This window comes from Archocentrus centrarchus, chromosome 1, assembly GCF_007364275.1.
Source record: "Archocentrus centrarchus isolate MPI-CPG fArcCen1 chromosome 1, fArcCen1, whole genome shotgun sequence".
NCBI lineage: Eukaryota > Metazoa > Chordata > Actinopteri > Cichliformes > Cichlidae > Archocentrus > Archocentrus centrarchus.
In genome coordinates, this window is record NC_044346.1 from 811048 (window position 1) to 883136 (window position 72089).

The 72089-nt window shown below is 42.0% G+C and overlaps 4 protein-coding genes across 4 annotated transcripts; all 4 read left to right on the forward strand.

The window, feature by feature from the left end:
* Window positions 1-3802: 3802 nt before the first annotated feature.
* Window positions 3803-6108, forward strand: LOC115785077 (E3 ubiquitin-protein ligase TRIM21-like). The gene is made up of 2 exons (XM_030736533.1): window positions 3803-3868; window positions 4456-6108. The coding sequence occupies exon 2, from the start codon at window positions 4465-4467 to the stop codon at window positions 6106-6108; it is 1644 nt and encodes a 547-aa protein (XP_030592393.1). The 5' UTR covers window positions 3803-3868; window positions 4456-4464.
* Window positions 6109-15677: 9569 nt separating this feature from the next.
* On the forward strand, window positions 15678-20768 carry LOC115788796 (E3 ubiquitin/ISG15 ligase TRIM25-like). The gene is made up of 2 exons (XM_030741993.1): window positions 15678-15757; window positions 19220-20768. Exon 2 carries the CDS (start codon window positions 19229-19231, stop codon window positions 19991-19993), a length of 765 nt encoding a protein of 254 aa, XP_030597853.1. The 5' UTR covers window positions 15678-15757; window positions 19220-19228; the 3' UTR covers window positions 19994-20768.
* A 4112-nt stretch (window positions 20769-24880) lies between these two features.
* On the forward strand, window positions 24881-34203 carry LOC115785776 (E3 ubiquitin-protein ligase TRIM39-like). The gene is made up of 4 exons (XM_030737626.1): window positions 24881-24968; window positions 31553-31788; window positions 31825-32070; window positions 33063-34203. The coding sequence occupies exons 2-4, from the start codon at window positions 31562-31564 to the stop codon at window positions 34201-34203; spliced, it is 1614 nt and encodes a 537-aa protein (XP_030593486.1). The 5' UTR covers window positions 24881-24968; window positions 31553-31561.
* A 9602-nt stretch (window positions 34204-43805) lies between these two features.
* LOC115785257 (nuclear factor 7, ovary-like) lies at window positions 43806-51656 on the forward strand. The gene is made up of 2 exons (XM_030736798.1): window positions 43806-43891; window positions 50013-51656. The coding sequence occupies exon 2, from the start codon at window positions 50022-50024 to the stop codon at window positions 51654-51656; it is 1635 nt and encodes a 544-aa protein (XP_030592658.1). The 5' UTR covers window positions 43806-43891; window positions 50013-50021.
* Window positions 51657-72089: the final 20433 nt, after the last annotated feature.

Here is a 72089-nt window from a genome sequence, read left to right on the forward strand (position 1 = left end):
CTGTGGAACTCCATAATTAACCTTAGTGTGTGAAGAAGACTCCCCATTTACATGAACAGTCTATGAGATAAATATGATTCGATCAGTGGGTGACCTGCTGATCAAGCTTCAGAGACTACTACAGCCACCCAAATAGTAGTCTCTGGAGCTTGAAAAAAGGCGACTGGACTCTCTCACCTCTCATCTGAAAGGCTTCTTCAGTTCTCAAACCAAAATGTGGAGAGACCCAAGTATTTAAACCCCAGTGGGCGTAGTCCCCTGGAGTTGGTTGTGACCCTCTACTGTTCATGTGCATAATCACATCCGCCAAAGTGTGAAAGGAGGCGTTGGTCATTACAGTCAGTGGTTTCGGGTGAAACCGATTTGGGACTTCACCCCACTCTATCAAGTGACCTATTGAGGTCACCTGAACAAAGGTGTGAATGGGGGTTGGCGCACGGGGTGGGAGTTCAGGACTGGACTATAAATATGGGAAAGTTGGTGACATAGTCCACCTCCTCTGTTCCGTGATGGTTGGTCACAGTGGATACAGATGCTTCTTTCACTCCTCTTTCAAACCATCTGTCTTCCCTGTCCAAAATGTGAACACTGGCATCCTCAAAGTGACCTTCAGATGCAGATGTACAGCTGAGTCTTGTCCTGTCGAGGTGGCTCTTCTATGTATTGCCATAACAAACCAACCCAAACAACCTCTTCACAAACAAAGTTGAGAGAGGCCAACTGAATCTAATAATAGATTAAATGCAGTGTTGAGGTTGTCATTTTCAGCATCTACATGGATGATAAAATCACCATGAACTGAGCACTAAATCAGATAAAAACTCTGAGAAATCAGACAGAAACTTTCCAGTTAGGGTGGACAAGGCTACGGGTCGGGCTTTCAAATGAATTAACTTCTGTCTGGGTCTTTGATTCATTACTAAGCTGGAATGAAAGAATGCTGCTACTCGTCCTCCTCGGCCTGTGCTTTGAGTATTCTGACAGTATGACTCAGGGGTGTTGATTAATTTAAACAAACATATTCATCCTGCTGTAACTGTTTTACTCTTTGTTGCAGATGAGGATGCTGTATTGTTTTTTCTTTTTTAATTTTTATTCCTAAATCTTTTTTTTTTTTTTTTTTTTTGTTCAAGGACCAAATGGCTCAAGTTGGAAAAAAAGGGGAACTGCTGGACTTGTCCAGCATCCTCTCCTGCCACCTGATCCAGTTCACCACCAAGTAGTAATCAAATGACAGCTCAGTTCTTCTCTTCATCCAAATATCCCAGATATATGGCTGAAGATCTGATGACAGGGTTACTGGCAGAGTCTTTCTCTAAGAAGGTAACCTGATGGGTGATGTATTTTGTGACAGGTTTAATGCTGTGGTGGAGAGAGGGACCACAATAGGTAATAATAGGATAACAAAAATCAGTCATCATCCCATGTCCTAGGCTGTCCTGGTGCTATGTGCGCTTATGAATACCCTTATGCTTTAAGATGGGGCTGGTTATGGACAAACTGTGATTAGCACAGAGGTCCTATAATAAAACACCCCTTGGGGTTCCAGAACTGGGCTGGATGTTCTGGAGTGGGTGGTGCCCTGCTCCCCTGGGGGTTGGGGTTCGCGACGGCGTTGGCCTCTTTGGTGGGGGTGGGGGGGCTGTGAGGTGTCAGGCGGCTCTCAGGTGCCTGGGGCCCTAGGGTCCTGCTGCCAGCCTGCGCAAGGGGCTAGCCTCTGGCAGTGGAGCTGGTTTCCTGTTGCCTTGGCTTCTCTGGGGTCCTTGCCCCTCAGCTGGAGGGGCTTTATCTGGGACCTCCCTATGCAGGCACAGCATAGCAGGATTGTTGGTTTGTGTAGCTGTGCTTTATTTCTGTTTTATTTTTTTCCTTATAAATGTATTTTTCCAGGTATTGTTTGGGTTGTTTTGTATGTTGTTTTATCTTTTTTTTTTTTTTTTTTTAACAAGTGCAGCAGCTGATGAACCATTGTGGTTCATCCCCTTTTCCTATTTTCTCCCCTGTCTGTTTTTTTTTTTCTCTTGAACAGCCTGTCAACTATGGCACACATGTATAAGTATGGGAAAAATAACACAAATAAATTAATAAAATAAAAGGGCAAACATTAAGAAGAGGAACGTATAGAGAATCTATAGAGCTCACCTTGGAAGAGTAAATATGTCTGGCACAGCAGTGCATTCAGATCACAATTCTGGTTGCAAAATCTGCCAGACATGACAGGCTGTAAGGGGTTCAGATTGGGCAGGTTATTCCTCACAGTCACACCCCTCCAAGTCTTGCTGTCATGGCCTACCTGAAAGATAACTTGACTAGCACACCACCCATAAACTGTATATGCAAGATCCCACTGTCTGAAAAATGAAACTAATGTTGAAGTGCTTTGAACTTCTTCTTCCAATGAGATTGAAGTCTGTGAGAAAAGGGGACCTCGGCAGACCTCCTGTGACCTCAGCAAATAACTGAAGTGAGTTTATGATATTTTTGTAAACCAAGAGGAGTGTAAAACAAGACATGCTCATTACTTAAAGACTAGCAAGTTAGATCTGCTTGTTGCCAATGTTGTTACAGTATGTCCAGTTTAGTTCATGTGGTGCACAGGTGACAAAATGCTCAAAGACTGAAATGCAGCAGCCTGGGTTTGAGTCCCACCCAAGACCCCTTGCTGCATGTCCTCCCCTGCTCTCCCCCTGCTGTGCCATGCACCACCTAACAAAGGCAAAAGGTCCAAATAATAAAAAATAATTCCAAGATGGTAACAGCTAAAATGCTCAGCTTGATGCTTTCTAATGGTTTATATTCAGTCTGTGGTTACAACCAAAGTCAGAATGATGGATCTCAAAGTTGTGAGTCACTGTTAAAAGTTGAATTTTGCACCTGTGTTAACCTGGAAACATACAGCACACTGCTCCTGTAGCTTTGAAATACAATTCAGATCAATTCAATTCAACTCAGTTAAATTTAAATAGCACCAGTTCACAGTTCACAGCAGCTGTCTCAAGGCATTTCATATTGTAAAGACCCCACAATCTTTCCAATAAGCCGTGACTCAGTGCCACATTACCTCAGCACAGTAGTTTCTTCTCACAACTGTGCGCTCAAAACAATCACACATCCAAACATCTTTGCTTCCACTTCTTTGTTATTTAACACACACAACATGCAGTTCTTGTTCCAGCTGAGCATTAATTATTCAGCCAGACTTAACATTGTCACTGCTGGCATACCTGCAACAGAGAACATGACTGAAAACTGTTGTGCTGCACCCAGAGTAAATATCTGGTGTTTTATGGTGTTTCACCATGTAGGGCCGAGTCCAACGCTGCACTGAGGTCCAACAGGACAAGCACAGAGATGAGTCCACTGTCAGAGGCTCTAAGAAGATCATTGGTAACCTTCACTAATGCTGTTTCTGTACTGTGATGAATTCTGAAACCTGACTGAAACTCTTCAAATAAACCGTTCCTCTGCAGATGATCAGTTAGCTGTTTTACAACTACTCTTTCAAGGATCTTTGAGAGAAAAGGAAGGTTGGAGATTGGCCTATAATTAGCTAAGACAGCTGGGTCAGTGATGGCTTTTTAAGTAGCAGTTTAATTACAGCCACCTTGAAGGCCTGTGGTACATAGCCACAATATTTCCTGATTGTTTTTCACTAGTTTTGCATTTGGCTATGGTCAGTGTCACCATACATGGCCATGCCAATGCAGGAAGAGGCGGCGCAACAAAGAGGAGCTGAGTTTCCTGGAATAAAAGTGAAAGTTTGTGAGAGTCAGAGCAGAGCAGCAGGAGAGACAAATGTGTGTGTTTGTGTCTGAAGAAAATCAACCTGACCTCATCTGTTCTTTCTCAACAACCGCCTCAAACACTGGTGAGTACAGTTGATCAGATTCACTGTGTTTAACAAGCTGCATTAACACAAGACTTTCACTCATTCCACAGAGACATGTTAAACTTAAGGAGCGCTTATTAAACTATAAATGAGCAAAGTTAAAGTTTAAAGAAAAATTAATAAATCTGTCTTTAAAATGTGTTAGACTTTAGTCACATGTCTCCTGCTGTAATCTGACACATTTCTGAAACCTGAAAGTAGGTTCAGACTCTCTGTGCCTCTCACTCTGTGCCCACTGCGGTGTGTGGGATCTTCCAGGAATGGTTATGCTGTTATCAGATCTGATTGGTCAGTAGGCAGAGATTTACTGCCAAAGAACCAGAAGTAGTTGAGGGAACATCTGACTAAGCATAGGTAGGTTTCTGATTATAGAAAACAGTGCTAGTTGGTAAGAAATTAACCCCCTTAATCACACTGTAAACAGAAGATTAAACCTGAAGTAAACTTGCTAAGCCCCAAATCCTGGTTTGTAGTACAGGCTGCAGGGTAGGTGAGCTGATTTTCATGTTGTTGAAGTGAAATCTAAACAATCACAAAAATATTCATACTTTCACTTTTGTTCTCAGGGTGCAGACATGTCTGCTGCCAGCAATCTGCCATCTGAAGATCAGTTTCTGTGCTCCATCTGTCTGGACATGTTCACTGATCCAGTCACCACACCATGTGGACACAACTACTGCAAAAAATGCATCACTCAGCACTGGAGTAATACTGACCATTACTTCTGCCCGATGTGTAAAAGGGTTTTTCAAACTAAACTTGTGCTCCATGTCAACACCTTCATCTCTGAGATGGTCGCTCAGTTCAGACATGAAGCTCAGCAGAAAGCCAGCAGCAGCAGCTCAGAGCAACAAGCTGCCAAACCAGCAGAAGTTCTCTGTGACGTCTGCACTGGAACCAAACTGAAGGCCCTGAAGTCCTGCCTGGTGTGTCTGACCTCCTACTGTCACACTCACCTGGAGCCTCATCTGACAGTGAAAGGTCTAAAGAGACATCAGCTGATGGAGCCTGTGGAGAACCTGGAAAGCAGGATGTGTATGAAGCACGATAAACGTCTGGAGCTGTTCTGTAAGACCGACCAGACATGTGTCTGCACGCTCTGCTCTGTTTTAGACCACAAGAACCATGAGTTTGTTCCTCTGAGAGAAGAGTCTGAAGGAAAGAAGGCAGAGCTGAGGAAGACAGAGGCTGGAATTCAGCAGATGATCCAGAAGAGACGACTGAAGATTGAGGAGGTCAAAGAGTCAGTGAAGATGAGCAAAGATGCTGCAGACAGAGAGAAAGCAGAAGGTGTTCAGGTCTTCACTGCTCTGATGGAGTCTGCTGAGAGAGGCCTGAAGGAGCTCATAGAGGAGATCGAAGACAAACAGGAAACAGCAGAAAAACAGGCTGAAGGTTTTATCAGAGATCTGGAACAGGAAATCTCTGAGCTGATGGAGAGAAGCTCTGAGGTGGAGCAGCTCTCACACTCTGAAGACCACCTCCACCTCCTCCAAAGCTTCTCATCCCTGAAAGCTGCTCCGCCCACCAAGGACTGGACAAATGTCAGCATCCGTCCTCCATCACATGAGGGGACTGTGGTGAGAGCTGTGGCTCAGCTGGAGGAGAGACTCAGGAAAGACACAAGGAAGCTGTTTGAGGCTGAGCTGAAGAGGGTCCAGCAGTATGCAGTAGATGTGACTCTTGATCCTCATACAGCACATCGTGAACTCATCCTGTCTGATGATGGGAAGAAAGTGAAACATTGTGATGTGAGGAAGAAACGCCCAGACAACCCAGAGAGATTTTATGAATGTTCCTGTGTTTTAGGAAAGCAGAGTTTCTGTTCAGGCAGATTTTACTTTGAGGTTCAGGTTAAAGGAAAGACTAAGTGGACATTAGGAGTGGCCACAGAGTCGATCAACAGGAAGGAAAATATCACTCTGAGACCTCAGGAAGGTTTCTGGACTGTGTGGTTGAGAAACAGAAATGAGTACAAAGCTCTTGATGATCCTTCAGTCCGTCTCTGTCTTCCGTCTGCTCCTGAGAAGGTGGGGGTGTTTGTGGACTATGAGGAGGGTCTGGTCTCCTTTTATGATGTAGATGCTGCAGCTCTGATCTACTCCTTTACTGGCTGCTCCTTCACTCAGAAACTCCACCCATTCTTCAATCCCTGTAATAATGATGGTGGTAAAAACTCTGCTCCTCTGCTGATCACTCCTGTCAATCACGCTAAATAGAAACTGATCTGATCTGAAAGCAGATCTGTTCAGAACATATTCATTGGTAACACTTGTAATGGAAAATGCATAGATGAACTTTCACTTACTTAATGTATGCAGAATCATTGTTTGCTTGTACCTTGTAATTTCATGTTTTTCATCAGCTTAAAGCATAGGTTAAATAAATACTTAGACTCCTGCTGTGACTTGTGTGTTGATGATTTTTTGGTATTAAAGCTATTTTAAGCTTTAATGTTCTTTGTGATATTTTTATTCAGAAAGGTCAATTACGTCACAGTTTTGATGATTAAGGATGAGATTGGATGCATGACCCAGACTCTGGCTCACTGAACAAAGGATGTGGCATTTGATCCTCCCTTTAAGACAGTGGTTCTCCAACTTTGTCCTTCATGCTCCACTTCACCGAAGGAAATCTTTTCACTCCTCACGCAAAGCCTCATCAGGGGGGTATGATGGGGTGTTGGTGGTGACACAGCAGAACAACAGCTCTATTTACACAATTCAATTTTATTTATATAGTGCCAAATCACAACAAACAGTCACCGCAAGGTATTGTAAGGTAAAGACCCCACAATAATACAGAGAAAACCCAACAGTCAAAACGACCCCCTATGAGCAGCACTTGGTGACAGTGAAAAGGAAAAACTCCCTTTTAACAGGAAGAAACCTCCAGCAGAACCAGGCTCAGGGAGGGGCTGAGGGGAGGGAGACAGGACAAAAGACATGCTGTGGAAGAGAGCCAGAGGTTAATAATAACAAATGATTAAATACAGAGTGAAGTATGAACAAAGTAAATAAGGTGAATGAAAAGAAAGGCTTAGTGCATCATGGGAACCCCCAGCAGCCTAGGCCTATTGCAGCGCAACCAAAGGTGGTTCAGGGTCACCTGATCCAGCCCTAACTATAAGCTTTATCATAAAGTAAAGTTTTAAGCCTAATCTTAAAAACAGAGAGGGGGTCTGTCTCCCAAATCCAAGCTGGAAGCTGGTTCCACAGAAGAGGGGCCTGAAAGCATTTAATCATTAATTGTTATTAATCTCTGGCTCTCTTCCACAGCATGTCTTTCTCTCCCCTCAGCCCAGCCGGTCACAGCAGATGACCCCCCCTCCCTGAGCCTGGTTCTGCTGGAGGTTTCTTCCTGTTAAAAGGGAGTTTTTCCTTTCCACTGTCGCCAAGTGCTGCTCATAGGGGGTCGTTTTTGACTGTTGGGTTTTCTCTGTATTATTGTAGGGACTTTACCCACAATACAAAGCGCCTTGAGGGGACTGTTTGTTGTGATTTGGTGCTATATAAATAAAATTGAATTTAATTGAATTGAATTGAAAGTTGAAGGCTCTGCCTCCCATTCTACTCTTAAGTATCCTAGGAACCACAAGTAAACCAGCAGTCTGAGAGGGAAGTGCTCTATTGGGGTGATATGGTACTATAAGGTTTTTGAGATAAGATGGTGCCTGATTATTCAAGACCTTGTATGTGAGGAGAAGAATTTTAAATTCTATTCTAGATTTAACAGGGAGCCAATGAAGAGAAGCCAGTATGGGAGAAATCTGCTCTCTTTCTAGTCCCTGTCAGTACTCTAGCTGCAGCATTTTGGATCAGCTGAAGGCTTTTCAGGGAGCTTTTAGGAGAGCCTGATAATAATGAATTACAATAGTCCAGCCTAGAAGTAATAAATGCATGAATTAGCTTTTCAGCATCACTCTGAGAAAGGATGTTTCTAATTTTAAAAATATTGCGCAAATGCAAAAAAGCGTTCCTACATATTTGTTTTGTTGGAAATTTATTGCTACTATACATATATTCCATTCATTGCCTGTATCATTCTGCCCTTAACAGCCCCCTATACTCTCTATACTTTCTTTCCCCTCTTTGAACTTTCTCCCCTTATACTGGTTGTACCTTTGACCCCTTACACTATTTGTACTTTCTCTCTCTCTCCTCAGGTGTCCTTATCAGCTTCATATGCTGTTTATACCCTTTCCCCCTACCATTAGCAGTAATTATTCTTCATTTGTGTAAAAAGGGACTTACTTTATTTGTTAGCAGTGATTTATTCACATGTGGTAAAGTGTGGTTTTAGAATGGGTCTTAACTCTATTAATCACTGTTTACATTTATTATTATATGGGGATATACTTACTTGTATTACTCATTACTTATATTGTTTTAGTGTTATTAGTTTTATTACATGTGCACATATTATTCTTACACTTTATATTATTTTCACATAAGTGCCTGGGGTTGTTAGTTGTTATTTGAAGTACCAGGCGCCATTTTTATGGCACGTGCAGATAGGACACACACGCCAGTGTGTTGAGAGTTTTATGTTTTTGGGTCACTGAGGTGGGGATAGGACCTGTGTCTGGAGCCTTTGAAGAGTTGCTGACTTAATCACTGTCTTATTTGACATTTGTACCCTTTTGTCATATATCAGTCAAGTTTTATGGCAGGTGCACTTCCAAAAAAGGGAGTTCTGTGGGCCCCTTACAGCTGAAAAGGGGGGAAGAAATAAAAATCTGGCTAAGTGGGGGAACTGGTGATCTTATCTTAATGGATGTTTGAGTAGAAAAGGTCATACCTGTCAAGTCTCCCGTTTTGGCAGGGAAATTCCCGTATTTTACCCCTCTGTTCTGGCGTCATCCCGTATTTTTATTTTCCTGTATTTTTCCCGTATTTTCAGTTTTCAATTTTCATTTTTTTTAAAGCATTACTGTGCCACTCCAAGCTGAATTGTCACTATCACTAGGTTAGTGCCGACAGCAGGAACAACCCCGTAAAAACAACTGGACCTCAGTGCACCCTTTTCACAGAGTTCGGTGACATGTTTCTGGTTTAGTTTAGCAGAGTAAACAAATCCGGGCTAGGGCTCAGTATTGCCAACTTAGCGTTTTTTTGTTTTTGCCCCATAAAGCTATATAGCGACAACGAAATCCTCCGCTGTCACCATGTTTTGTGCACATAAAGCCTTCTTACTGTTTTGTACGCTTTGGCATCGCTCAGACCTCACTTTGTCTCCACCCTCCACCCTCCAACCCCCGAACCTCACTTAAACACCGAGCTTGCTCACCCACTCCCTCCGCTCCCCGGTCCTCGCTTTGGCCTTTATCAACCTTTGAGACAGGCGAGTTTTCTTACACAAGTTGGCAACAGAGGCTCAGATAAAGTTTATTTGTAGTTCTAAACATATTTATGGTGTTTTTTTTTCTTCACTTTTTGTCTCTCCAAAGATGTTTTTCTGCTCCTGCAGCCTCGAATGCAACTACAGTACATCCAAATTAGCAATTATGCAAATTAGGTGATGACTTCATATAGTGACCTCTATTTTCAGCAGCGGAAAATTTCCCCTATTTTTAAATACAAAACTTGACAGGTATGAAAGGTCATCATTGGTCACCTCTGTTTGAACTGTTGTGACCTAAGCACTAGACCTGTGAGGTGCAGCCTTAATCATGTGTCCTAAAGTGGGTGACAAGTGCCCAAAAGTTGATGGGGTGAGGATCAAATATCAAAGGGTGACAACTTATGCATGTTAATTTGGGGTGGAGGAAAGTCCCGCGGACAGGATATAATTGCCCTGTTTTTCGCCGTTGGAGCAGCTTGTTTTTTTTGTCTGCGCTGTTTCTCTTGTTGCTGGACTAACGGCTGTACACTCCCCGGAGGCACTTGCTTGCTTTTGCTTTCTTGCATTTGCTTTCTTGCCTTTTGTAACTCTGCTCGATTCCAGTGGATTATTTCAGGAAAATGGATTTTTTCGATTTTTGTGGATTACTTCAAAACAGTGGATTTAATTGGGAAGTTTTCCAGCCGGAGCCGGGGCCACCTATAGGACAAAAAGATAAAAAAGGGGAACCCAAACCATGACCAACAGTTTAATATGTGCATTGAAGGACATATTCTGGTCAAAATGACTCCAAGATTTCTCACAGTGTTACTGGAGGCCAAAGTAATGCCATCCAGAGTAAGTATTTGGTTAGACACCATGTTTCTAAGATTTGTGGGGCCGAGCACAAGAATTTCAGTTTTATCTGAATTGACAGGCAGGAAATTAGAGGTCATCCAGGCCTTTATGTCTTTAAGACATTCCTGCAGTTTAACTAATTGATGTGCGTCATCTGGTTTCATTGATAGATAAAGCTGAGTATCATCTGCATAACAAGGAAAATGTATATAATGCTTTCTAATAATACTGCCTAAGGGGAACATATATAATGTAAATAAAATTGGTCCTAGCACAGAACCCTGTGGAACTCCATAATTAACCTTACTGTCTGAAGAAGACTCCCCATTTACATGAACAAATTGCAGTCTATGAGATAAATATGATTCAAACCACTGCAGTGCAGTACCTTTAATACCTATAGCAAGCTCTAATCTCTGTAATAAAACGTTATGGTCAACAGTATCAAAAGCTGCACTGAGGTCCAACAGGACAAGAACAGAGATGAGTCCACTGTCAGAGGCTCTAAGAAGATCATTTGTAACCTTCACTAATTCTGTTTCTGTACTGTTATGAATTCTGAAACCTGACTGAAACTCTTCAAATAAACCGTTCCTCTGCAGATGATCAGTTAGCTGTTTTACAACTACTCTTTCAAGAATCTTTGAGAGAAAAGGAAGGTTGGAGATTGGCCTATAATTAGCTAAGAGAGCTGGGTCAAGTGATGGCTTTTTAAGCAGAGGTTTAATTACAGCCACCTTGAAGGTCTGTGGTACATAGCCAACTAATAAAGACTGATTGATCATTTTTAAGATTGAAGCATCAATAATTGGAAAGACTTCTTTGAACAGTCTAGTAGGAATGGGATCTAATAAACATGTTGCTGGTTTGGAGGAAGTAACTATTGAAGTTAACTCTGAAAGATCAACTGGAGCAAAAGAGTCTAAACAAATACCAGCAGTGCTGAAAGCAGCCGAACATGAAGAATAATCTTTGAGATGGTTCTGAATAATTTTTTCCTCTAATGTCTAAAATGTTATTTGTAAAGAAATCCATGAAGTCACTACTAGTTAAAGTGAAAGGAATACTCGGCTCTACAGAGCTCTGACTCTTTGTCAGCCTGGCTACAGTGCTGAAAAGAAACCTGGGGTTGTTCTTATTTTCTTCAATTAATGATGAATAGTAAGATGTCCTAGCTTTACGGAGGGCTTTTTTATAGAGCAACAAACTCTTTTTCCAGGCTAAATGAGCATCTTCTAATTTAGTGAGACGCCATTCCCTATCCAACTTACGGGTTATCTGCTTTAAGCTGTGCATTTGCGAATTATACCACAGAGTGAAGCTTTCCTTTTCAGAGGAGCCACAGTATCCAAAGTTATACGCAGTGAGGATGTAAAACTATTGACAAGATAATCGACCTCACTGGGAGCAGAGTTTAGGTAGCTGCTCTGCACTGTGTTGGCACATGGCACTGAAGAGCATAACAATGAAGGAATTAGATCCTTAAACTTAGTTACAGCACTTTCAGAAAGACTTCTACTGTAATAAAACTTATTCCCCACTGCTGTGTAATCCATTAAAGTAAATGTAAATGTTACTAAGAAATGATCAGACAGGAGGGGGCTTTCAGGGAATACTGTTAAGTCTTCAGTTTCTATGCCATATGTCAGGACAAGATCCAGAGTATGATTGAAGTGGTGGGTGGGCTCCTTTACATTTTGAGAGAAGCCAATTGAATCTAACAATAGATTAAATGCAGTGTTGAGGCTGTCATTCTCAGCATCTACATGGATGTTAAAATCACCCACTATAATTATTTTATCTGAACTGAGCACTAAATCAGATAAAAAGTCTGAGAAATCAGACAGAAACTCTGAGTAAGGACCAGGTGGACGATAGATAATAACAAATAAAACGGGTTTTTGATTTTCCCAATTAGGATGGACAAGACTAAGAGTCAGGCTTTCAAAAGAATGAAAACTTTGTCTGGGTCTTTGATTAATTAATAAGCTGGAATTGAAGATTGCAGCTAATCCTCCTCCTCGACCTGTGCTTCGAGCATTCTGACAGTTACTGTGACTCGGGGGTGTTGATTCATTTAAACTAACATATTCATCCTGCTGTAACCAGGTTTCTGTAAGGCAGAATAAATCAATACGTTGATCAATTATTAAATCATTTACTAATAGGGACTTGATAGAGAGAATCCTAATGTTTAATAATCCACATTAACCATTGGAGTTGAGGATGCTATAGTATTTTTTGGTTTTGAATTTTTATGCTTAAATAGTTTTTTGCTGATTTTAGCTTTGTTTTTTGGTGGTCTGGGAGCAGGCACCGACTCTATGGGGATGGGGTTTTGGGGGGGGTTGCAGGAGGAGAGAAGCTGCAGAGAGGCGTGTAAGACTGCAACTCTGCTTCCTGGTCTCAACCCTGGGTAGTCAGGTTTTAGGAGGGTTAATAAATTTGGCAGACAATGACGGTGGAGAGTTTTGCTAGTTGCTGTGGTTGCGTATCTGCTAATATTTTCTAGTTCTGCTATGAGAATTGATCCAATGTTCAATATTTGTTCTGCGAGAGGCAGAGTACACCCTGTGCAGGTTGCACGCCTGTGACAGGGCTAACATAGAAAGACAGACAAATATCATATATAATCTCCACTAACTGCATGTATTTGAACTGTGGGAGGAAACCAGGATATTTGGAGAAAACCCACGCAAACACGGGGAGAACAGCCACAGCCAAGGTGGTTCTTGCTGTGAGGCTAACTGCCACGCCACTGTGCTGCGGGTCCTTTTCCCAATTAGGCAAATATATGTCTTAACATTACCCTGGCAGTCTGAATACAATGGAAGCTGAGATTTCCTGCAAAAGGAAGCTTGAGCATCAACCAACTGAAGCATCTGGGGTCTCAGTTGCATTAGTTGGAGGTAAAAAGCACAGCACAGCATGCAGCATTATTTAGATGGAGATAGAGAAAGAATGTAGTGTTTGTGCCAGACTGGAAGGCTCTATGTGGAAAAGTGAAGCAGAGAGAAATGAAAGACAGAAAATAGGACTGTCAGATTTGTCTACAATTAATAAAAGGCTGGAGACACTGCTCCTACTAATATTAATAAACTTTACCTCAACCTGGAGTCCTTGCCTCCTGATCCCCCACCTTACATCACCCAACGTTCAACTGTCTACACACCTGTAATGACCCAGCAACAGCTCGCCAGATGCTGGCTGAGGTTAGGAGGAGCAAGGAAGCTCCAGTGACATCTGAAGTTCCTGCTGCAACCACCATGACCATGACTGAAGTGAATGGGAGTGAAGGACCAACACTGGTGTTAAGACCCTGGTCAGAGGCCGACGAGGCAGAGGCGATTAAACACATTTACGTGACAACCTGACCTGATGGCAGACTGAAATGCTGCAATATGTCACCGAATACAGGCCTACAATGACTGAACTGAGAGGCCTGGTAAACCAGTCTCTGGGTAATGACTATCTCAAAATCCAGAGCGTGTTCATCCCACACAGAATGATGGCTCAATTAGAGCAAATAGACTTTGAACACAGAGACAATGTAGAGTTCAAAAGACCACTGACTGCACTTACTGACATTGTAAAGGATAAGTTCCCTCTGAGATCAAACTTATAAGCCATCACCTTCATCATTCCTGACTCAGATGAGTCGTGCGGTGCTCTCTGTAATGATGTCAGACTATGATCTCCACAGTGGCCTCAGAGAGCAGACCCAATGAGCAGAGAGCCTTTGCAACCCTACAAAGGAACATTTTCTGAGCAGAATGAGACCTGAACTGTCACAAATGGTGAAGAAATTTTGCATAACTTGGAAGATCTGTTTACCTGCAGACATTCTCCGCCACGCTGAACATGCATAAATCATAAAACTGACCTGTTATTTAGGTTGGAAGCCAAAGTCCACAAGGTGCAAATAAATGCAACTAGAATCCCTCCATCCATTTTTTTCCGCTTATCCGGGGCCGGGTTGCCGGGGCAGCAGCCTAAGCAGAGAAGCCCAGGCTTCCCTCTCCTCAGCCATCTCCACCAGCTCATCCGGAGGGACCCCAAGGCGTTCCCAGGACAGCCGAGAGATATAATCTCTCCAACATATCCTGGGTCTATCTTGGGGCCTCCTCCTGGTAGGACATGCCCGGAACACCTCACCCAAGAGGCACCAAGAAGGCATCCTAATCAGATGCCTGAGCCACCTCAACTGGTTTCTCTCAATGTGGAGGAGCAGCGGCTCTACTCTGAACCCCTCCCGAATGGCCGCACTACTCACCCTATCTCTAAGGGACACGCCAGCCACTCTTCAGAGGAAGCTCATTTCTGCTGCTTGTATTCATGATCTTATTCTTTCAATCACTACACAAAGCCCGTGACCATAGGTGAGGGTAGGAACGTAGATCAACCGGAAAATCGACAGCTTTGCTTTTACACTCCCTCTTCATAGAAGAGAAGAGAAGAGAAGAGAAGAGAAGAGAAGAGAAGAGAAGAGAAGAGAAGAGAAGAGAAGAGAAGAGAAGAGAAGAGAGAGAAGAGAAGAGAAGAGAAGAGAAGAGAAGAGAAGAGAAGAGAAGAGAATGCCTTTATTGTCATTATACAGGATGTACAAAGAGAAACAATGTATAAAGATATATACAGGAAATAAAATGTGTACATAAAATACATAAAATAAAAGAATGTATAAAAATATTAACATTGTAAAAGATAAAATAAGTATATACATATAGTAATGAAGATGTGAATACTGCACTTGGTGAATGAATATTGGATATTGTACATTATAGGAGTGATAGATATTGTTCAGTATGAATAATATAATATTGCACAGAGATGTGGGTGTTGCACAGTTACAGTGGGTGAGTGTGAGAGTTCAGGGTGGTGATTGCTCTGGTGAAGAAACTGTTCTGGAGTCTGTTTGTTCTGGCTTTGATGCTCCTGTAGCTCCTGCCAGAGGGCAGCAGGTCACACAGGTCAAAGCCAGGGTGTGAGCTGTCCTTGATGATGTTTGTGGCTCTGCTGATGCAGCGGGAGGTATAGATGTCCATCAGGGAGGGGAGAGGGCAGCCAACGAGTCTCTGTGCTGTCTTGACTACCCTCTGAAGCCTGACCCTGTCTGCCTCAGTGCAGACAGCAGTGAAGTCGCTGCTGAGCCTTCTTGATAACAGCTGTGATGGTATCTGACCAAGAGAGATCAGCAGAGATGAGGACACAGAGAAACCTGAAGGTGTGGACCCTCTCCACATGCCTGCCGTTGATTTGTTTTCAGTCCTTATGGTCCTGATGGTGATGCTGATGTGTTTCCTGCCTGTATCCAGCAGCGGTCAGAATAACAGCATCACCTCAGCCTCCTCTGCAATGAAAGGAGAACATGAAGGATACAGTCAGGCAGGAGCAGAGGAGTGTAAAAAGATCAGACACATTCCTGCTCAGGTTTGATCTGTTTGACAAAATATTTTTCTGAGCTGTCATGAAGTCAAAATTCAGAAGAACATCAGAGAAAATAAGACTGAAAAGTAAAGAGCTGTGTGTGTAACTGTGATCATGAAGCTGAGTGAGCAGCAAACTCTGACTAACAGCTGCAGGAAGAGGCGGAGCAACAAAGAGTTCAACGTCATTTTCCTGAAATGAAAGTTTGAGTCGGAGCAGCGCGGCGGTTTGTGTCTGAGAGGATCTGATCTTCCTCAAACACAGGTGAGTGCAGCGCATCGCATTCATGTGTTTATTAAACCGCGTTAACGCGAAACTTTCACTCACTCCACGGAGACGTGTTATGATATTAAACTATAGATGATCAAAGCTAAAAGAACAGGAGTAAATCTGTTTTTCAGACTTTAGTCATACAGTATGTCTGCTGCTGAAAGTAGGCTCAGGGTCTCTGCGCCAAGAGCAGGTCACTGTGACAGGTATCAGCAGAGCGGACACGGACCGAAACACGTGAAGTAAGGAGGGATCATTTGGAGCAACTCAATATGATTTATGATATACAGAATAAGCTACTTGGCGATTAGACTCCGATGGCTCATCGATGCAGAGCGGTGATAGGAATCAGGGCAGGACCCCCGGAGTCTGGACTCTGGCGGTGGTGACTTGGAGGAGGTGGATTGCATGAATGAGTGTGTGAGGGAGAATGACAGGTAACCGGTGCGGTTTGAAGCATGCGGAGGGGAGGCTGATTGGCTTGAAGAAGGCGGGCAGAAAGACGATTGGACTAGAGCGATGATGTCAGCTTTGAGTTTGAGAGCATGCGACGCAGAAGTGATGAGAAGAATAAACCGGCAGCCAAACCAAGCAGACAGAGGACTGTTTACAGTTTCTGTGTTGAAATTAAGAGTCAGCTTCCGTTTTCTGGATTCAACCGTTTGTCTCTGACAAAGTGCAGACGTCAGCCTTTTTTCCACATGTCAGCACCAGAACATCACAGTGAGCACAAAAAGAAATCTAAAGCTGTCTTCATATATTTGAGAAGTTTTTATTCCCTCCTAAAGCTGATTGGTTAATGAAATACCTGCAGCTTCACAGGGTTACGCTCAGCAGGGAATATAGAGCCCAGATTCCATGAAAGTCGGGTCTCTGTGTAAAATGCAAATGCAAACACAATGCAATGATTTGTGAATCGCATAAAGACACATTTTATTCACAATAGAACATAAAAACATATCAAATGTTTAAACTGAGCAAATGAACCACTTCCAGAAACGATCAGGTGACTGAATTGAATGGCAGCACGACGCCTGTAGAAGCTGTTACAGGGCCATGTTTCCCGCTGTGCAGCATCCCCTCTTCCTTCAACAGTGTGGGAACTGAGGAGAGCGGCTGCTGGAGAAAAATGTTGTCCCGTTCTGTCTGATAGAGGATTCTAGCTGCTCCGCGGTCCTGGGTCTGCTTTGTCCTGTTTCAGGTTTCATGAGGTTCCAAATGTGAAAGGTCTGGACTGCAGGTGTGACGACTGTGCTGGTGGCAGTTCAAACGTTGTACATGTTAAATATGCTCAGAGAAGAAGTTTTTTTTTTTAATTGTTCATAATTGCAATAACTGTAAGCACAACAATAGGTGAACTAATATCAGCATGAAAAAGTGAGCAATAAATAAATATTATATAGACAGCAGCCTGTTTTGTTTTTTTTAGTTTTTCGTGGGAAAGAAGACAGTATTTAAAAATTGTAATTGCAGCAACAACAACAAAAAACCCACAATAATAAAAATAATAACATGACAAACTAAGCAACAGATGTTCTAAGTAATATTTTGTAGACAGAGGCTTGGTATCATGGTCCCTGGGCCTAGGACCCAGGGTCTATTATGATTTCAGTTATTGCATTTTGTGAGTCCCTGTGTTTTGTCTCGTGTGTCAAGTCTGCGTCTCTGACATGTTGATTTCCTGTTTTATTTTGTTGGTCTTTTGTCTCTGGTGCTCCATATTAGGTTCACCTGTGTTTCTCTGGTGTTTTCCGTGTTCCTTAATCAGTGTGTGTATATTGTCTGCAGTTTTCCCTTGTCCTGTGTCGCATCCTTGTTGTTGTTGCTTTCCGTCCACTGTGTGTTATTTCTGACCCAGTGAGTTTGTAATCTGTCCCCCTGGTCCCGTCCAGCTCTGTCCTGAGTTCCCAGCTAATAAAGCTGATGTTAAGTTTAGTTCTATCTTTGGGTTCCTCAACCTGGCTGCAACAGCGAGTTTAATGACAGAAGAACACAACCGTACAATGGACCCCACAGACTCAGACCAGCATGAGTGGCGACAGGTCATCCATGCCTTCCTCAGAGAGACCCACCTGGTGGAATGGCCCTGGCTTGTCCGAGTTTTGCCGGGAGGTCAGAGTGGGCAGATTTTTCCTCTCACCGCCGCAGCAGATTACTCCGTCCACATCGCTGCTGCCAGAGCCAGCTTTGTTGAGGAGAAAGCATGGCTCTCAGCAGTGAAATTGGCAGCCTCATTCTGCCACCACCTTGAGCTCTGCACAGCCAGAGCAACCTCTGTTTACTCCTGTTGGCCGGCCTATGTGTGCTGGGACCAAGAAATCAGTGTGTGAAACTGTATTTTCCTCCAAGACTCTTGAAATGATTATTAATTCTGAAACTGCTGCTACTATGAAGACTGTGAGCTATGCTCCTGGGAGGCTCCCAGCCGCCAAGGACAGGTCCGCTTCTGTTTCCATGGGTGGGGGTGGCCAAGGGCAGGTTCAGCTCTGCACTTGTACCCGTTCCTCAGGTGAGGGCGGCCGAGGCCCGGCAGAATCATCAACCTCAGAGAGCAGCCGTGGTCCTTCAAAAGCAGCCTCAGTTGTCAGTAGAGACGGCTGCCCACCCTGCAGAGAGTTCCCAGCTTCCTGTTCAGCGTCCGAGTCTCCCCGTCAGCAGCAGCAGCAGCAGCTCTTCCCTGTCAGTCACCAGAGCCGTCAGAGGTTGCAACATCTGCTCAGTGAGCCAGAGTCTGGGGGTGCAATGTCACAGACGGCTGGGGTGTTCCATCACGTCTGTCAACACTGACCTCCTGTCATGCCACCTAATGGTCTTTGCCGCCAACAGCATTGTCGTCACTGTCATCTGCCACCAGTTAAACCACCAGAGGAGCCTTGTCGGACTTCTGAATAAGTCGCCCCCTGAAATTCTTTGTCATTGTTGCTAGTCACATGGTCGACCTACTGTCCTTGTCCACTGCTGGCCACATGGCCATCTGGTCTACCTGTACCCATGGCCTGGCAGACCACCTGAACTCTGTTTATTTGGACTCTTCTGCTCCTTTATCTTTATTTGTTCTGTTTGGTCCCTCTGTCCAGGCCCCCTCCTGCCATCATTTTTGTTTTTCTGGGGATGTCTGGGAGCCGTCCCTTAATGGGGGTGTACTGACACAGTCCCTGAGTCTCAGTTTTTGTAATTCTATATTATGGTTTCAGTTATTGAATTTATTGTTTATTATTTCCTGTTTTTCCTGACTAAGCATAGATAGGTTTCTGCTTATAGAAAACAGTGCTAGTTAGATAAGAAATTAATGCACTTAGTAACAATGTAAACATAGGATTAAACCTGAAATGAACTTGCTAAGCCCCAAAATCTGTTTTTCAGTACGGGGTCCAGGGTAGGTGAGCTGATTTTCATGTTGATGAAGCAAAATTTAAACAATTACAAAAATATTCACTATTTGACTTTTGTTCTCAGGGTGCAGACATGTCTGCTGCCAGCAATCTGCCATCTGAAGATCAGTTTCTGTGCTCCATCTGTCTGGATGTGTTCACTGATCCAGTCACCACACCATGTGGACACAACTACTGCAAAAAATGCATCACTCGGCACTGGAGTAATACCGACCATTACTTCTGCCCGATGTGTAAAAGGGTTTTTCAAACTAAACTTGTGCTCCATGTCAACACCTTCATCTCTGAGATGGTCGCTCAGTTCAGACATGAAACTCAGCAGAAATTCAGCAGCAGCAGCTCAAAGCAACAAGCTGCCAAACCAGCAGAAGTTCTCTGTGACGTCTGCACTGGAACCAAACTGAAGGCCCTGAAGTCCTGCCTGGTGTGTCTGACCTCCTACTGTCAGACTCACCTGGAGCCTCATCTGACAGCTTCACGTCTGAAAAGACATCAGCTGATGGAGCCTGTGGAGAACCTGGAAGGCAGGATTTGTATGAAGCACGATAAACATCTGGAGCTGTTCTGTAAGACCGACCAGACATGTGTCTGCGTGCTCTGCTCTATTTCAAACCACAAGAACCATGAGTTTGTTCCTCTGAGAGTAGAATCTGAAGGAAAGAAGGCAGAGCTGAGGAAGACAGAGGCTGAAATTCAGCAGATGATCCAGAAGAGACGACTGAAGATCGAGGAGATCAAAGAGTCAGTGAAGATGAGCAAAGATGCTGCAGACAGAGAGATAGCAGAAGGTGTTCAGGTCTTCACTGCTCTGATGGAGTCTGCTGAGAGAGGCCTGTAGGAGCTCATAGAGGAGATCGAAGACAAACAGGAAACAACAGAGAAACAGGCTGAAGGTTTCATCAAAGATCTGGAACAGGAAATCTCTGAGCTGATGAAGAGAAGCTCTGGGGTGGAGCAGCTCTCACAGTCTGAAGACCACCTTCACCTCCTCCAAAGCTTCTCATCTCTGAAAGCTGCTCCACCCACCAAGGACTGGACAAAGGTCAGCGTCCATCCAGCACATGAGGGGACTGTGGTGAGAGCTGTGGCTCAACTGGAGGAGAGACTCAGGAAAGAGAAGAAGAAGCTGTTTGAGCCTGAGCTGAAGAAGGTCCAGCAGTATGCAGTAGATGTGACTCTTGATCCTGATACAGCAAATCCTGAACTCATCCTGTCTGATGATGGAAAACAGATGAATCATGGGGGTGAGAAGAAGAATCTTCCAGATAATCCAGAGAGATTTTCTTACTGTGTTTGTGTTTTAGGAAAGCAGAGTTTCTCTTCAGGCAGATTTTACTTTGAGGTTCAGGTTAAAGGAAAGACTGACTGGGATTTAGGAGTGGCCACAGAGTCGATCAAAAGGAAGGGAAACATCAGACTGAAACCTCAGGATGGTTTCTGGACTGTGTGGCTGAGACATGGAAATGAGTACAAAGCTCTTGCTGGCCCTTCAGTCCGTCTCTGTCTTCAGTCTGCTCCTGAGAAGGTGGGGGTGTGACTTAAACCGAGACAGCAAAAAACTGAGCAAATACATTTATACAGAATCAGGAAGCTGTTTGTGGACTTCAGGTTAATAATGGATACTTTGAATCAACTCACTGGTTGGATTTTGATTTGATTTCACAGGAAGAATTTTGCAATTTGTTCCTAATATTGATTTAAAGTTTAGCAAAAAAAAAATAAAAGTAAGTAGAAAAAATTCTGGACGTGTTTTTGTTAGTCTCATTAATGTCACAATTATTGTCTGACTTTTTTATATAAAATTATGGAATGAAAAAAGGAAAAGGAGCTATAAATGCTCAGGTGCAGGTCATATTTATAAGTATGAATGAAACAATTTAATGTGTGTGCAGTTAAAGGCCCTTCAGTCCACACTGAGAAGCAGTTGAGCTACTCAGTGTGGACTGATGTTGGCTAAAAGGTTCCAGCACCAGATGTTATTTGGACCTTTCTGCTAATGTCTCAGTTTGAAAGTGTTCAGACAGAACAAAGCAGAGACTGAGCTTCATGGACTCTTACAAAGAAAACGATGGCTGCAGATCAGGATCACTTTGAATCTTCATCAGCACTGAGGGTGGTGCAGTGGTGAAGGACGTGGACTTCAGTAATTCAGGAGTTTGGGATCTAACCCTGAGTCCTCCAGATCAGTGGAAAAGTCAAAGAATGCTTGCTGCTGTTCTCACCTCTGTTTCCTTTCCCCCAGCTGAACTGCAGAATTATCATGAATTCATGTTTACTTTAAGTCTGCTGGGATCAGTGATGGATGGAGGGAATCTTACTGCAGTCACAGAAATCCTGAACACGGAGGAGAAGGAAAGGAGTTCCACTGGATCACAGCAGGAAAATCCAAGAAAATGGGGTAACTGTGGTGCCACAGTCACAAGGTGATCTAACAGTGGGCTATAATTTATTTACAAAACTGCAGACAGTTCAGGTCAGTAATAAGCAGCTCAGAAACCAGCAGACCTGCGGAGGCAAAGAGAGGCATCCATGTAAAGCAAAATAATCCAGAGTAAATGAGAGGAGGCTGAAGGAGAATCCAAATGCTTTTGGTTTTAAAGGAGAACTCTGCGGGCACTGTGCATGAGGTCCTCAGGACTGAGACTCAGGCAGCGCTGAGGACCTTACAAACTCAAATCTGTGTGAGCTGTTACTGTCACTGTTACTGTGCCACATGCGTAAATGCATGCGTCACTTCTTATTTTCAGTGACCCACTGCAGCATTCAGACATTTATCTAACACACCAATAGCATTAATAGCTGCATTTTCACAGACATGTCACTTTGGTTACAGATTCAGCAGAGAGAAGTTTCTGCTGCCTCAGTGAAATCAGCATTTCTGAGGAGCAGTGAACACTCAGCGTGAGGACTGAAGGACAGAGGGTTTGAGCCGATCACGCCCTCGCTCCGATAACATCTCCTGCTCCTAAAACTAAATATTCCCAATAGCAGCTATCACAACAGGGCAGAAAGCAGGATTTTGCTGTCGTAGATGTTGTGCAGTTTGCAGTAAATTGTGTGTGACAGACTTCATAAATCACCTTTGTGTGACTCATTTAAATATTCTCCTGAGAGTTAAACTGCAGAAAATGTCTTAGAAACATTAAGGCCTGGATGACCTCTAATTTCCTGCTTCTACATTCAGATAAAACTGAAGTTCTTGTGCTCGGCCCCACAAATCTTAGAAACGCTGATCTGCTGGAGTTTACAGAGAATGGTCCAAAACACAAAAGAGAAAACATCCAGTGAGCAGCAGGTCTCTGGAAAACAATGCCTTGTTAATGCCAGAGGAGAATAGTTGAGATAATATTAGTGAAGAAAGGAAAAGAGGAAGAGCAGTTACAGTTATAGAGAAGAGTGAGTATTTATAGCAAGTAAAGATACAAATGACTTATTAAATATATCATGTACAGAGACAGAAACCTGAACTATCAACACCAAGAAAAGATAAGATTTATTATGTAATGATAAACAGCCTCAGGGAGTCATCTAAACTCATATTATTAGAGCTTTTTACCAGTTTGAAACAGGGCGAAATGGAAATTTAGTCTATGATTTATTGGTATGTGATAGCAACTTTGGGAAACAGCAGACCCAAAACCTGCAAGTAAGCTGAGACAAGCGTCTACATAACTGTAGAGCTACAGAGAAAGCAGGACTGCAGCCACAGACGAGTGTTTAGGATTCTGCATCAACGCTGTACAAAGACCGTTTGTGCTGTATTCATCTCTTTGAGAATGTTTTGTTCAATAAATCTCTGAAAGATCGTTTGGCTTCAGCACTCAGTTATTTTTCCATGACAGGAAAGTCATTGTGCCAGTGCTCAAACCAGCCAAGACGATGCAAAACCAGAGCGACATCTGGAAAATAATGGCAATAAAATGATAAATGAAAGACTAAAATACTACTAAAGCATATATGTCTAAACAAGCACTCGTTTAGAGAATTCCACATTCAACAGTCATTTCCAGCTTCTACAGATCTCACATACACTTATTGTAGTGTGAATGTATATTTTCAAAGTATAAGTGGTAACAATCTTTCAATCCTTTACAAAAACACAGCAGAGCCTCATATTTTGGGCCCTGTGCTCAGCAAAGTCCTGGCAGTGTACTCATCCTGTGGAGATTTCAGGAATGGAGAAGAGCCGTCGTCTAAAGAGGCTGAAGCTCCAGAAGAAGAAGCTCATGCCTCATGGTCTCGCTGTCTTATTAAAAAGTTATTTCTGCATAACTTTGGTTCAACATGAGGCCAATAATGAAATAAATTCATTGATGAACATGAATATGTCTGTGATTGCTGTTTTCCTTTTTATTGCAGCAATTTGAATAAGTCAATACTAAAATCATAAAACACCACATTAGTTTGTTTTCAACATTCAAAATCCAGCTGAACTTAATTCGCAGCAGTAAAGTCCCACAAACTCTTAAGATCTGAGAGCTGAAGTCCATTTGCTGTTGAAATGACACTGAGAATGTGTCATCACTAAATTTTATTTTACATTTTCCCTAAAATGTTTTGTTCTGCGGTGAAGAGGCTGAGCTCAGGGGTAATCCACCTTTGACCCCCAGGCACCACTCCACTCATCCACACCGACACATCACTGCAGAGAAGCGCCATAAGTTTTCCCATCTTAACTCATCATAGCTTTCATTAATGAAGCGTCATTGCTGGATGCTCACAGATTTTATTTATATATATATATATATATATATATATATATATATATATATATATATATATATATATATATATATATATATATATATATATATATATGCTGGAGACACACATACTGGTACATCTCTGGTCTTTTGTGTAGATTGGTTGTGTTATTATTTTTAGGTCTGAATCCATCTGGCTCAGATCCAGCCAGTGAGCAGGTGAAGGATGATGAGGAGGGTGTTGGCAGTGAGGAAGAATCCAAGGCAGCAATCTGGCAAGTGAAAAGTGGAGATTTCAGTAGATTAAACTCAATATGTAATTTCTGGAAACAAGATGAGCATGAAGGAATCAACATTTGTCTGTATTTTGATGAAAGGTTAACTTAAACATGCAGATAGATAATGTTGTCAAGAAGTGCAGAAAAGTGAAAAATGTGTTACCTTGCTTATCAGGAAGTGATGGCGGGGAGGGCAGTGATCAAGATTGAGACTGGTTTACATGATCAAAGAAAACTTTTCTCTTTGTGGCAGAAACAGTGGGAGAAGGAGAAGGAGCAGCATTATTTTTTACTTCAAAAGGCTTAGAAGATACTGAAGCTCCATCTGTTCCATGTAAAAACGAGCAGGAGGAGTAACATGGTGTAACAAACCGAGGCTGGGACTCTGAGCTTTGAATTATGGGTTGGAGCTGATGGGTGTGTCCTGATGGAAAATGCACATGTGGAAAGGAACTGTTCCAAATATGCTACACAAAGAAAGCATAATATGCACACATGCATAATACCATAATACTCAGCTTGGATCGTTTGGAAACCATAAATTCAGTTTTTACAAAGTACCAGACTTTAAGTGGGAATTTGATGCTGGAATTTTTGGAAGCAGGTTAGTTGCATGTATTCCATGCAACTAACCTGCCTGAAGGTAGAAGAAACTCTACACCTGCTGACAGACAGAAAGAGGCGGAGCAACAATGATTCACCGTCAAATTCCTGAAATGAAAGTGAAAGTGTGAGTAACAGCGGAGCTGCAGTGGAGGTACACATCTCTGTGTGTCTGAAGCAAATTAAACTGAGCTCACCTCTTCTTTCTCAACAGCGGACACAAATACAGGTGAGTGCAGCAGCAGATTAACTGTGTTTCATAGGCAGCACTTTAACTCCTCATTTCACACTGACGTCAGATTAGTTCAGGCGGAGACTTGGAGACGACGTGAAGCAGAATGAAATTGAAAATCATTAAAGTTAAAAGAATTTGCGCTTATGCGTCAAATATTCACGAAAAAAACTAAAATATCCACTTAAAATGTGTTTTTCTTTGACTTTAGTTCTCATTGTAAGAACAGTGAGCTCAAAAAGGTAAAAATCACATTTAAAATCTTTCTACAGAAGAAACTCATGCCTGATAGTCTCGCTCTTATTTTAAAAGTTATTTCTGCATAATTTTGGTTCAACATGAGGCCAATAATGAAATTAATTCATTGATGAACATGAATACTTCTGTGATTACTGCTTCTCTTTTTTTTTCGCAGCAATTTGAATACATCAATGCTAAAATCATTACAATACACCACATTTATACATTAGTTTGTTCCAAACATTCAAAATCCAGTTAAACTTTATTTTCACCAGTAAAGTCCTTCAGTTTCTGTTCAATTTTTTTTTTAATCTGAGAGCTGAAGTTCATTTGCTGTTGAAAAGACACTGAGAATGTGTCATTACTTAGGTTTATGTTTTAGATTTTTTCTAAAATGATTCTGTGGTCATGACTTTAGGAACTGGGTGTGCTTCTATTCTCCCCCACAAATACTTTTGTATGAAAGAAAAAAAACACCCAAAGGACCCCAAGTAGTGATGGTGAGATGAAGCTTCATTGAAGCTTTCCTTCCAGTTGGTGAAGTCAAGGTCCGAAACTTCGTGCACTTTAATTGTTCTCCTGCATCATCAAGTGGACAGTAAATGTAAAACAGGCAGCGTGATTACAATCAAATCGTGGCTTTGATGCGTGAAGCTTTGAACAGATTAAATAAATGAATGATGTTTGTGATGCCAATACATAAATTCTGAACTTATTAATGTGGTGTCTGTCTTTATGATACAATAGTGGCGTCAGAAGGGAAAGTGGAAACAAATTGGGGAGAGGATTGTAGTAATGTAACTGTGATTGTTTTACCTAATTATTAGTTAATTTATTATTATGTGCATATCTTATTAGGAGAGATCAGCTCAAAATGTTCCCAGACAGGGGAAAATCTCTTTTTTGCTGGTTCCTAAATAATAATAATAATAATAATAATAATAATAATAATAAATTAAATGACTCTTGAATAAATTGCAAACAAGAGCTGGATTCAGCACATGGGGGGGTTAACCACTTTGCCTGACTAGAGACCGCATTGCCTGTGATGTGGATGAGGTCCTCTGGCTGAACCACGCGCACAGACATGATGGTGCAGAGTGAGTCTGTGTCCTACAGTGCTGTGCTTTTCATTTGCTTTTGACTTTTATTTCTTGTTTTGTCTACATTCATCACTGTCATGTCACTCTGACTATGGCAGTGTTTCAATGTACTCACTTGAAATGAACATTTTCTGTTGACTACATGCCCTGGATGCAGGATGACCTGGATGGTCTTTGTGAATAGATTTTTTACCTGCTGTGTGTGTGATCTACCCACAGTGTTTGGCTTTGCACACAGGGCAACTTATTTTTGCGGTGATGGTTAGATTTTGACAGGACAGCTGCTGCTTGCCTTCTGTTGCTGCTTGCTTGTGTTTTCTGGTAAAGTCTAATTCCTGTTCTTGACTGTAACCAGTGGTTTGCACCTTGTTGTAAAGCCTTGGTGTTTCCATTCATGGCGGTATCTCTTGATTGTAGACTTTAATGTTAGCTCATCAAGAGTGTTCCTGACTTGTTTTTGTTTTTTTAATCTCCATCTATCCCTTTTCTTCTGCTTATTCGAGGCTGGGTCACAGGGGCAGCAGACTAAGCAGAGGAGCCAAGACCTCCCTCTCCCCAGCCACCTCCAAAAGCTCATCTGGAGGGACCCCAAGGCATTCCCATGCCAGCCAAGAGACATACAGTAATCTCTCCAGCGTATCCTGGGTCTGCCCCAGGGGCCTCCTCCTGGTAGGACATGCCTGGAACACCTCACCCAAGATGCACTCAGGGGGCATTCTAGTCAGATGCCCGAGCCACCAACTGGCTCCTTTTGATGTAGAAGAGCAGCAGCTCTACTCTGAGCCCCTCCCGAATGGCCACAGTCCTTGCCCTATCTCTAAGGGAGAGGCCAGCCACCTTTCGGAGGAATTTTGCTCGTGACCATAGCTGAAGGTAGGAACGTAGATCGACCGGTAAATCGACAGCTTCACTTTTGCCTCTTCACCATGACAGACCGGTGCAGCGTCCCCATCACTGCAGACACAGCCCTGATCCGTCTGTCGATCTCCTGTTCCCTTCTCCCGTCACTTGAGAACAAGACCCCGAGATACTTAAACTCCTCCACTTGGGGCAGGAACTCGTCCCTGATCCAGAGGGAGAACTCCACCCTTTTCCAGCTGAGGACCATGGCCTCAGACTTAGAGGTGCAAATCCTTATAGACATTCGGCTGTGAACCATTCCACTGCGAGCTGGAGGCCACCACCTGATGTAACCAACAGGACCACATCATCTGCAAAGAACAGCGATGAGATTCTGAGGCCACCAAGGAAGAAGCCTTCCACCACTTGGCTACGCCTAGAAATTCTGTCCATAAAAATTATGAACAGAATTGTTGACAAAGCGCAGCCCTGGCAAAATCCAACACCTGCTGGAAATAAATCCAGCTTATTGCTGGCTACATGGACCAATCTTTCGCTCTTGTTATTAAACATAAACATAATAACATATTTATGGCACCCTTGTAACATATATTATTCCACTGATGCGCAGCAATGCTGTATGCTGAATTAGTATTATTTATATATTACAAATGGCTTATTTAGTAGTCTGTATTTAGGTGTGGGAATGACGTATTATGGGGGGGGGGGGGGGGGGGGGGGGGTCAAATTTTGCAGAGGGCCCCTTCAAGGCTTGGATTGGCTCTGATTGGTTGTAATGTAAAGATAGCACTCAGTGTTAAGAACTGGTCAGCTCTAAGGTGTTCCAGGCTCTGATTTTTCTTACATAGTACTCTGTGTCATATAATCCATCCATCCATCCATTCTCTCCCACTTATCCGGGGCTGGGTCGTGGGGGCAGGAGCCTAAGCAAAGAAGCCCAGGCTTCCCTCTCCCCTGCCACCTCCTCCAGCTCATCCGGAGGGACCCCAAGGCGTTCCCAGGCCAGCCGAGAGATATAATCCCTCCAGCGTGTCCTGGGTCTACCACGGGGCCTCCTCCCGGTGGGACATGCCCGGAACACCTCACCCAAGAGGCAGCCAGGAGGCATCCTAATCAGATGCCCGAGCCACCTCAACTGGCTCCTTTCGATGTGGAGGAGCAGCAGCTTTTCTCTGAGCCCCTCCCGGATGGCCGCACTCCTCACCTTATCTCTAAGGGAGAGGCCAGCCACCCTTCGAAGGAAACTCATTTCTGCCGCTTGTACTCGCGATCTTATTCTTTCGGTCACTACCCAAAGCTCGTGACCATAGGTGAGGGTAGGAACGTAGATTGACCGGGAAATCGAGAGCTTCACTTTTACGCTAAGCTCCCTCTTCACCACGACAGACCGGTGCAGCGTCCGCATCACTACAGAAGCAGCCCCGATCCGTCTGTTGATCTCCCGCTCCCTTCCCCCATCACTCGTGAACAAGACCCCGAGATACTTGAACTCCTCCACTCGGGGCAAGAACTCGTTCCTGAGCTGGAGAGGGCACTCCACCTTTTTCCGGCTGAGGACCATGGCCTCAGACTTAGAGGTGCTGATTCTCATGCCGGCCGCTTCACACTCGGCTGCGAACCGTTCCACTGCGAGCTGGAGGCCACCACCTGATGAAGCCAACAGAACCGCATCATCTGCAAAAAGCAGAGATGAGACTCTGAGGCCACCAAGGAAGAAGCCTTCCGCCACCTGGCTACGCCTAGAAATTCTGTCCATAAAAATTATGAACAGAATCGGTGACAAAGGGCAGCCCTGATGAAGTCCAACACCCACAGGAAACGAATCCGACTTATTACCGGCTATACGGACCAAGCTCTCACTGTGGTTGTACAAAGACTGAATGTCCAGCAACAACGGGCCAGACGCCCCATACTCCCGCAGGACCTCCCAAAGGACACCCCGAGGGACACGGTTGAATGCCTTCTCCAAGTCCACAAAGCACATGTAGACTGGTTGGGCAAACTCCTACGCACACTTGAATATCCTTGAGAGGATAAAGAGCTGGTCCAGCGTTCCGCGATCAGGACGAAAACCACATTGTTCCTCCTGGATCCGAGGTTCGACTAACGGACGGACCCTCCTTTCCAGCACCCTGGCATAGACCTTTCCGGGGAGGCTAAGGAGTGTGATCCCCCGAAAGTTGGAGCACACCCTCCGGCCTCCCTTCTTAAAGATGGGGACCACCACCCCGGTCTGCCAATCCATTGGCACTGCCCCAGATCTCCACGCGATGTTGCAGAGGCGTGTCAACCAAGACAGCCCTACAACATCCAGAGCCTTCAGGAACTCAGGGTGAATCTCGTCCACCCCAGGGGCCTTGCCACCAAGGAGTTGTTTAACTGCCTCAGTGACCTCACCCCCAGTGATGGTCAAGTCATCTCCCTCATCCCCAGACTCTGCTTCCACTACAGAAGGCGTGTCAGTGGGATTCAGGAGGTCCTCGAAGTATTCCTTCCACCGTCCGACTATAGCCTCCGTTGAAGTCAGCAGCACCCCACCCGCACTATAAACCGTGTGAGTGGAGCACTGCTTTCCCCTCCCGAGTCGCCTGACGGTTTGCCAGAATCACTTCGATGCCGTCCGAAAGTCTTTTTCCATAGCCTCACCGAACTCCTCTCACACCCGAGTTTTTGCTTCGGCCACTGCCTGAGCTGCATTCCGCTTGGCCTGCCGATACCTGTCAGCTGCCTCCGGAGTCCCACAGGCTAACCAAGCCCGATAGGACTCTTTCTTCAGCTTGATGGCTCCCTTCACCTCCGGTGACCACCATCTGGTTCGGGGGTTACCACCACAACAGGCACCAACCACCTTGCAGCCACAGCTCTGAGCAGCAGCCTCAACAATGGAGGTGCGGAACATGGTCCATTCAGACTCAATGTCCTCAGCCTCCCTCAGAATGCTGTCGAAATTCTGCCGGAGGTGGGAGTTGAAGATCTCCCGGACTGGGGCTTCTACCAGGCGTTCCCAGCACACCCTCACAATATGTTTAGGTGTGCTAGGTCTGTCCAGCATCTTCCCCCGCCACCTGATCCAACTCACCACCAGGTGGTTATCAGTTGACAGCTCAGCTCCTCTCTTCACCCGAGTGTCCAGAACATACGGCCGCAGGTCTGATGATATAATTACAAAATCGATCATCGACCTGCGACCTGGGGTGTCCTGGTGCCATGTGCACTTATGGACATCCTTATGTTCGAACATGGTGTTTGTTATGGACAAACTGTGGTTTGCACAGAAGTTCAATAACAAAACACCATTCGGGTTCAGATCGGGCAGGCCGTTCCTCCCAGTCACGCCCCTCCAGGTCTCACTGTCATTGCCCACGTGAGCGTTGAAGTCTCCCAGCAAGACTATGGAGTCCCCAGATGGAGCACTCTCCAGCACCCTGCCCGGCGACTCCAAAAAGGGTGGGTACTCTGAACTGTCATTCGGCGCATAAGCGCAAACAACAGTCAGGACCCGTTCCCCAGCCTGAAGGCGCAGGGAAACTACCCTCTCGTCCACCGGTGTAAACTCCGACGTACAGGCAGCAAGCCGGGGGGGATACAAGAATACCCACCCCAGCTCGCCGCCTCTCACCGAGGGCAACTCCAGACTGGAACAGAGTCCAGCCCTTCTCCAGGAGACTGGTTCCAGAGCCCAGGCCATGCGTTGAGGTGAGCCCAACTATATCTAGCTGGTATCGCTCAACCTCACGCACTAGCTCAGGCTCCTTCCCCACCAGAGTGGTGACATTCCATGTCCCAATAGCCAGTTTCGATAGCCGGGGATCGGTCCACCAGGGCCTCCGCCCTCGTCCACCGCCCGACACACACTGCACCCGACCCCTACGACACCTCCTGCAGGTGGTGGGCCTACAGGAGGGCGGGCCACCAGACACTCTCCCTCGAGCTCCCTCCCCAGGCCTGGCTCCAGGGTGGGGCCTCGGTAACCCTATTCCGGGCAGGGTAAACTGTTCCCTTGCTGTTTCAATCATAGGGGTCTTCTGAACTGCTCTTTGTCTGGACCCTCACCCAGGACCAGTTTGCCATGGGAGACCCTACCAGGGGGACAAGCCCCCGGACAACATAGCTCCTGGGATCACTGGGGAACACAAACCCCTCCACCATGATAAGGCGGCGATTCACGGAGGAGGTGTCACATAATGAATAATTAAAACTCATGGATATAACATTTCTTTAAACTATATAAGATGGGTATTGGAGATTCTGCCTATTCTTTACTTTTTCTGTTGTTTATGTTTTTCTACTGACCTGAAATTATTGTTATCACACTGATGTTTCTAAATCACCTACAAAAATATCTAACAATTGTACTTCCCTGCCTTTTGTTCTCAGAGTGTAGACATGTCTGCTGCCAGCAATCTGCGATCTGAAGATCAGTTTCTGTGCTCCATCTGTCAGGATGTGTTCACTGATCCAGTCACCACATCATGTGGACACAACTTCTGCAAAAAATGCATCACTCAGCACTGGAATAATAAAGCTAAGTACAAGTGTCCCATGTGTAACAAGGTGTTCAAGAGACGACCTGAACTAGACATCAACACTTTGTTCTCTGAGATGGTTGTTCAGTCCAGATGTAAAGTTCAGCAGAAAGCCAGCAGCAGCAGATCAAAGCAACAAGCTGCCAAACCAGGAGAAGTTCCCTGTGACATCTGCACTGGAACCAAACTGAAGGCCCAGAAGTCCTGCCTGGTGTGTCTGACCTCCTACTGTCAGACTCACCTGGAGCCTCATCTGACAGTGAAAGGTCTGAAAAGACATCAGCTGATGGAGCCTGTTGAGAACCTGGAAGGCAGGATGTGTACGAAGCACGATAAACATCTCGAGCTGTTCTGTAGGACCGACCAGCAGAGGTGGCAAAAGTACTGACATTCTATACTTAAGTAGAAGTACAAGTACTTGTGTTAAAAAATACTTTGGTAAAAGTTGAAGTACTGGTTCAACTTCTTTACTTAAGTAAAAGTAAAAAAGTACAGGCTCTGAAATGTACTCAAAGTAAGAAAGTAAAAGTAGCTTATTGGAGGACGTTTCTACCTGCTATTTTTCTGTAAGCTAACTGAACCTCATTATATTGTATATTATTGTAATAATATAAAAGGTATTAGGTACTAAACTGCAGTATTTTCATACAATTGTTGAATAACACAAAGTCAGCATACTTGTTTTGCAGTCCTTCCCTTTAATTCTAGCCTCTCTTCTTCCTCTCCTGTCCTCTTTCTCCATCTCTGAGTGAACTTCTCTCTCTTTGTTCTCCCTGAAATACAGCAGCTCTTCTTTTAGCTAGCAGACACACTGTGTGACAAACTGCACACACTTTGTGTCTTTGCAGATATTTGTTGAGCATTTAGAAACGTTGCATTTACCTGCCACACGTTACTCCCTTAATGCTCGCTCCTCTTCAGTAGCGCTAGCTAAGCTGTTCATGTCCCGCGAGCGCAACTTACGGACTCGGTCCGGCCCGCTGTAACTCCTGATTATAGCGCTATAAATGATACATTAATTAAATGGGTTTGTGTATTTAATCCCTGTGTACGTGATAAGTCCGGTGATGGAGGATACGCCAGTACGATTGTCTCTTTTATGTTATTATTCCTCCATTTAGATCGTTTGATGTTTGACGGAAATGCAGACTTTTCTCAGACGTGTTAAACCTAAAGTAACGAGTCTGTTTGAAAATGTAAGAAGTAGAAAGTACAGATACTTGTGTAAAAATGTAGGGAGTAAAAGTAAAAAGTACTCAGAAAAATAAATACTCAAGTAAAGTACAGATACCTGAAAAATGTACTTAAGTACAGTAACGAAGTATTTGTACTTCGTTACTTCCCACCTCTGCCGACCAGACATGTGTCTGCGTGCTCTGCTCTGTTTTAGACCACAAGAACCATGAGTTTGTTCCTCTGAGAGAAGAATCTGAAGGAAAGAAGGCAGAGCTGAGGAAGACAGAGGCTGGAATTCAGCAGATGATCCAGAAGAGACGACTGAAGATCGAGGAGATCAAAGAGTCAGTGAAGATGCGCAAAGATGCTGCAGACAGAGAGAAAGCAGAAGGTGTTCAGGTCTTCACTGCTCTGATGGAGTCTATTAAAAAAGGCCTGAAGGAGCTCATAAAGGAGATCAAAGACAAACAGGAAACAGCAGAGAAACAGGCTGATGGTTTCATCAGAGATCTGGAACAGGAAATCTCTGAGCTGATGGAGAGAAGCTCTGAGGTGGAGCAGCTCTCACAGTCTGAAGACCACCTCCACCTCCTCCAAAGCTTCTCATCCCTGAAAACTGCTCCACCCACCAAGGACTGGACAGAGGTCAGAGTCTGTACCCCATCATATCAGGGGACTGTGGTGAGAGCTGTGGCTCAGCTGGAGGACACACTCAGGAAAGACATGAAGAAGCTGCTTGCTGAGGCTGAGCTGAAGAAGGTCCAGCAGTATGCAGTGGATGTGACTCTTGATCCTGATACAGCAAATCCTGAGCTCATCCTGTCTGATGATGGAAAACAAGTGAAACATGGGGGTGAGAAGAAGAAACTTCCAGACAATCCAAAGAGATTTACAGTTTTTGCAAATGTTTTAGGAACTCAGAGTTTCTCTTCGGGCAGATTTTACTTTGAGGTTCAGGTTAAAGGAAAGACTGACTGGATTTTAGGAGTGGCCACAGAGTCGATTGGCAGGAAGGGAGGAAATTCAGTGAAACCTCAGAATGGATACTGGACTGTGTGGCTGACAAACAGAAATGATTACACAGCACGTACTGACCCTCCAGTCTCTCTCAGTCTTCAGTCTGCTCCTGAGAAGGTGGGGGTGTTTGTGGATTATGAGGAGGGTCTGGTCTCCTTTTATGATGTAGATGCTGCGGCACTGATCTACTCCTTTACTGGCTACTCCTTCACTCAGAAACTCCACCCATTCTTCAATCCCTGCAATAGTATTGATGGTGGTAAAAACTCTGCTCCTCTGCTGATCACTCCTGTCAATCACACTAAGTAGAAAAATTATTATATTTTCTATGAAAGCAGTCTGTGTGACAGCTCATTTTCTATTTGTATGAGCCCAATGGCTGTGGGTACAAATGATTTTCTGTACTGGAGTCTTTCAGTTGTGATGTTTGTTTTGTTCCATAAAGATGTTATAAAGTAGGTGATCAGAGTTGTTCAGGATGGTTTCTGTGATGGTAATTGGTTACATTCCAAGTGGTGTTAAGACAGTAGCTCTGTAAGCTTCTTTGACATTGGTGTGCAGCACATCAAGGGTTTTAATTTCTGTGATCAGACAGTAAACAAATTGTGTGAATCCACTCAGGTGGGGGGACAGAGAAACATGACTGACGTCTCCTGAAATTATGAAGAGTGCTTCTGGATGTTTAGTCCGTGTCCTCTGAACAATTTCATGGAGAGCTTCACGTGGAGCTTCGGTGGAATGCAAACAAGTATTGTTATGATATGACTGAATTCTCTTGGTACAGTACATAATATGGTCGCATACCAACTGCCAATAACTGAATATCAGGACAAAAGTGATATGTGCAGGATTACAACATCTGTTGACCCCCACCTTTTTTATTGGCATTACCTTTAGCCTCTCTGTCGGTCCATATGAGGGTGAAACCAGGTAGATCCACATTAGAGTCTGAGATGTTTCGATTCAACCATTTTCCAGTAAAACACATTAGACTCCACTCACGCTATACTTTGAGTCTACACCAATATCTCCAGCTCATCACTTTTGTTGGGAAGAGTTGATGAGTGTTGGCCAAAAGGGCTTATATGTCCACTGCCAAACCGTAATAATTTGATTAAGTTATTTGGTGGTTAGATTCAAATAGCCCATCGCAGGAGAATGGAATCCCAGCAGTGATAGGTATCAGGGCAAGACCCCCAGGAGTCTAGACACTGGCGGAGGTGAAGATAAATATGGCGGCTTGGTTGGAGCGCTAAGTCACTTGAGTAAGGGGGAGATGGGGAGGTAGTGGGTTCCATGAATGAGTCTGCAAGTGAGACACGTGGTGGTAGTTAAAGTATGCAGAGTGGAGGCTGATTGGCTTGAAGATGGCGGGCAGAAAGATGATTGAACTAGAGCATCTTCAAGTCTGACAGCATGTGAAAATGGAAGTGAGGTGAAGAATAAGCAGACAGATGAGTGAATACAGATCTTCCTTATTGAACTAACACATAAGCTTCATTAAAATAAAGGCCTTTGCCTAATAAACTGAATGAGTTTGGTGTAAATGTAAGGTTCCAAGGGAACTTTGAATTCTTGTTTATTATATTTGAGTTTGATTTCCTGTTCGGGTTTTTCTATTATTTTAGTGTTCAAAGTTTAGATTCTTATACATTAAAACTGCAGTTTTGTATTAATGTTTTTATGTCTTATTACTCTAGTCCTTTTGGAACTAAGTTTTAAGATATTATTGAGTTCTGGTGCCTGTTCAGATAGCTTACTTTTAACTCCTCAGTTTTTCATTTCTATTCCTCCCTCTCTCTCATCTTTTCTGTTAAAGTCTTTGCCCTCCTGTCTCCTCTTGTCTCTTTCTTCCTGTTTAGTACGAATTTTCGTAATGGTTCATGGCCTATTTTGCTTTGATAGGTGTTTTTCTTTGCAATGTCTTGTTTTGGGATTTACTTTCTGTCTATCCAGTTGTGTTGGCTACTTTCACCTTTGTTTTGTTCCCCTCCTGTTTCTCATTTCCAGTCAGCCCTCTGTGTATAAATAGTCCTGTCCCCCTCTGTGTTATTCCTAACCCCTCGTGTTTCTAGATACTGGTTTCTCACTTGTTCTGATTTTATTTTGGACTTTTTAGGAGAAATTAGAGCTCAGTTTGTTGTGGTTCTCTACCTCTTGTACATTTGGGTCTTCAAATGCACTACAGTTCGTCCACCATATTGGAACATATGACATGTTAGGGTGTAGGGGTTCAAACTTGGGCTATGATTTCAGAGGCTAAGAAAGTGCTGTCATTAAAGTTTATTAAATGTTCTTTCATTTATTAAATTATATGTTTGTGTGTTTCTTAAGTCTGTGTTTGGGTTATGCTCCTTGGGAACCATAACAATTACAAAATATTAAGCACAATTTGTTCATCCTTCTATCCTCCCAATCAGAGACAAAGGCTAACAAACAGGATTTCTCTATACACAAGATGAAGTTTGAACATTGGCATTTTTGTACATTTGAGCACCAAACACTCATAGTGAGAGCAAAAGACCAACTCTACATGCTCAGGAGTCTGTTAGAGGGTTTTTTCCTCTAAAGGCTGATTATTGTCACTCAGCTTCACACTGCTAGATACAGAATCATATGTCCAAAAACCAAAGTTACAGGCAGTTACAGTGACCTGCAGCTCTTAGAGAATCTATCTGAAAATAATGCAGTCAGTCAGGAATGTTGACTTTTTCATGTGGACACAGAGGATGAGTGTGCATGTGATTTCTTAAAGTGGGTTACTGTTGTGGTAAATGACATGATTTCATTTATTTTTCAGAAAGTGTCATGACACTGAAATCTTTGTGCTGGCAAACTGTGAGCAGTGTACCATCACATGCACAGAATAGATCAACTCAGTCCTCAGTGCTTTTCTGTTGTGAGCCTAGAGTCAGGCCCCATTTACACAACAAAGTTGTGTAACGGTGTTATTTTGCCATTGTCATTTCCAAAAAGTGACATGTTTACATCAAGACGTTTCAGAAAAGATCTCCGTTTACACAGAAACGCAAGACGCTTAAAACATGGCAGTTCCTATTGCCAGGCCACAAGTTGGCGGTGTGGCTATAGGAGCAGCAGCCATAGTGTGCATGCGCGAGTGCCCCAGTTTCCAAACTGCATAGTTTTCGTCAGTTTACCGAGGCCAGAGCATTTCAGAAACACTCCACTCTGGAGCACGTTTCCAAAAAGTATCGTTTTCACTCTGTTCTTGTGTAAACAGGAGGCTGAAAAACATCAAAACTTACCCGTTTTCATTTTGAAGTGTGTAAACGGGGTCTCAGTTAATCAACATGTGCAAGGTTTGCCACACTGAAATAATAAGATAAGATAAAACTTTAATGATCCTATGATGGGGAAATTTGCACATTACAGCAGCTAAAGTACAATGGAGAAGGATGAAATAAAATAAAATAAAATAGAAAACACTATATAAATAAAATATATATCAATACACATATGCATATACACACATATAAATCAAAACACTATATACATTTGTAGCCAGTAATTTGTATACAGCATACACAGTATGCATTATGGGTGGGAGTGTAAATAAATAAAATGTATATCTACTATATGTAACGGTACAATGTGTGCAGAAGTGATGGCAGTGGAGGTAAAGTGTCCAAGTGATTCATGACATCATGATGCGTTATACAGTCTAACTGCTGTTGGGATGAATGACCTGTAAAAGCGCTCCTTCCTGCAGCGTTTCAGGCTCTGACTGGAATGAGAAGGAATGAGTCATAAACACTTTAGTCCTCATGCAAAAGATTTTATATATTAAAGTATCAGAAAAATCACATGTACATGTGGGCAAATCTTGAGGGAGAGACAGGCATCTCAGCAGCTGCCTGTGGGTCTCTCCCCAGAAGAGCACTGCTCTATGCTAACCATGACAATTTTATTCTGCCCTTATCTAGACATAAACACATTCTGGGTGCTGTGAGTCGGCCTTGGTCATTGGGTCTTGTTCAAGCTGGTTTTTCATGACCCAGATTCCTCTCATCAGCAAATATAGACCCATAAAGCACATCTTCTTCCTGATGTTTTAATTTGTCATACAGAGCAATCTTGTCCAGATGACAGAACCTGGTGACGTTGGTGATGTTTTAATTGTACGTACTGTGGCTGAACCTCCAAGATAAGATGAACTGAGACAGAGAAGTTAGTCAGCACTTTCTGTCTGTTGCCCTCTGTCTAATGTATTATTTCATTGCTTATTATTTGGTTGATCCACTGATGATGATACTTTATTGATCCCACAATGGGGAAATTATTATTGTTAATTATTAATTAACTTACTGGAGTTTACTTTTAAATATTTGTCCTTTTATTCAGTGAGTAAAAAATAATCCCTAACACTAACATGTCCTTTAATTTGCATAATAAAGCAGAAATGCATGAAGAAATGTAAAGGAAATATATATAAATAAGGTTGGTGAACTGCTTAATAGGAACATAAATGAAGAAACTAATAAAGAAATAAAACCATCTTGCATTAGCAGTCTGAACAGAGATGCTCAGACCTCCTTCTCCCCAGCCACCTCAACTCAAATTTTATTGTCAGTTGCTGCCGAACTTACAAGACAGGCGTAAAACTGAAATTACATTTCCCATGACCCACAGTGTGCAAAGAGCACATTCAATATGCACAATATACACACAGTAACACCTACTCTTACTCCAAAGTTTTCCCAGCCACACTGACAAAACCCCATTCCTGTTGCAGAGACATGTCCACCAAGACAGAACCACAACTTTCAGAGAGCCTCCAGAGGTGAATTTCATCCACCCCTTGTGATCGGTTACCAGACTTTTTGTTTGTTTGTTTGTTTTATCAGTCTGTGACCATAATGATCAATGCACTTGGTGAATTGCTAGGTTTTCACTTCACTGGACAGGAAATGGGCCCATCTTATTTTCATGTACTAAAACAATCTGTTACTGTTAAATGAAGAATCTGAAAGGTCAGTGTCCATCTACTCCTTTACTGGCTGCTCCTTCACTCAGAAACTCTTCCCATACTTCAGTCCCTGCAATAATGATGGTGGTAAAAACTCTGCTCCTCTGCTGATCACTCCTGTCAATCACACAAACTGACGCTGAGCCTCTTTAGTACCTCTTTAGCAGCTTTTTATAAGAAGGCTTTGAGCTGCTGCAGGCGTTGGTAAATCTGATGTTCCTGTTTGTTTAGAAGTCAAAACATTGTAATAAAGGGAGATTTTTCACATGTTGTTCTCGTGCTCTTTAAATGATCCTCATCAAACAGCAGAGTTGGAACAAGTTGTGGAGAATTAAGATGCATATTTTGTAGTTCATCTTCTGCACATTGTATTTTCAGCATGGCGGACACCCGGCGTGAGACGAGTGTGAGGTCATTCTCAGCACACCACTCATCTCTTTTTCTAAGTCCTTATCAATACCCACCTTTCACTGAGCTCGATGACGTTTTTATCGAGGTCAAGGAAAAGAGATTAGGAGGGAACACCCCCAACCCTGGCAAACAGCTGCAGGAAGGGGCGGACCCACACAGAGGAGTCTGCCTGTTCGTGGTGTGCGATACTGCAAGATTTGGTATCGATCCGATACCAAGTAAATACATTATTAAAAGTATCAGTATTGGTATCAGTATTGGTATCAGTATTGGCGATACTGGCACCAATACTGATACGTTTTAATCATTATGAAGAATTTTGTGAAGTTTAAGTGCTTTGTGATTTTTTTTTCCCCTTTGGATCATTAAAAACCAGGATAGAATTGGGCAAAGTTTATAGGTAAATAGAAAATACTTTATCAAAGTAAAAGTTTTTGTTCTGAAACATTAGAAGGGTAACAAAACAATTTTCCCCACACACTGTGATGTCTGGATGTTTTTCTTAACCCTTTGATGCATAACATATGCACACCCCTTCTAATGCACAACATGGGTCAAAAATGACCTGTATTCGTTTACTAGGTTATTTCATGCTGACTGAGTTTTTCTTTGCTCTATCTTTTGAAATCAATTTATTCTTTAAATATCTTGTTTTTAATTACCACAGATGAGTATTTTTTTTGTTTCATTTACTACTTTATCAACAAAAATACTTTTTATATTACTACACATGGGGTCCTCCAAAATCGCACACCTCTTCCTCTTCCTTTGGCCCTCCTGTCTGATGTCCTTTTGTAGCTGGGTGGTGGCTGTGTTTTGTTTTTTTAACCCACACCTTCCCATTGCCTCAATCATATGCTTCTGGAGTTTAGGTGTGCCCTCCATGCGCCTCTTCATATGTGGCATGACAAGCTCTTTGCCCAGCTCCTTGATAAGTAGGCAGCATGCATTACTCGCACCACTCATATGATCAGGGTGTTGTGCACTGAAGTTGGTGTAGGCATTGAGTGTGGCAACATCTAGCATATTGTACCAGAGAACCATGGGCCACCTCCTTGTTCTCCACAAACATGTGTAGCTGCTAACCATGTGAACCACTGTGTCCACTCCTCCTTTCGTTTTATTGTAGTACTACATCACTTCTGATTTCTTCTTCTGACTGCTGTTATCCACTGATTTGTCATCATGCATGGTGTTCAGTAGGACAACAGCCTTTCCCTTCTTCTGCACATAGCTCACCATGGTCATTTTGCCATGGAATCCAAATTCCGAGCTATGAAGCTCCCATGAATCAAACTGAACAACTGAAAAACAATACTTACATGTATTAGATGGGCAAAGGGTGCTGTGCTGAGCTGTGAAATATCTGACACAAGCACAATTCAGAGTTCCCACTAAATGCTGTAGTAAATGGATGCAGGTCATTTCTGACCCATGTGTGTAAACTTGATCTAGAATTAGAAAAGCTGTGCTTGTTCATAACTTGAAAAATTAAAAATAAAAATGGTGATTTGTGCTAAACAAAAACAAGATATTTACTGCATAATTTTAAAAGTAAATGATAAAATTAATTTATTTCAAAACTATATCATAGAAACAGTCAGCCATACATGAAGTAACCTGGAAAATGAATGCGGGTCATTTTTGACCCATATTGTGCATTAGAAGGGTAGTGATACAAAAATGGTTTTTATTCAAAAAGTAAGAAAGGAAGAAATAAAATAAGGATATATGATGATGAAAAACAAGTTAATTGAGGAATACCTTGAATGCTGAATGATGAAATTAAATTATTGCAAAGATATAAAAGATAAAAACTCAGCCGGGTCACTTTTGACCCATGTTTTGCATCAAAGGGTTAAATAAAGTGTACTTATGGCCACAGTGCCATGCAGCTTCAGTGCCTGCAACTACACTGCCTTCTCAGCAGTGTCGTTGCAGAACCTGGTTGATTTAGCCTCAGCGTTTCCAGCCTCCCTCAAAATGCTGTCAGAAGTAGGAGTTGAAGATCTCCAGGACTGGGATCACTCCCAATGTTATACATTTGGGCAAGCCAAACGTGTATGGCACCCCACCACCACCCCACTCACCTGACTGAGCTGGCAGCTAAGCTCTTCTCTTCACCGGAGTGTCAGCAGCAGATCTGATGGTGAAAGAAAGCTGCTTTTGGTCACCACAGCAGGTAGCTCCACATGTTTGATTTGACAGTTTTACACTAGATACCTTTTCCCGATTGCAACCCTTTGTGCCTTATGCTGGAAATGAACCAGCAACCTTTTGTTTGCTAAGCAATGAAGGTTGGAGCTGTGGTACCACAGTCAGCTGATGCTGTAGGTTCACTCTCTGTTGAGTCCCACCCAAGCAATGAATCGAGAGCTAAAGGAGATCTATTTGGAGTTCTGTCGGATGAGGCTGTTGCACCCCTGACGGCTGAGGGTGTAGCTGCTGTGTGTGGTGGAAAAAATAAGCTCAGTGCCAAAACCAAACTGATGTTCTGATGATTTACTGAAAGAAACCTTTGCAAAGGGAGCAACACAGCTCAGTCTTCGCACCAGCGTTGTCCACAGAACAAAATAACAGCTCCTTTATACTCATCGTGTGGATATAATCTAGTTCTGTTAGCTGTGGGGAGTTCCAGCTCCCACCTCCATGAGTATGATTATAGCCTGCATCGTGACCTTTGACACGGCTTACATTTTAGTTATTTTCTCATCTTCACGCACTCAACCTTTGTACAAGTAAATTACAATCACATACCCAAGAGGTGCGCAAAGGTTATTAGAGTTGAAACACAAATTTTCCATCACAGTGTGCTGGTTCTTCACAGTAATACTCTCATCTATGGACTGAAGGGCAAGAGCTTGCATTTAATTTAACACTGAACCTTTTCCCTGGTGTCAGAAACTTGGGTCTAGAGCAGCTGCAGTGATCATTTTGCTTGGGTTATCATCTTTGATGGTGACTTCTCTTGACCAGCATGCAGAGATCTTTGAAGCAGCTGCCTGGAAGGCCTGCACAGGAGCAGTGTCATAGGCAGTGTGGGTGGACTTTAAAATTCCTTTGATAGGAGGAGGCAGGGCAGAGACTGTCACATTGCTTTCACCGCTGATGTAAACAGTGTCACATTCAAAGGCCTGGAGGGCTTTGATTAGTTCCTCTACCAGGGTCCACTGATTAGCCTTGAGGCCTACATACTGCAGAGATGCAGTGGCCATCTCTGTTCCAGCAGGCGAGTTTACCATATAACAGGTGCTGTTCCAGCTGGTAGGGACATCTTCTTTGTGTTCCTGAGTCCCAATCTGCTTCTTCTTGGTCTTCAACTTGCTTTAAGCCATTTTGCTTCGTTTAAAGTGCTCCACGAGACACCTCCCTGCTCCAAGCGCTTTGCTGATCTGAGAGTGTTTCAAAGCGTTCTTGATCACCAACTTTAAAATGTGACCTGCACAGCAGCTGGACATCCACCCAGGTTTTTCCTGCAGGATCTTTGCAGCCAACACTACAATAGAGTCACTCTCATGGACAACTGTCACGATTTTGTTTGGAGGGATCTTATACTTTTCCTCCTTGTGAAAACCGCAGCATACAAGCATCAACTGGGGATACAAGCTGTACTCTATTGCACAATGAGAAGTCCAGAGAGGAACAGAGTGCAGCCACTCTACAGGAGTTTAGTTCCAGAATGTGGGGATGCATAAAAACATGCACTGCTTCATTACGGCAATAAGGAGCAACTTATTACATTAATTTGATGCTTTCCTGAGTTTGTTTCACGTAATGAGTCACATGATGAATTATCAGAATTTATCAGGAGAAATTTTCTTTAAACTACCAAAGATCAATATTGTCATTTTAGGATTGCTTTCATTCTCTGCTTTGTCCATTTTTTCCTCTTTTTTTTTTTTTTTTTTTTTTACTTTTGGTGCATTCTAGTCTAGTCTAGTCGGGGAGGGCAGTGATCAAGATTGAGACTGGTTTACATGATCAAAGAAAACATTTCTCTTTGTGGCAGAAACAGTGGGAGAAGGAGAAGGAGCAGCATTATTTTTTTTGCTTCAAAAGGCTTAGAAGATACTGAAGCTCCATCTGTTCCATGTAAAAACGAGCAGGAGGGGTAACATGGTGTAACAAACCGAGGCTGGGACTCTGAGCTTTGAATTATGTGTTGGAGCTGATGGGTAAGTGTCCTGATGGAAAATGCACATGTGGAAAGGAACTGTTCCAACTATGCTACACAGAGAAAGCATAATATGCACACATGCATAATACCATAATATTCAGCTTGGATCATTTGGAAACCATAAATTCAGTTTTACAAAGTACCAGACTTTAAGTGGGAATTTGATGCTGGAATTTTTGGAAGCAACGGAGGAGGGCGGAAAAATGTATTCCATGCAACTAACCTGCCTGAAGGTAGAAGAAACCCTACACCTGCTGACAAAAACGAAGAGGCGGAGCAACAAAGATTCACCGTCAAATTCCTGAAATGAAAGTGAAAGTGTGAGTAACAGCGGAGCTGCAGTGGAGGTACACATCTCTGTGTGTCTGAAGCAAATTAAACTGAGCTCACCTCTTCTTTCTCAACAGCGGACACAAATACAGGTGAGTGCAGCAGCAGATTAACTGTGTTTCATAGGCAGCACTTTAACTCCTCATTTCACACTGACGTCAGATTAGTTCAGGCGGAGACTTGGAGACGACGTGAAGCAGAATGAAACTGAAAATGAAGTATTTAAACATCAGTCAAGTCTCACAGTTTCTGTTCATTTTTTTTTAAATCTGAGAGCTGAACTCGACTTGCTGTTGAAAAGACACTGAGGATGTGTCATCATTTAACTTTATGCTTTAAATTTTCCCTAAAATGATTTGTTCTGTGGTGTGACATTTATTGAATTTTACTGAGATTTACTGACGTTTTACTGAAATACTTTTATTTTACTGAAGAAAAAAACTAAACAAAACAAAGGACCCAAGTAGTGATGGTGAGATGAAGCTTAATGAAGCATTAAAGCTTTCCATCCAGTCGGTGAAGTCATGGGCCGACGCTTCATGCGCTTTAATTACTGTCCTGCGCCATCAAGTGGACAGTAAATGTAAAACAGGCAGCGTTATTACCATCAAATCGTGGCTTTGGTGCGTGAAGCTTTGAACAGATTAAATGAATGAATGATGTTTGTGATGCCAATACATAAATTCTGAACTTATTATTATGGTGTCTGTCTTTATGATACAATAGTGGCGTCAGAAGGGAAAGTGGAAACAAATTGGGGAGAGGATTGTAAAGTAAATGTGATTGTTTTACTTAACTATTGCTTAATTTATTACTATGTGTATATCCTATTAGTATTTTTTTTTCTTTCTTTTTTCTTCTCAAAATGTTCCAAATGTTCCAGGTTTCTCCAAAAAAACAAAGAATGAAAATATGACTCTTGAATAAATTGCAAACAAAAGTGAAATAAAGTCCATGGTGCCCAGTCAGACGCAACCTAAAAAGGAGACAGGGGCCCACCCTCCTATAGGCCCACCACCTGCAGGAGGCACCCCTATGATGCCTCCTGCGGGTGGTGGGTGTGTCAGGGGGCAGCCAAGGGCTGAGGCCCTGGCGCACCAATCCCCGGATATCGTGACATGGAACGTCACCTCTCTGGTGGGGAAGGCACCTGAGCTAGTGCATGAGGTTGAGAGATACCTCCTAGATATACAGTGGCTTGCAAAAGTAATCATACCCCTTGAACTTTGCCATATTTTGTCACATTACAACCACAAACATAAATATATGTCACTGGAATTTAATGTGAAAGACCAACACAAAGTGGTTACAATTGTGAAGTGGAAAGAAAATTATACATGATTCAAAACATTTTTTACAAATAAAAAACTGAAAAGTGCGGTGTGCAAAAGTATTGAGCCGCCCTGAGTCAATACTTTGTGGAACCACCTTTTGCTGCAATTCCAGCTGCAAGTCTTTTAGGGTATGTCTCCACCAGCTTTGCACATTTAGTGACTGAAATTTTTGCCCATTCTTCTTTGCAAAACAGCTCAAGCTCAGTCAGATTAGATGGAGAGCGTTTGTGAACAGCAGTTTTCAGATCTTGCCACAAATTTTTGATTGGGTTTAGGTCTGGACTTTGACTGGGCCGTTCTAACACATGAATATGTTTGGTTTTAAACCGTTCCATTGTAGCCCTGGCTTTATGTTTAGGGTCGTTGTCCTGCTGGAAGGTGAACCTCCGCCCCAGTCTCAGTCTTTTGCAGACTCCAGCAGGTTTTCTTCCAAGACTGCCCAGTATTTGGCTCCATCCATCTTCCCATCAACTCTGACCAACTTCCCTGTCCCTGCTGAAGAGAAGCAGCCCCAGAGCATGATGCTGCCACCACCATATTTGACAGTGGGGATGGTGTGTTCAGAGTGATGTGCAGTGTTAATTCTCCACAACACATAGCGTTTTGCATTTTGGCCAAAAAGTTCAATTTTGGTCTCGTCTGACCAAAGCACCTTGTTCCACATGTTTGCTGTGTCTCCAACATGGCTTCTGGCAAACTGCAAACGGGACTTTTTATGGTTTTCTTTTAACAATGACTTTCTTCTTGCCACTCTTCCATAAAGACCACATTTGTGCAGTACATGACTAATAGTTGTCCTGTGGACAGATTCCCCCACCTGAGCTGTGGATCTCTGCATTTGGTCCAGAGTCACCATGGGCCTCTTGGCTGCATCTCTGATCAGTGCTCTCCTTGTTCGGCCTGTAAGTTTAGGTGGACGGCCTTGTCTTGGTAGGTTTACAGTTGTGCCATACTCTTTCCATTTCCGGATAATGGATTGAACAGTGCTCCGTGAGAAGTTCAAAGCTTGGGAAATCTTTTTATAGCCTAAGCCTGCTTTAAACTTCTCCACAACCTTATTCCTGACCTGTCTGCTGTGTTCTTTGGACTTCATGATGCTGTTTTCTCCCCAATATTCTCTGAACCAACCTCTGAGGCCGTCACGGAGCAGCTGTATTTGTACTGAGATTAGATTACACACAAGGTGGACTCTTTGTAGTCATTAGCAGTCATCAGGCAACTTCTGAATGCAATTGGTTGCACTCAGAGAAAAGGGGGCTCAATACTTTTGCACACCACACTTTTCAGTTTATTATTTGTAAAAAATGTTTTGAATCATGTATAATTTTCTTTCCACTTCACAATTGTATACCACTTTGTGTTGGTCTTTCACATTAAATTCCAGTGACATATATTTATGTTTGTGGTTGTAATGTGACAAAATATGGAAACGTTCAAGGGGTATGAATACTTTTGCAAGCCACTGTAGTCGGGCACACCTCAACGCATGGCCTGGGCTCTGGAACAAGTCTCCTGTAGAGGGGCTCCTCGCTGTGCTGTGAATTTCAGCTGTTAGCTACCAGAATGGATTGCTGTTACCTCAATTTGCTAGCGGGCGCCACCATTAGCACTAGCAATCCTTGGGCACTGACAGGAAACCCCCACCAAGAGGCTCCGTTAAATTATTTTTTATACTTTAATCCCTGATTTGCAAACTAGAAATAGACCTCCAATAGAAATGTATTCAGGAGGGTGCATGTGAATACAAAGCATTACAACATTAAGCACATGCAGCCCCTAGTTTTAAAAACGCTGATAACACAACAGCAGCAGTTGTTCTACATGCAGTCTGTGTGCACACATGTGGCAAGTGCAAAGAGGTGGAGCCATTATTGAGATAGTGAGCTCAGGTGGAGCGAAAAGGTGAAAGTAAATGTTTTTCTAGTGTCCAAAGCAGCAGCACTTGTTCCCGTAACCACCATTAAAACCTTTAATGGGAAACAGCTGGAGGAGCCCTTCATCAATCACCTGATCAGCAAGTGTCAATGTGAAGAAATGACAATTTTGTAGCTGCTCCATCCACTGCTGTTTGTTTTACACAGCGAAAAAATGAAATGTTAATAATACAAAAGTATTTCTCATCCAATTACTTTATTAATCAATGGAATAATTGATAGAATACTCGATTACTAAAATAATCGATAGTTGAAGTCATAGTTTGAATGGACCATGTTTTGCATCTCCGTTGTTGTGGCTGCTGCTCAGAGCTGCGCTTGCAAGGTGGTTGCTGCTTGTCCTGGTTGTATTCCCCAAATCAGATGGTGGACACCAGAGGTGAAGGGAGCCATAAAGTTGAAGAAGGAGTAGGCTAGGTTAGCCTGTGGGACTCTAGAGGCAGCTGACAGGTACTGGCAGGCCAAGTGTAACGTGGCTTGGGCAATGGCTGAAGCAAAAACTCGGGTATGGGAGGAGTTTGGTGAAGTCACTGAGGTGGTTAAACAACTCCTTGGTGGCAGGGCCCCTGGGATTGATGAGATTCACTCTGAGTTCCTGAAGGCTCTGGATGCTGTAAGGCTGTCTTGGCTGACACGCCTCTACAACCTGCGTGGAGATCTGGGGCGGTGCCACTGGATTGGCAGACTAGGGTGGTGGTCCCCATCTTTAAGAAGGGGACCAGAGGGTGTGCTCCAACTATCAGGGAAATCACACTCCTCAGCATGGAAAGGAAGGAGGGTCCATGTCTTGGTCAAACCTCAGATTCAAGAGGAACAATGCAGTTTTTGTTCTGGTTGTGGAACACTGGACCAGCTCTTTACCATCTTGAGGATATCTGAGTGTGCATGGGAGTTTGCCCATCCATTCTACATGTGTTTTGTGGACTTGGAAAAGGCAATCGACCATGCCCCTTGGGGTGTCTTGTGGGGGGTGCTCCAGGAGTATGGGGTGTCTGGCCCTTTGTCGCATGCCATTCAGTCCCTGTACAACCACCAGTGAGAGCTTTTTCCATATTGCAGACAATAAGTCAGATTCATTTCTTGTGGGTGGACTGTTGGACTGCCCTTTGTCACCAATTCTGTTCATAATTTTTATGGATAGAATTTCTAGGAGTAGCCAAAGGGCTTCCACCTTGGTGGCCTCAGAATCTCATTTCTGCTTTTCACAGATGATGCAGTCCTGTTGGCTTCATCAGGTGGTGGCCTCCATCTTGCAGTGGAACAGTTCATAGCCGAGTGTGAAGCAGCTAGCATGAGAATTAGCACTTCTAAATTTGAGGTCATGGTCCTCAGCTGGAAAAGGGTAGCGTCCCCACTCCGGCTAATGGACGAGATGCTGCCCTAAGTAGTGGAAGCATCCCGGGGTCATGTTCACGAGTGACGGGAGAAGGGAGCAGGAGATTGACGCCGTATTGGGGCTGCATCTGCAGTCTGCCGTGGTAAAGAGGGAGCTGAAAGTGAAAGCGAAGCTATCGATTTACTGGTCAATCTACATCCCTACCCTCACCTATGGTCGTGAGCTTTGGGTAGTGACTGAAAGAACGAGATTGCAAATACAAGCTGCAGAAATGAGCTTCCTCCGAAGGGTTACTGGCCTCTCCTTTAGAGATTCAATTCAATTTAATTCAATTTTTTTTTTTTATATACCTCCAAATCACAACAGTCGCCTCAAGCCATTTTATATTGTAAGGTAAAGATCCTACAATAATTACAGAGAAAATCCAGCAGTCAAAATGACCTCCTATGAATAAGCACTTGGTGACAGTGGGAAGGAAAAACTCCCTTTTAACAGGAAGAAACCTCCAGCAGAACCAGGCTCAGGGAGGGGCAGTCATCTGCTGTGACTGGCTGGGGCTGAGGGGAGAGAAAAAAAGACACACTGAGGAAGAGAGACAGAGATTAATAATAATTAATGATTAAATGCAGAATGGTTTATAAACAGAGTGAAAAAAAGGTGAATGAAAAGAAATTCTCAGTGTATCATGGGAACACACACACACACACACACACACACACACACTGTTTGTCATCCAATTGTCCATTGTCATTTTGAGCCACTGCAAATGAGGGGCTGAAGTAATTCCTAAACAGTTAAAGCAAAATTTCTATAAAATCCCTTGAATTAAAAAGGAAAGTCTGCATTTCAATCACTGATTTTGTTGTTTGTTGTTTTTGCAGTGACATATAAAGCTGTAATGTGTGTGTGTGTGTGTGTGTGTGTGTGTGTGTGTGTGTGTGTGTGTGTGTGTGTGTGTGTGTGTGTGTGTGTGTGTGTGTGTGTGTGTGTGTGTGTGTGTGTGAAAAAGTCCTGTCATGCTGCATGATTTCATAAACACAGCCATCCTGCTTTAGGAACACATTGAAGACAAAATAACCAGTTTTCAGAGGGAAAACTCTAAGAGATGAGCTTATGTGTTCTCCTCCAGCAGCTGAAGTACTTTTTCCTCACTGCACATTTTTTTTTACATATATGCACCAAAACATGATGTTCAGATTTTTCCTTGTGTGCACTGAAAGAAGGTTTAGCACATAGAACAGTTTTTCATATTTGTCAAATTTGGGGTGAGTTTGTGAATGTACGCATGCAGTCGTTCATTGGTTGGTTGTCATGTAATGATTAGTAGTCAGTGTTAAGAACTGGTCAGCTCTAAGGTGCTCCAGGGTCGTTAGATCTACATGATGCCTTCCTGACTTTCCTTACTCTATGTGCCACAAAATGAATAATTAAAACTCAGGACAGTCATAATCATAAGATGGGTGCTGGGAATTCTGCCCTTTTTTTGCTTTGTCTGTTATGTTTTTCTGTTACTGGAGCCTGAAATTATTGTTATCACACTTGGATGTTTCTAAATTACCTCCAAAAATATCTAACAATTGTACTTCTCACTTTTGCCTTTTGTTCTCAGAGTGCAGACATGTCTGCTGCCAGCAATCTGCGAACTGAAGATCAGTTTCTGTGCTCCATCTGTCTGGATGTGTTCACTGATCCAGTCACCACAACATGTGGACACAACTTCTGCAAAAACTGCATCACTCAGCACTGGAATGTTAATGTTAGGTACAAGTGTCCCATGTGTAACAAGGTGTTCAAGAGACGACCTGAACTAGACATCAACACTTTGTTCTCTGAGATGGTCGCTCAGTTCAGGCGTGAAGCTCAGAAGAAAGCCAGCAGCAGCAGATCAAAGCAACAAGCTGCCAAACCAGGAGAAGTTCCCTGTGACGTCTGCACTGGAACCAAACCGAAGGCCCTGAAGTCCTGCCTGGTGTGTCTGACCTCCTACTGTCAGACTCACCTGGAGCCTCATCTGACAGTGAAAGGTCTAAAAACACATCAGCTGATGGAGCCTGTGGAGAACCTGGAAGGCAGGATGTGTACGAAGCACGATAAACATCTGGAGCTGTTCTGTAAGACCGACCAGACATGTGTCTGCGTGCTCTGCTCTGTTTTAGACCACAAGAACCATGAGTTTGTTCCTCTGAGAGAAGAATCTGAAGGAAAGAAGGCAGAGCTGAGGAAGACAGAGGCTGGAATTCAGCAGATGATCCAGAAGAGACGACTGAAGATTGGGGAGATCAAAGAGTCAGTGAAGATGAGCAAAGATGCTGCAAACAGAGAGAAAGCAGAAGGTGTTCAGGTCTTCACTGCTCTGATTAAAAAAGGCCTGAAGGAGTTCATAAAGGAGATCGAAGACAAACAGGTAACAGCAGAGAAACAGGCTGAAGGCTTCATCAAAGATCTGGAACACGAAATCTCTGAGCTGATGAAGAGAAGCTTTGAGTTGAAGCAAGTCTCACGCTCTGAAGACCACCTCCACCTCCTCCAAAGCTTCTCATCCCTGAAAACTGCTCCACCCACCAAGGACTGGACAAAGGTCATCATCTCTCCTCCATCATATGAGGGGACTGTGGTGAGAGCTGTGGCTCAGCTGGCGGATACACTCAGGAAAGAGAAGAAGAAGCTGCTTGAGCCTGAGCTGAAGAAGGTCCAGCAGTATGCAGTAGATGTGACTCTTGATCCTGATACAGCACATCCTGAGCTCATCCTGTCTGATGATGGAAAACAAGTGAATCATTCTGGTGTTTGGAAGAATCTTCCAGACAATCCAAAGAGATTTACAGTTTTTGCAAATGTTTTAGGAACTCAGAGTTTCTCTTCAGGCAGATTTTACTTTGAGGTTCAGGTTAAAGGAAAGACTGACTGGATTTTAGGAGTGGCCAGAGAGTCGATCGGCAGGAAGGGAGGAAATTCAGTGAAGCCTCAGAATGGATACTGGACTATGTGGCTGAGAAACAGAAATGAGTACACAGCTTGTGCTAACACCGCAGTCGCTCTCTCTCTTCAGTCTGCTCCTGAGAAGGTGGGGGTGTTTGTGGATTATGAGGAGGGTCTGGTCTCCTTTTATGATGTGGATGCTGCAGCTCTGATCTACTCCTTTACTGGCTGCTCCTTCACTCAGAAACTCCACCCATTCTTCAATCCCTGTAATAATGATGATGGTTATAACGCTGGACCTCTGCTGATCACTCCTGTCAATCACACTAACTAGAAAAATTATTATATTTTCTATGAAAGCAGTCTGTGTGAAGAACATATTCATTGGTAACAGTGAATTTGCTCTGTTTCCTCGGACTCTGATTATGATTATTTTTTATTATTAAATCATAATGATATTTAATTGTTTTCTAGTATAACACATTTCTCGATCCTAATTTTTCATCATTTTACACTCCTGGAAAATTTTGTTTTTCTCCCTTTAAGGGAGAAATTACAACTTCTAGTCCAATGTCATTTAAGCTAATAGAGCAAAAACATGAGGAGATCATTTTGTAGAGAATCAAGAAGCTGATGTTATAAATGTGTATATGTACTCATTAGCAGTCTAATCAACACAAACCAATGTTGGATTCTGAAATTTTTAAGATATGTTTACATTTATAGAAAAAAAAATCAAAAGGAATAATATTTAAGGTTTAATGACTGAAAATGCTGACTCATGCAAAAAAAAAAGTTCAAGGCTGAGGCAATAGAGGCTTAATCAACTGTCCACATCTATGATTTCTATTGATTTATTTGTAATGTAAAGGGAATGTTAATTTGGGGTGGCTGTAGCTCAGTAGGTAGAGCAGGTCACTTACTGATCGGAAGGTCAGCGGTTCGAATCCTGGCTAGTCCAGGCTACATGCCAATGTATCCTTGGGCAAGATACTTAACCCTAAGTTGCTCTCCGACCGTTCTGTCGGAGTATGAATGCGTGTGAATGTTAGCTAATTAAAAAAGCACTTAGCTTAATTAATGATGGAAGTGCTTGTATGAATGGGAGTGCATGGGTGAATGCAAACAGGTTGTATAAGCGCTTTGAGTGCTCTGATTGAGTAGAAAAGCGCTATATAAGAGCTAGTCCATTTACCATTTAATTTTAGAGTCTAGAACAGCCAACAAGTACCTTCATCTAAGGATGTTGACAATCTGTACTTTCATATTTCTGAGGACGGGCTTCTGGCACTTTAACGAAGTCTTTGAGCAAATCACTATAAACCGTGGAAACTAGCTACAGAAACAAATAGTAATATAAATAATCAGTACAATTTATGAGTACTTTTGAAAATTCATTTACACATTTCATATGGAATATGTCATAATCAGTCAAGGCAAAAAAGGAAAAAAAATCACTTGATTTTAATCAAAGCTCAGAAGGAGTACACAAGGAACAGTATGTGACAATCCATTAACACAAAAATTTAGCAGAAATCCAGGAAACACAAGGGGTGCATTAACAGACACAATGGCAAGAACAAAGAGAGAGACAGGACTATTTATACACTGAAGGCTGACTGGGAATGAGACACAGGTATAAACAGTCAGGACAATCACAAAGATGGAAGAAAAATGAAAGAAAATCAACCTTCAAAATAAAGTAGGGAACAACCAAAAACGATTAATAACCACAGAGACAAGAAAAATCATTAAACATGATAAAAGACAATGAATAGGCACTAACAGGAAGACAAGACAGAGGGATAAACAGACAGGGGAGTGTGGTGTCTGTACTGTCATGCTAAAACTACGTGTGCATGTATTGTCTCTTCTTCCTTAAGGGTTCATGCAAAGGGAAATTTGATTTGAACATCCGCACCGAGAGCCCCTTTGCAGGCTCTCTTGCTTCCATATAAGGAATTGACTATATGTCCAGATATAGGTTATAGGGTGAAGCTGTTTTCACAGCCATATATGGAAAGTTAGGATGTGGGGGTTTTGCCAACACTACACTATATAACCTTTGTCTCCCCTTTGTTGAGTTGAGTTAGGAAGATTGGGCCTCCTCTCCCAGATGGCTTGAAAAGCGTTTGTTTTGACACTGTCTGTTTTTTGCAATAAACTTTGTATGTAAGCATTAAGACTTTGTCAGCGAGGATTTTTTCTCCAAGAACACATCCACTCAGACACGGCAGGAGTACTGAGGGAACTAAAACTACGACAAATAGAAATCCAGACATGAAACAAAACAGAGAATTCCAAAACTCAAACTAGTCTAGTTTATTTAATTTTAACTAGTTATTTTATACTGTTTTATTATTTGATTCATGATAAACTATGCATGTTATTGTTGCTTTTATCCTATGTGTTATCTTTTTATTTGCACTTCCCTTGTGTACTGTTGTCTTGTTTTCTTTGTTCAGCACTTTGGTCAGCGCTTGCTCTTTTTTAAGTGCTTTATAAATAAAATCGGCTTGGCTTCAAATACTCTACACTTTATCCGCTATATTGGGCCGAATCAGATGTTAGCATTATGGGCTCAAGTTTTGGCCATGTTTTCCTTTTAAAATAATTGCTGAAACAATTATTTTTTTAATATCAGATTAGGAGTTCATTTGCAAGATTTTATTTTTTACCACTTTTTTTCCACTACAAGAAAGTGCTGTAATGAGTCATTTTCAAATGTCTTCAGTAGCATTGTTTTTGAATGTCTGAATATTATCATTTATCACATATATTTGTACAAGGCATAAACGTGAAAAAATAAAATAATTTATTTACAAGGTTCTGTTGTAAATATTGCCTTCCTACCTCATACAGCACAAGAACTCGGATGGATTTAAATACTTTGGTGCCTATAAATACAAAAAGCTAAAAAAAAAAAATTATGAACCTACATTCTCTGATTTACCTGGAAATGTTTAAAGGTTTATATTTATCTATCTGCATCTACCCTAACATGTTTTTCTTAATTTATAATCCTGTATAGCATGCCTGTTTGAATTGCATATGTTTTTTGTACACAGGCCTCTCTTCACAAAGAGACCTTCATCTCAGTGAGACTGTTTAAATAATGGATTTAGTAATGACAGGCAGGCTTTCTTTGCATTAACTGGATTGATAAAACCTGAAACCCCAATCAGGGACAGCAGGTATCATGATGGTGGTTATCACTTTGAGTTGATGAGTCATTTGAATGTCTGTAAATATCTGTGTGTATATATATATATATATTTTATACTGTTTTATTATATATATATATATATATATATATATATATATATATAGATATATATATATATATATATATATATATATATATATATATATATATACATATATATATATATATATATATATGTATGTATGTATATATATATATGTGTATGTATATACATATAGGCGACAGTTTGTTGTGATTTGGCGCTATATAAATAAAATTGAATTGAATTGAATTGAATATGAGCTACAGTTATAAATGTGTACATGCACTGATTTTAATCAACACAAACTGTTATTTAATGGCAGAATTTTGTGTTCCTTATATTTATTCACATCAATAACAAAAGCAAGTGGAACAATTTTACATTAGTTTTTTTCATATTCCTACTAATGTTGCTTTTATTGTCTGAGTTTTGGGAAAAAAATATCTCTGCCTTCATAAAATTAAATAAAAATCTACAGTTTGACACACAAGTGCACCTAAAAGTGCAGCGTCATAGATGTGAAAACAAACTCACCAACCCAGTGAGCAGCAACATGAAAGCCAAAACTTATTTTACGGTTTTAGATAATTTTCTTATCAATTTTTGTCACATCTTCTTTAATGCATTTTAGCAAATTTAAAAAACTATTTGAACTTAAGTGCACGTGAATTTATTACATAAGTATATAAAATCTTCATTTAGCTGTCGCTGGGACAGGTTTCTTTAACATTTCTGGTCAGTACGTTGTTTCGCTGGGCCCTCAAACTGTGTGCAGTGACTGACAGGAAAGCGTTTTGCTTTGCCAGTAACCCAACCTTTGAGAAGCTGGAGGCCAAGGAAAGTCTTAAAGTCACTGCAGAGAATTCGGGAAAAAAGCAGGTCATAAGGGATCAAGCTGTTATCAGCACTGATGGAGCGAAGATTTTGCTTGTTTCTTTCTCAGCGTTCAGCAGGAGACATGCAGCTGGAAGAGGAAACAGATTGCAAAATAAAAGACTGTTGTGATTTGGCGCCACATAAATATTAACAAAATAAATTAACATAAGGGACTTACTTTTTTTAGTTCAAGAAAATGCACAAAGCACACACACACACACACACACACACACACACACACACACACACCACACACACACACACACCACACACACACACACACACACACACACACACACACACACACAGTGAATGCAGTCTGACTCTGCACTGTCCCTCACATATCTCTATGGGAGTAAACAGTGCCTTTGAATGTGGTACAAACACAAACCCACACAGTGTAACATGTCAAAGCATGGCAGTGACACATGGGAAGACGTGGGCACTTTCACATGTCTGCAGACGTATTACTGAAAACAGATGATGCATCCATATTCTATTTCTCCTTCTATTTAAAAAAAGGTTTTCTCTCTTGTGCTCAGTGTTTGACATCATGCCCACATGAGGGAACTCTCCTAATTTGGGTACAAAAATTAAATTTTTAATGTGCTTAGTTTATATTTGTGATCACGAGGGGGTAAAACATAATAGAAATTATTAAAGTAGAAAAATATACAATGTTTGAATAGAGCTCTGCTGCCTCAGCAGCGTGGAGTGGAGTGGGTGAGATGGGTTGTCCATGATGGAGAGCAGTTTGCTCAGTGACCTCCTGTCCCTCACTGACTCAAACGTCTCCAAATCCTGCCCTATGATGGTTCCAGCCTTGTGAATCAGTTTGTTGTGTTGATCCTGCTGGCATCTCTGGCACTGATGGTGACCCCCCCCCCCCCCCCCCCCCCAGCAGACAACAGCAAAGTAGATGGCACTCGCTATCACAGACTGGTGGAAGATCTCCAACATCTTGCTGCACACATTATCCTTCAATCTGAGCTTCCTTAGACAGTAGAGTCTGCTCATCCCCTTCCTGTACACAGCATCACTGTTGGTGATCCAGTCATTCAGGTGAACGCCCACATACCTGTAGCTGTCCACCGTTTCCACGTTCTCTACCAGGATGTTAATGGGCTTAGTCGCAGTGTTATTCCTCTGGAAGTCCACCACCATCTCTTTTGTGTTGCTGACATTGAGAAGGAGGTGATCTCTGCTGGACCACTCCACAAAGCTCCTCACCAGCTCCCTGTACGACGACTCCTGCCCACACTTAATTCACCCAACCACTGCAATGGACTATAGTAATTCTGAAAAACCTTCAGATGATCCAAAATACTGCAGCTAGAGTACTGACAGGGACTAGAACGAGAGCAGATTTCTCACATATTGGCTTCTCTTCATTGGCTCATAGTACCGGATCACCCAAATAGAGCACTTCGCTCTCAGACTGCTGGCTTACTTGTGGTTCCTAGCATACTTAAGAGTAGAATGGGAGGCAGAGCCTTCAGCTTTCAGGCCCCTCTTCTGTGGAACCAGCTCCCAGTTTGGATTCAGGAGACAGACACCCTCTCTATTTTTAAGATTAGGATTGGACTGTTGGGCTTTCTCTGTAATTATTGTAGGGTCTTTACCTTACAGTATAAAGTGCCTTGAGGCGCCTGTTTGTTGTCAGTTGGTGTTGTATAAATAAAATTGAATTGAAAAGGCTGAAACAGTAATGCATCCTAAAAAACTTAATAATCAACTTTAACCCTCCAGCATTAACAACGGTTAAGTTCAGGGGGACAATGAAGTGGTTTGAAGGGGGCCCCAAATCAAATCTTGCTTAGGGCCCCTTCAAAGCTTGGGCCGGCTCTGCTGTAGGTGAAGACAGCAGCAGCGGACAGAGGAGCAGCCAGAGATGCAGGCTTTGGAAACCGAGGGACAGAGTGAGGGGAAAATGTACGTACGAAGGTAGTAACGTTTGAGGTGATGGAGACTTTGAGGTGATGGAGGTAACGTTAGCTCTGTTACTAGTATTGTAGTACTCGAGATCGGTCTTGGTCTCAAGACCGGTCTCGAGACCGCTTTTTGATGGTCTCGGTCTTGTCATGGACTCGACCGTATTTGGTCTCGGTCTTGTCATGGACTCGGACCTTGCGGACTCGGGATTTTATTTCAAGACCAGTCAAGACCACAGCTGTGGAAATATCACTAAATTGCCAGAATACTGTCCAATTTATTTGTTAACATCTTTGCTTTTATTGGATGCAAAACGTACTGATTCAAATCCAACAAATATTGCGCTCCTCTGCCTCTCAAAGGTGCACACCTCACAGACTCCGCCCCGGCTAGGTCGCTGCTATTATCGCTGCTTACGCCTGTATCATTTCACTGCAGTTTGCAATCTACCACAGAGCACGGACAGTTTCATTCACAGTGTGTACGTTTGATCTCACTATGGTCACGCGTGTGCTGCATAAATCGAAATAACCGCATGAACACGAAGAGAAGTAAGAGGGAAAATGAAGATCAAAGGAAAATTTCAGGCTTCCGATTCAACAAAAAAATCCCAGCATGAAAGGTAAATACCAACCTTCATGTATTTTGATACACAAACTAAAAATTTAATGCAAGTTTTAGGGCTGCAACAATTCTTGAATAACGCAATTCGATTATTAAAAATCCTCGACACAAATTTGTTGCTTTGATGTTTGGTTTCAGCTCTGCAGCTCAGGTGTCTCCGTGTAAGCGGAGCATTTCCAAAAAAAACAAAAACGACCCTTTAACGCGAGTGGATCGCTGAGATGTTTTTTCACGCCCCCACTTCTCTGTGCTGTGAGTGCGCATGTTTGAATGTGCGCGCGTGTTGTGCAGAGGATGTCAGCTGTAATTTTTTTCTTTACGTCAGCTGTAGCCACCAGAACAGACCTATAACCACAGTGTACTGGGGAAAGGGGGGCTGCCATTAGCACTAGCAATCGTTCGGTGCCCCTCCACCACCTTCAGTACAGAGGGGATCCGTCAAAATGTTTTTATCAACCACCTGATCAGCAACATGAAGAACAGAGAACTTTGTAGCTGCTCCATCCACACTGTTTGTTTCACACAGAGAAACATCTGCAGTACGGAAGTTAAAATATGCTGATGAATTGTTTAAAATGAAAAATTATTTCTTATCCAATACTTGATTAATTGACGGAGTAATCAATTGAATACTTGATTACTAAATAATTGATAGTTGCAAGCCCTACTTGTATTCAGAAAGCCATAGTCAAACATTAGTTTCAGCACCAGTAGAGCTATGAGAGGCCTTCAAGAATAAATTACTACAGTTCCCAGCAAGATGATGTCACTTCCTATTGTTGCATTAAAACGTGATAGTTTATGCTCACAATATGGTGGCTGATATTCAAATGTAGGAAATGCTATTAGCAGCTGAGGAATCTGGATTATATTTTTGTTGTGTATTTTTTTATGTGATTTCTGCAAACACAGTGGAAGGAAACGGCACTCTGGGACACATTAAATGCTTAATATATAAATGTAACTTTTCTGGATTATATGCAAAAATGATCATTCTATCGATCTGATAAGGCCTGATTTAGAGTTCTGCATTGATCCTTTGTGTTTAACTGAAAATCCTCTCTGAAGCAAACCTGACATGCACCTCAAGAAATGTAACTACACGTCCAAAAAAACTGATTACTGCTTTCCGGTTACATCTTAGGCCCCATCACTCAATTAACGAGTGGGAGCGGCATTTAGTGGTTAGTATTAGCTTACTAATTAGCATTAGCGTTAGTGCTGGGGTGAGAAATATTTCTTGCTAGAACCCGGAAGTTACCATGGCCACCACCAATGGTAACAGCAGAGAAGTAAGTAAGTTGTTTCTCCGCCATTAGTACATTGAGCTAGTGGTGGGCAGATCGATCCTAATATCGATAATATGGATGCCAACGTTGTATTGGTATTGATCAATATCAGTGTGATGAGATCGATACTTTGGCTTCAGTTTCTCTCCTGTATGCAGTGCTGCAGTTTCATCAAAGATGCGAGCTGACTGTCTAAGTGTCGCTCCTGTCACAGCACAGAGCACTTTGCTCCTCCCCTCCCCACAGTGTTTTGTTATACTGTCATGTGATGCATAACATATTTTATTGAGAAAAAAAGGATTTTGCTATGAAACATTTAAATCAAATTTAAATTTAAATTTGTAGAAAATTAGTGAATGAAGGGACATTTTTTTATTAAATTTTTTTATTATACTTTCTGAAAAATCTACCTGGAAAAAAGTTTGCATTTGTTCTTGAGTGATGATTTTGTACACTTAATTTATGAAAAAAAATCCAGACATCAATGTATGGGGAAAATTGTTTTATTCTATTGTTTCAGAACAATAACTTTTATTTTGATAAAGTATTTTCTACTTACATATAAACTTTGCCCAATTCTATTCTGGGTTTTAACTAATTAATGATCCAAAGGAAAAAAATCTCAAACCAGTTAAACTTCATGGAAATTCTTCATAATTATTAAAAAGTATTGGTATCAGTATCGGTGATAATGGCCCTGTGGCATAGGATCGATACCAAATTATGAAGTGTTGCACACAACTACATTGAGCAGCATACACCAGGAGTGATTGACAGTGCTAAGACCCTCCTCCTGGCTCTGACTGGTTGTTTTTGACTGGGAGCGGTTCAGGGAGGAGGTGGAGGAGCTCCATTTTTTCGCAGATTATCGGTCTCATACTGTCTGACATGGTGACAGTTTTAAAAAATATGTAAAAACCAGATTTTTTTATAAAAGTTACATCCTGCAGCTTTAATCTGTATAAGATTAAAGGCTTTAGTTCTTACTGTCGATGAGTGTTTGCCATTTTTTCAGTTTTACACATTTAGCTATGTGGTTTTGAAAAAGCACCCATTTTTACAAAGATTGTTGGTTTAAAAACAACACAACTTTATGCATAGTTTATGAAAGGCAGAGAATAGTTAAGACTATTGTGATGAACTATGAATAATTGTTTTACATTCTGTGATAAATGATCTTTATTTAATACCCAGGAGTATTAAATAAAGATGGTTATATTTATTTGAGCTGTGAGTGTTTAATATCAGGGTAATTTTATGGGAATGCGGATCTTTCAGATCAATTTGAGAAGTGATTTTGATCATTTTTCACATTTATTGTGTCATGTAGTGTCAGGCACTGGTCTTGGTCTTGTCTCGGTCTCGATACCCTCTGGTCTTGGTCTTGTCTCGGTCTCGGGTTAGGTGGTCTTGACTACAACACTATCTGTTACATGAGAATGATGAGTAATGGCGATTGATTAGTGTCAATATTTATTGGTTGTTCGATAGCTCTAATGTGCGGTTCGTTGTACCAGGAAGGATTCAGGCGATATCCCCTCGGGGTGCCGGTAAGGAGCACAACAGGATGCCAATAGAGATTTCAGGCTCTTTAATGCTGAACAGAGGTAAGCAGGTGTACGCTGTACAGTCACTGATACACCAAGCAGGCCCACGTAGATAGAGTGGATCTGTGGAGGGGTATTTGTGTGGGTGTGTGTGTGTGTGGTTATTCTGTCAGTTACGCAAACAACTTCTGCTGCTTGCTGCCTAAGATGGCTGGCTCCGTGTCTGACTGACTAAAAGCGTTGCGCAACTCTCCTGTAAAGCATGCACTTCACTCCCTTCACCCTAGATGTCTCTCTACACCTACACTTACTGCCTTCCCAACATTGGTATTTGCATCCTTCCAAAATCTGGCAGCCACGGCACCTTAATCTGATAAAATAGCAAACGGTCAAGGCCGAGAAGTGTTGGATCAGCAGCACGTGTCCATTTTAGGCTACATCACAGCATTTTAGATAATTAGGTTAAAGGTGTGTTGAAAGGCTGCACAGTACTTTGAATTAGTAGCCTCTATGCTGGTTAAACATGTTTTAAATAGCACTATATGCAAAATAAAATATTTTTTTAAAAAAAAACTAAATAACTAAAAGCTTTGCAATTTAAGCATTACTAAACTAAGTGTAAAAAAAAGTATAAAAGTATTATTAGAAAAAGGTATAGCCACATTGAATAAGAGTAAGACAGTGTCAAATGCTTTTAAGACATAGTTGTGGGCCCGTCTAAGCCAAAAATGCCAGGGGCCGATTTTTTTGCCCCAGTCCAGCCCTGGTGTATTTCAACATATTCAGTTTCAATGAGAGACAAGTACTTGCTCAGAGTTTTATTTCAAATAAGATTTCAGGTAAAGAAAGCATATCCACTACACCTTACACAATAGTGTACAGGATCATTTGGACATTCTTATCGACCGGAATTTCTACATGCATTACATTCTCTCTCACGCTTTGCATTCTCATCCAAGTATTCTAGTACTTTTTTCCATTTTTCATCCAGTATTGGGCAAGAATTTAGTCCCCTCTGGCAAAGTCTTCTTGCAACCATTCTACTAATGTGCCACGCTGTGAAAAAAGGAAATACAATATCATTTTAGTTTTACTGAAAAGTTAACAGAAAACATTGTTTGTGGTTTTATTATTGAGGCACTATACATATAATATATTGTACATTGCTAAGTGTGAAATGTTTCTGGAGTACGGAATTGTGTTTTTTCCTTGTGAAAATACTGTTGCTACCATAGTTTGTATTTGTCTGTGTAGGTTCTCAGTCATCCAGGTCATAGTAGTCTCTGGAGCTTGATCAAAGGGCGACTGAAGTTCTTTTTGTTTCTTGAAGATGTTTCACCTCTCATCCAAAAGGCTTCTTCAGTTTTCAAACCAAGAACTCTCCACCTTTTGGTTCAAGAACTGAAGTCGTTTTGATGAGAGGTGAAATGTCTTCAAGAAACAAAAAGAAGTCCAGTCGCCCTTTCTTTCAAGCTGCAGAGAATAGTTTGTAGTTACGGAGGAACAATTAATTTGCCACTTACCTGTTCTGAACGTCTTATTCCATAACGTACGTAGGTTGCAAGATGTTCACAGTTATTGCGCAAAAGATTATATTCACCGCAGTTTTCCCTCATTTCATTGATGCGCATTTGAATTTCAGCTTCATTTCCTATGGTAATGGTTGGCATCCCATCCAGATAGTTTTCTATTTCGTGAACCCCCTGAGCATTGATTTTACCATAAGCACATTGATCTGGGTTCCCTGCAATGATTATTTGAATGATCACTGAACATAAACTTTTCACTATAATGTATATACACTTGATGAGGAACATGTTACCCATTACTCCTTTTAGTTACTTTTTGTTATTTCCATTTGCATAACAAATGAAAGTTGGATTTTTTTTTTCTTTTCATAGAACCATTCCTCCCCATAATAACTGATGGCGCAAAGATAAGCTAAACATGTATTGGCTATATCTATGCACCCTACTAAAAATAAAGAGAAAACATTCTAACAATTTTCAGCTTTAACTGAATTATTGACAAACAATTGTTGATTACAGATTTACATTTTTGGTCACCAAGAAATTTTTTTAATCTTTTACTTTTCTGTTCATATATTCATTTAAAGTTTGAATAATACATACTTGTGTGGTGAAATATGTTTTGATCCGTGTTGTATCCACCCCTAAAAATGGCAAAGTGCTTGTAAATTACAGCGCCGATACAGGGACATGTCCTTTCATATGAAATTATATCTCCAAGAACCTGTAAATATAAAAAAAAAAACCACATGACCATCACTGCAAAACAGAGTAATATAATAATCAAAATTCCACTAGAATGACATAAGGACTTTAAATTAAAACTTTAAAAATAAGTAACAAAACAATAAAGCTGAGATTTCACATAATAAAATATTTCATGGGTTTCACTGAAGTATAAAAGAAATCAGTTCTGATGCATTTGTGGTGTTTCAGTTTGGGGTTTACTGTTGTACTTTAGCATACATGTCAAGTTTCCCGTTTTGGCTGGGAAATTCCCATGTTATCCTGCTGTCCTCCCGTATTAGTATTTTCCCATAAATTTCCCGTATTATAACATAACAATTTTTTAACAAGTGCCTCTCTATGCCTCTCCAAACTGAATTCTCTCATTAGCCTTGTGAGAATTGCCACCCACAGTAGCCTGGGTGGCAATTCTTGCGAGGTTAGTGCCGACAGCATGAACAAATCCGGAACAACAACTGGACCTTGGTTTCCTGGCAGTGTTACCAAAATGTCAAATTACAATAAAACAAAGCTAAAAAGCAGTGATTCTCCTGTGAGGGATTTTCCATTTAAACATTTGAAGCTGAGTAGTTATGTTGGGCTATGCTTTCCTTAGATAATTTGGATCATACATAATTGAAGTAACAGTAAAAAGTTACTTACTTGACCATTTATTTCTTTTATGATGATGGCCAAATGAAGGATCACAGCAAGCAGGATGAGATTTCTCATTTTCCTAAAAATTGAAAACTGAATAGTAAATAGTCATCATCATAATCATGAATTGAATAGAAAACCTATAGCGATTATGTTAAAATGCTACTTTCAGCTCCTTCCTCATTCACAAGGGTCACCACAGTGGGTAGCACCACAGGTTCAGTTAGGTAGCTTTTTACACCAGATATTTGTGCCTACTCCGAGAATAGAGCTTGAGATCTTATGCTTGTTGAGCAAATGTGTTAGCCACTACACTATAGGGCCACTATAAAGCTATGTCAGAAAATTTGACTTTTATTGTGAAAAACTCAAAAGGAGGACAAAAAAAATACACTGCACAGATAAAATTAGGGCTTACCACTGTGTGTTGAGGAGGTGATTTTGAAAAGAAATTGCCACTTTGGACCTTAACAACATACACTGTAAAAAAAAAATGGAAAAGAGAGAATTTTTTAAAACAAAACCTATGATAATTACTATTCTATACAGTGTTATTCCAACATTAACATATTAATAACAGCTTTAGAAAAAATTATTTGCACAAATGCTCCGCTAGAAAAAATGAGCAATTAAAAGATGTACAGTGCTTTTCAAAAGTTTGGACCCACTGTGTGTCCAAGCTTTTGACTGGTACTCTAAATACAGTTCTATAAATATGTGCACAGCACCCAAAACAGATATGCATTTGTTTGTGTCAAATGGCCAGCCTTTAGTCAGTGCTGGCTCTGGCTACCTCTGGCCACCTATTGACTCTGTTCTTGTGCAGGAGAAAAAGAAAAACCTTCCATCTTTGAATGATAAAATAGCATTTTGTTAACACCAGTTATGGTACTAGTTCTCCTAAGAAAGTGTTAGTTTAGGGTTCTTACCTTCTTTGGTGAGATGGAAAACATCTGTTGGAACAGAGAAAGGTGTCCTCTTATATACTGCTCACCAAACTAGACTTGATCATATCAAGTCTTAGACCAACGCATGTATGTATCATATCCGCAGTAAACCACTTTTCATTTGCATAGCGCACAGTGTCTTGTCCACACAGGATATTATGGCCTCTTTCCCACCAACAGGGTTCCGGTTTATTTGAACCATTTGGTGGGTTTTCCACCGCGGAAACACTCGGTGCTCGGCCGGAAGACGGGTTCAATTCCGGCTAGCTAGCTGGTCTCGAACCAAGAACGCGTGACGAAAGCGACAAAAGGGTGTGACTCTGCCGTCTCAACATCAAGTTTTCTACCATATTACATGTGTATTACAGGAGAAAAGCGAAGCGATTTTCACGGCTGTGAATTAGGTTGGGCTCTAAGGCTGAACTTGTTGCTTTGTATCAGTTCATATCACAGATAAAAGGACACAAAGTGCGTACTTGTCGTCTTGCTCGTAAACGCTGTCTGTGTTTCCCTCTGTGCTGCACACAGATGCTGCAGTAGTTTGGTTTGGACCCTAAACGTATTGCAGCACAAGAAAGGGGAGCGTGTTCTCCCACGTTTGTGCACTTCGGCTTGCGTGTCTAGACGAGGACCCGCCCACGCTCATACGTAAAGGAGCAGTTCACAGAAACGCGGTGGGGAACGCGGGCCCGTTCTTAAGCATTTCGCCGGTTCAAGGGGAACAGCACCGGTTCCTTGGTGGTGGGAAAGTAGCATATGTGTTACGTAATACAGACATAATACAGTTCTTAACAGCACTTCAAGGAGTATGTTGACCAGTAAAATTACAGGCTTCTGCCATTCATTGTTGAATTCCACTGATCTTTGGAAATATTTTACATTCATCTTTAGAAAAAGATCCTGAGACCCGGTGTCATCATATGGGAACTCTACATTTGGCTTTTCTGCACCTTATACTTCATTCTGCTCAACAGACCTGTTGCATCCCTAACAAGAAATTGGGAGGAGGCTTTACCAGCCTGTACGTGAAAGTTGAACCTATGCATTTCTTTTATCCCTAAAAAAAAAAAAAAAAAAACCCAAATGAGTTACAACTGAGCAATGAAAGGATGAAGCTTCAGTGCTTAGCACAAACCAGATCAACAGACTAGCAGCCCTCAACCTCTTTACCTTCTCATCATCATAACACTTTCTGTAATTTTTGTATTTAATTTTTATATCTATAAAATTTCATACAGTCTCATTCAAAAACACTAAAGGCTTTACACAGCCATTTCACATATACACAAATAAACTGCTCCTAAGCAGTAGAAAACTATGATGTGTACAATCATTTTAGGATTATCTGGCCACTAGAACATTTGCCTAAGGTCAAATTAGGTGCAGTATTCAAATAAGTTAAAGAGAAGCTTAACTAATCGTATTGTGCTTACATTAACAGTACAATGGCACCTTAGGATTCTGTCACATATCTATGAAAATAAGAGTAGATAATGAAGTTTCATGCCAGGTGAGGGCTGCTCCCTTCTTATTTTATGACAAATGAAGCAGACATAAGTGTTGAATTTGTATTTTATTTTAATGTGATTTTAAATATGAGGTCCAAACAGATGTTAGTGCAAGTGAGGCGAGCCATCATTAAGCTCAAAAACCCAAACAAACCTGTCAGACACACAGCAAAGACTTTAAGAGAGGCCAAATCAACAATCAGGTGCATTGTTAAAAAGAAGGAATGCACTGAGCAGCTCAGCAACACCAAAAGGCCTGAAAGATGACAGAAAACAACTAAAGTGCATGATAACAAAATAATTTCTGTGGTTAAGAAACACAACTTCACATTTAACCAAGTACAGGAGGCATGTGTATCACTTTTAATGTCTGCAATCATGAATGGAAATACAGAGGTTTTACATCAAGGTGCAAAGTCCTGCTTTTATCATCACAGACAGCTGGCTAAAGTAAGGTCCATTCTCCTCGAGCAACAATTTGAAACTTTAATTCATGCTTTTATTATTTCCCGTTTATATTATTTAATGCTCTTTATTTTGGAATGAGCCAGTTGCCCATAAAGCATTTCCAGCTGGTTCAGAACGCTGCTGCTCGGTTACTAACCAGAGTTAAAAAGAGAAAACATATTACCCCTGCACTGGCTGCCAGTACATTTTAGAATTCAATATAAGATCCTTTTACTTGTTTTGAAATGTCTACATGGCTCTGCTCCTTTTTATCTCTCTGAGCTATTTGACCCATATACTCTGACTCTTTGGCTCAGGTCAGCTGACCAACTACTCCTGAGAGTACCTAGGTCAAAGCTTAAACTCAGAGGAGATAGAGGCTTCAGTATTGCTGCTCCTAAACTGTGGAATGACCTTCCTTCATATATTAGGAATGCTCCTTTATTATCTACTTTTAAGCCTCTTCTTAAGACCCATTTTTACCGTTTGGCTTTTACCCCTTGCCAGAAAGCATCTAAAAGAGCCAGCATAGTAAATGAAAATAAATAAAAAAATTTTGGACAGAAGAAATCAATGTCAACTTGTGTCAAAATTATGGGAAGAGAAAGGCATGGAGAAAGAGAGAAACAGCTGGTGAGCCAAAGCATGCTACATTATCTGTCTAACGTGGCATTATCTATCTAATATTATCTGTCTAACCAACACTTATTGTCCTACCATGACTGCTTTTATTTGATGAATAAAGCAGAGAATGCCTAATAATCTGGGTGATTTTCAAAATTATTGCTTTTTCCTACCACATTAGGGGATAGGGGAGAGGATACACATTTTATCAGGTAGGACAATAAGTGTGCATTATCGCAGGGGGCACAGACAGACAAAACCTGTCTACTTTCACCCCTGCTTATAAAGGCATCCTATGTGGCGCTGGACAAAAAGGGTCTGTATCCCGAACGATCGAGCAGTATACAATTTTATGGAATTATCACGTATCCATAATGCTTCCGGAGAGAATATGGGAAGATCTGATCTGTCACAGATGTATAAATGGATATTATCCGGATATGAATATCATAAAATATCTTAAAAAATACAAGATACCTATATCTCTGTGTAGTTATCTCTGTGGTGATGAAGTGTTTTGAGAGACTCATCATGACATTCATCACCTCCTCACTGCCCACCACCCTCGACCCACTACAGTTTGCATACCGGCCAGACAGATCCACAGATGACGCCATATCCTTCCTCCTCCACAAGACCCTTTCACACATAGACACTGGTAAGGGGAACTATGTGAGAGTGCTGTTTGTAGATTACAGCTCAGCCTTCAACACCATAGTTCCCTCCAGGCTGGTCTCTAAGCTGCTGGACCTGGGCCTGGGCCCATCCCTGTGCAGGTGGGTTCACAGCTTCCTGACCAGCAGACCACAGGTGGTACGAGTGGGTCACCTCACCTCATCCTCCCTCACCCTCAACACTGGATCCCCCCAAGGCTGTGAGCTCAGCCCTCTGCTGTACTCACTGTACACCCATGACTGCGAGGCCACGTCAGAGTCCAACGTCATCATCAAGTTTGCTGACGACACTGCTGTTGTGGGACTAATCTCTCACAATGAGGAGACAGCCTACAGGAGAGAGGTCTCCCGCCTGGAGAACTGGTGCCAGGAGAACCACCTCCTGCTCAACGTCAGCAAAACGAAGGAACTGATCGTGGACTTCAGCAGGAAGCAGCAGAGGGACTACCATCCACTTGTCATCAGTGGTGCTGAGGTGGAAAGAGTGGACACTTTCAAATACCTGGGAGTGACCATCTCACAGGACCTGTCCTGGACTCATCACATAAACATCACTGTGAAGAAGGCCAGACAGCGTCTCTACCTCCTCAGGCGGCTGAGAGACTTCAAGCTCCCACTCAAGGTGCTCAGGAACTTTTACACCTGCACCATCGCGAGCATCATGCATGGGAGCATCACCACCTGGATGGGAAACTGCACCAAGCAGGACTTCATGGCCCTAAAAAGGGTGGTTCGTTCAGCTGAACGGACCATCAGAACCACCCTCCCCAACCTGCAGGACATTTACACCAAGCAGTGCAGGCTGAGGGCCATGAAGATCCTAAAACAGCCCAGCCACCCCGGACACTCTCTCTTCTCCCTGCTCCCATCAGGCCGGCGTTACCGCTGCCTGAGGGCTAAGACTGAAAGGTTGAAGAAGAGTTTTTACCCACAAGCCATCCGTCTGCTCAACTCTGAGCCCTAAATTGGACCATTATTGCACAATGTAAATATTATAATTTATAAAAGTGTGTATAGTGTATAGTATATAGAGTATAGTGTATAGTGTGAATTACTTTTTTTATTTTTATTCTTCTTATTTATATGTGTGTGTATATATGGTTGCAGGTACAAAATACATTTCACTGTGCATTGTACTGTGTATAACTGTGCATGTGACAAATAAACACTATCTTAATCTTAATCTTAATCTTAATCTATCACAAAGATTGAAGATTTGGCAAAATGTTATCTAAAATATTTCAGGAAACTGAGTGTACAGTAAAAGGAAAATGTGGTATTTCACTTTTTTCTAATACTGACTTGGTGGGCCCTCATCTGAAAAATATCAAGGGTTTGACACAGATCCTTCCATGAAGGGATTTCTTGTCAGAGATGCTAACTTACTGTAGTTTATGCCTGTAAACTCAGCACCACCCCCAAATCTTACTTGACAAAGAAGCCTATATAATCCCAAAAGTATCCAGTAGTACACAGTATTTTGTTGTTAGTATTATAATTATTTTATTTTAAAATCTAGCACATATAGTATCTAATGGGATATTCAGGTATATCCAGGAATTCCAGGTCAAGTAGTGAAAGAACGTGTATCTGGAAAGTTACAAATGTATACATTTTGTGTATCTGTCACATATGAATAATGTTTATGGAGTGAATACAGGAATCTTCCACGGATATTTATATGATATGATATGATATGATGATATCATGATACCAATACTTTTTAATAATTATGAAGAATTTTCATGAAGTTTAAGTGTTTTGTGATTTGTTTTCCCTTTGGGTTAGTTAAACCAAGGATATAATTGGTCAAAGGTATAGGTAAATAGAAAATACTTTATCAAAATAAAAGTTTTTGTTGTGAAACATTAGAACAGTAACAAAACAATTTTCCCCATACATTTTGATTTTTTTCTTAAATAAAGTGTACAAAATGATCACTCAAGAACAAATTAAAACTTTTTTCAGGTAGAGTGTTCAGCAAGTGTAATACAAAAATGTAGTGAAAAGATTTCCCTTCATTCACTAATTTTCTGGATTTTTTCTTAAATAAACAAGCTGTACAAAATTATCACTCCACAATGTTAAAAAACATTTATGCTTCCAGCCCCGCCTCCTACTTCTGGCCCACGATTTGACGTCAAAAGTACAAGACAATTTGGCCCTTTAAGTTACTTTTATGACATTTTTCTAACTCCTCTTAATTTAGGGGAAAGCGAAATGTCCAAAAAGTAACTTAAAGGGGGCGGGGCCGGAAGTGGCCCGCAGGCCGGGAGTTTGAGACCGCTGACAAGTTCCTTTTTGTTCCTTTTGTTCCTTTTTGTTCCTTTGGTTTGTAAAAGATGTTACGTGTCACGTGACGGTATAACATCCAAACACTGCGGGGGAGGGGAGGAGCAAAGTGTTCCTGCTCAGTGCTGTGACAGGAGCAGCACTTAGTCTGCTCGCATCTTTGATGCAACCGCAACACTGCATACAGGGGAGAAACTGAAGCTAAAGTATCAATCTCATTACACTGGTATTGATCAATATCAATACCAACATTGGTACCGATATTATTGATATTTGGATCGATCTGCCCACCACTAGAGGGCAGATGAGCAAATACTTTTGGCAATATAGTGTATGCCACAGACATTTATTAAAGCATGAGTTCATATTTTCAATATAAGTGGTACCAATGTTTCAATCCTTTACAAAAGAACAAACTACTCACCCATCAGAATTTCATCTTTCATGCCTTGCACTCAGTAAACCCACAGACCACACTACCCAAAGTCCTGGCAGTATACTTATCCTGTGCTCTTCTGTGCTTCCTCTTTTGAGCAACAAAATTATCCACAGTTATCTGGATGACCTCTTAATTAGATGATGAAGGAATCAAGAATAAGAAGAATAAGAAAAAGTTTATTGATCCCAGAGGGAAATTCATATGTCTAACATAGCTCATCTGCTATTTGTCTGAGAGTTGAAAAGCCTGATGACTGTGGGTACAAATAATGTTCTGTATCTCTCTGTTTTACAATGAAGAGAGAGGAGTCTTCCAGTACCAATGTTTTTTGTTCCATAAAGATGTTAAGTTGTAATCAACATACAAAACAGAGTGTTGATTCAAACAGCAACAACAGCTGCAAGTAATAAGAATTCCAACAGCGGGCAGTTTAATATTCAGGTCACAGAAACATTCTTTCACAGTAGCATGTCTGGAGTTATACCGCTTTTCATTCACAACTAGTGCTATCCCCCCCCCCCCCCAGTTATTCTTACCTTTTCTAAAATGAGGCTCAGATTAACGCCTCTATACTCCTACAAAAGTCCAGAAGTCAGGTATGGTTATATTGTGGTCCAGGAAGTACAAGTGTGGCAACATGTCATTGCACCACAGCAGCACTCCTTGAAGCACATCTAACCGCACTCACTGTTTTCTCTGTGAATAATTGACTGAGTTTGTTATAATTATTACTGAAGGAATAACATAAAAATATAGGAGTACAAGAGCAAAAAAGGCAATAAAAGCAGCACACAGAAGTGGAATTGTTTAAATGAGAGAGAAGAGTGGTACCACTTTATGTCAAAACGAGTGATTTATGACGGGCAATAAAATATGAGTTATGCCATATCATATTTCTATAACCGGAAATATTCATATTCTTAATATTTCATATTTCATAAACGGGTAGTGAAATGTAGGAATGCTTGTGTACCACTACATGAAACTGTGAACTTTTTTTTTTCACGAAAAAGAAGTAATTGTGTGCACCCACAGATCACGAAGATTTTATTTCTTAAATGAACAAAAATAAGACCCGGTGTTTTTAATGTTCCTTTTCTTTTTAGGCATGGGCAAATCGCAGCGCGGTTGTGCTCCGTGTTGGAAATCGCTATTTAATTTTATGTGTTTATGTTTTATTCCGTCTAAAAAAATAACTGAAATAAAAATCCTTTTGAAAAAAAGCGGACACCGCAGGGCTGACGCTCAGAAGCCGATGTAAATGAGATGTATTGTTTGCTGGAGTACCACCGTTGACACTCGAGAAGTCGAGTGGCCGCTGTAGCCGCTGTAGCAGCCACCGTTATAATTGAGCACCATTGTTTGCTGCTGTTGACTGTCTGAAGAGGAAAGGCTGAATGCAGAGCAA

Coding starts and splice junctions, on each gene's coding strand:
- LOC115788796 (XM_030741993.1), top strand. CDS start 19,229: ATGTCTGCTGCCAGCAATCTGCCATCTGAAGATCAGTTTCTGTGCTCC.
- LOC115785257 (XM_030736798.1), top strand. CDS start 50,022: ATGTCTGCTGCCAGCAATCTGCGAACTGAAGATCAGTTTCTGTGCTCC.
- LOC115785776 (XM_030737626.1), top strand. CDS start 31,562: ATGTCTGCTGCCAGCAATCTGCGATCTGAAGATCAGTTTCTGTGCTCC. Junction 31,789..31,824: donor TTCTCTGAGATGGTTGTTCA/GTCCAGATGTAA, acceptor AGCCAGCAGCAG/CAGATCAAAGCAACAAGCTG. Junction 32,071..33,062: donor TTCTGTAGGACCGACCAGCA/GAGGTGGCAAAA, acceptor TGCCGACCAGAC/ATGTGTCTGCGTGCTCTGCT.
- LOC115785077 (XM_030736533.1), top strand. CDS start 4,465: ATGTCTGCTGCCAGCAATCTGCCATCTGAAGATCAGTTTCTGTGCTCC.